At 38.9% G+C, this 72,089-nt stretch overlaps 1 protein-coding gene across 1 annotated transcript; it reads right to left on the bottom strand.

Moving 5' to 3' along the window:
- Positions 1–36,164: 36,164 nt before the first annotated feature.
- LOC111904580 (transcription factor bHLH75) lies at positions 36,165–38,854 on the bottom strand. Its single transcript, XM_023900330.3, has 6 exons — positions 38,342–38,854; positions 38,101–38,220; positions 37,851–37,916; positions 37,679–37,747; positions 37,506–37,586; positions 36,165–36,564 (listed from the first exon to the last, which is right to left on the bottom strand). The coding sequence occupies exons 1-6, from the start codon at positions 38,729–38,731 to the stop codon at positions 36,472–36,474; spliced, it is 819 nt and encodes a 272-aa protein (XP_023756098.1). The 5' UTR covers positions 38,732–38,854; the 3' UTR covers positions 36,165–36,471.
- Between the last annotated feature and the right edge of the window lie 33,235 nt (positions 38,855–72,089).

The raw sequence follows: 72,089 nt of genomic DNA, 5'->3' as shown, positions 1-72,089 counted from the left end.
TTATGGTTTTATGTTGTGTTGTGGTTCGGATCGGTATCTAATCCCATGGAACTTTAATTAGTAATATTAAATAAGTTTAAATCATCAATTAACTTCATGTTTTTATGGTTTAGAATCATCATTGACGATTAAATCATATCAAAAGCTAGCTAAATCCATCTACTTGATTGAATGTGGACTTTTGAAAAATAGATGGATATCAAAGCCTTAAATTGACAAAACAACCACATATCTATTGAATTCATATATTGATCATTGTGTAAGGTTTTCATATGTTTAGTAATTTCTTTAGCATCGTTAATGCAAATCATGGATGAAAAATCCAACTAGTGATTATTTTCATGTTTTTAAAGCATAAAAATGAAATTTTGAATTGATCACTTTTATACAAGATTTAGTTGTGTTACGTAAACCCCATTTTGAGAACTTTTAGTATTAAAACTTGATGTATTTATCCTTTAAATAGATCAAGTTCTATGATAATAACTCTCAGATATTCTGGTAAAATAATACAATGAAAAGTTGTGTTGCTCCGAGAATATTTACCGACTTTGTAGTAATAAGTTGTTAGCTGATAATCAATGTTTGAGTCTAATAAATCAAGAGTTAATGGAGTTGAAATGCTTAGTTCTTGGTCTAGGAATGTAGCCATGACAATATAGAATGCGTAAGTGAAGAAATCGGATAAACGAAATCTATATGAGAGAGTTAGGTACATTTGAAATTGGAGGTTGAGCTAAACTTGAAGTTATGGAAGTACACTGCCTCAAAGGCATGTTTAAGAAAAACACAATCAAGCTTTAGTGTCGAGATGCTAAAAAGAGGTGAAAAGGGGTCTTTAATAAAGGACATTGCTATTTTGGGAAAATTTTGCCCAAAAAATGACTGTGTTTTGAAACACGGGTCATGCTTGGTCAAACACTCCATGACACGAATAAACGGCTTAAATCGATCTTTAGTCCCTTTAACCACTTCCTACACCTCCTAGAAATTCTCTAATAAGGAATGAACGATTCTTCATGTTCTCGAACACCTAATTTTGGAAATGTGGTAATCAATAGGAGATTACTATAATCATTTCACTTTACTTTAAATCAAGGTAAACCTCCTTATATACTGAAACTAATAGCTGAAAATGGTTGAATTAGAGGAGGCTTTATAAATCATAAATTATAACTGTGCTCATATAACCTCCTTATATTTTGACTAATAAGAACCAACTAAATATAACATTTTGAATTTCATCAGACTTCCTTAAAGGAGAACAAATTTTCTTGTTGAAGACCAAAACATTACGAGCTCTCCAAATACACCACAACACCGAGTATATTAACCGCAACTTAAGCTTCAACCTCTTATTTCCATAACCCGAGGAAATCAATACCAACTTAAGCTCATCACAACTATTAGTAAAAAATGAAGCAAGCCACTCTAATTACTAAACCATGACCAAATCTGAGCCAACAAAGAACATTTAACAAAACATATTCAGACAAAAATTATATCCAGATATACGATACCAACCAATGTTTTAAAAACCGATTTTTTAGTTGCATTGGTCTAATGATTGGTTCTTGGTTCGACTGTTGGTTCAACTGATTAAACCGACAGTCAATATCTGACAGTGGTGTGCGTTAGCCTTCGAGTTATGTACAGATCAAATAACATGATCGATTGACCTATTCAATTATTTTTAGGAAATAGACTATTTTTTTAATGAGCTAAGTAAAAATCCAACTATTCAACTCCTTGAAACCGGTTTAAACAAGTTTTTAAAAAACCTTCTGGTTCAACCTGGTCTCGAACTTAGCATAAAATCGGTCGTTGTTGAATTGATACCGTCTCCGGTTCTCGAATGGACCTGTTCAACCAACCAGTTCGAACCGGTTTTAAAACACTCATAAAAACCCTTGTCCATTCTAAATGGATGTCAAGTTCTCTTTATGTTTCTATGATTTGTTAAAATATTGACTTATGATATACTTTTCACTTGTTGATGATAACTAATTTGTAAAGAAAACGAAATACTATGATTCAAATTGTCGGCAATAAGCTTTCACGTTATGTGTTTTCAAGGTGGGAGACATCTTACAATAAAATATATTTCCTAACTAAAAACACTAAAGGTGACATCCTTTTAACACCAAAATTCTATTATTATGTTCTCTTTTAAGGATCATTAAGTCAGTGAAACGATGATAAGTGCCCCTAAAACATTTTTTGATCGGTAAACGAGTAATACGCTATTATTCCTTTATATATATATATATATATATATATATATATATATATATATATATATATATATATATATATATATATATATATATATATATATATATATATATATATATATATATATATATATAAAAGTTTATTTAAGACCATTTTAATTTTGTGAGACACAAGATACGATCCTAACTATTAATCTTGGATATTAAAAAAAATCATAAATTACAAAATGAAAGGAAAAATCCAATTTTTTTAAAATATTATTTTCGTTATTTAATTTATCCAAAAAAATTAAAAATAAAATAAAAATATATATAAAAAAAGTTAAAAATAAAATAAAATAAATCTCTGTTTTTTTCGAAATATAAGTGAAATATTTTAAAAGAATATTACACTATAAATAACTAAATCAAATTTTTAGATTGTTAGAATATTTTAATATTCTACTAAAAGATATGTTAAAATATTATAATACTTTACTTGAATCGTTAGATTTGTTAGAATATTCTAATATTCTATTATAATTTTTTGAATATCTGAAGTTTGATATGCTAGTAGAATATTTTAACATTTAAAAATTTAATTTGAATATTTACAGTATTATATTCAATTAGAATGTTTTACGTATATTTTGAAGAAAACGGTTATCTTTTTTTTTTTTTTTTTAGTTTGTAAATTTTTTTTGGATAAAATAAATGAAGAAAATAATATTAAAAAAAATTCGAAAATTTTCATTTATTTTGCATTTTAAAAATATATATTCTCTCTCTATCTCTCTCTCTCTCTCTCTCTCTATATATATATATATATATATATATATATATATATATATATATATATATATATATATATATATATATATATATATATATATATATATAGGGACAAAAGAATATGTGGCTGTCATGTATGTAATATTAGGTGTAGAACCTTTAAAATTGATTTTATTTTGATTGAAAAACACAACTTTTTTTCATTGTTACCTTTTCCTATTGCTTTTGAGCTCATATTATTTCTGATTTCATAATTGATCCACAACATTTATGTATTTCGAATGTGTTGTTTATATTAAACCTCTAGTAGGCTTCATAACTTTCTTTGATGCCTACCATATGTATACTTGCATTGTTCTTTTTGAGGTGTTATGGGAAAAAATTTATTGGGTTTTCAGTGAACAATTTCAATCTTTTTACTATAATTTTCTATATTAAATTTGAATATGAAACCTTATAGGTAGTTGATAATGTATTCTTATATGTGGTTTGTGGTTAAAATTTTAATATTTAAAACTCGATAAAAATATGTACAAAACCTATCATCTAGTCTAATAGAGGATACAAGAAAGATGTTAGAAAGATTTGATTGCATTTTGTTTAAAGTATGTAGTTTTTTATGGTTTTATACCCAATATTAGGTAAATAACAGTCACATATATTCCTCAAGCATATATATATATATATATATATATATATATATATATATATATATATATATATATATATATATATATATATATATATATATATATATATATATATATATATAGGTTCAGGTTCATTTGAGAGCATTCTAATTTTATGAGACCGTGAGACCAAATCTAAAAATAATTATAAAATGCAAAATAAATGGAAAAATTCAAAAATTCTCTTTTTAAATATTATTTTCGGAACTCGAATTAACTAAAAAAAATAAAAAATAAATAAAAAAATCCCATTTTTTTTGAAAAATACGTGAAATATTCTAAATAAAATATTACACTGACATATTCTAAAAAATAATTTTAAAATGCAAAATAAATGGAAAAATCTAAAAATTCTTTTTTTAAATATTATTTTCGGAACTTGAATTAACTAAAAAAAATAAAAAAAAATCTCATTTATTTTGAAAAATACGTGAAATATTCTAAATAGAATATTACACTGTACATATTCTAAAAATAATTTTAAAATGCAAAATAAATGGAAAAATCAAAAAAAAAATTTATATATTATTTTCGGAACTTGAATTAACTAAAAAAAATAAAAAAATGCGTCTCACGGTCTCACAAAATTAGGCCGTCTCACATGAATCTAACCCTATATATATATATATATATATATATATATATATATATATATATATATATATATATATATATATATATATATATATATATATATATATATATATATCTCGAAACACATAAAAGATTAGTCTCTAAAACACTTGTAATCGAGTTGTTATCACTAAAATATATACAAATATTTCTAGATGTTTCGAAACATTAGGTTGCAATTAGAAATAATATCTTTGAAAGGAAATGAGCGGAATGATTGGCTCATATGTTTAGTTATTGGAAGGAAGATAAAAGAAATAAAAATTTAGACTAATTTTTAAAATGCCCCCGAGAGAAAGGAAAGAAAGATTATCCTTTTTTTTTTTTTAAATGAACTCTGGAAACTTTAAGAATTTCGTTATTTTGATCTTTCGAAAAGTACATGGGATTTCAGAAAATAGGTTAACGTAGCCGGTTAGCTAGTTAATTTTGGGCCTCAAGTTACTTTTTTGTTAGATATATTTGTAACCGATTGTTTGTGGGTTTTGGCCTACTTTGTTTGATATCCATTTATCCAACGAAAATCTGATTTAGTAAGTAAAGTTATTATCTTTATCAATTTTTTTTTTGGTAATTCCGATTTGTCACAAAACAACTTTTGAGCTTTATATTATTATTTTCCTTAATAAATAAAGCTTTTTTTTTTGCCACATGTCAATCTCTTATTAGTTTTGACACTTGTCATTTTATAGTATTTTTGAAATATATATTATCTATTTGTCAATTTTTGATTTGTTTTAATTTGTAAAATTAAAATCATATATATTTAAAGTATTAAATATCATATATATGATATTAAATTGCAATAAATACGTTAATTTCTTTGTTATTTTAAAGTTGTAAATTAAAAAATATTTTCTGTTTACACTTTAGTTTAATGTTTTATTTTTTTTAAATCAACTCGTGTAATACATAGGTCTCACACCTAGTTTACACTAAATAAATACAATCTGTATATCTATAATATATCTAAGCTCACCCTTTTACATTTACCATATTTGCTAGATGTATCATACTGAAATCTCATTCGAATTTATTATCTATAATTTATCATCTCATACTATTGTTGTTTACTAGAATCCTTTTATACTATATGGCTATTAATAGAGATAAATTTAGCAACTACACATTCAAATGGATAAGAAGACTACCTCACAATCATGATTACTCAAAGCAGAATCTAGAAAATGATTTCAACTTCAAATTTCTTCAACAATAAAATATCTATTTAAGCAAAAAGTGCTCCTTCTTCTCTTGTAGTTTGGAATCGTTCATAATGAGGGAGGGAGAAGGGTTTAGGGTATAACACATCTCATCAAATCATCAATACTCAACTGGCGAAATTAGTTGCTTAATTCTTCACTTTTGCAATTTATATCTTAGCTGCATTTTATCTAACAGTTCAAGTCCAAAATTTCTAGTTTTGACCCCAACACAAATCGTTACCTTACAATTAAGGTCCAAAACATTTTAGGTAGGTTAGGTCAAGCCACCTAGTTCATCTTCCATTCATGAGTAGTCAATTTTTATCTTCAAAACTCTTAAAGCTTAATTAAATTGTAATCTTTTAAATAATCAGTTTAACTAATTATAATTGTCTTAAACCAAAAAATAATTTGTTTCATGAAGTTTACCCTTGAAGATTAAAACTCCTAGCCCCAACTTACGGGGCATTATGCACATAGTAGTATGGTAGGAACTTAAAACACTTATCGGTAAGAACTCAAATTTCATTTGGTGAGAACTTTTTTTTTTTTTTTCAATAGGTGAGAATCGAATTGTTTAATCGGTGATAACATAATTATTCATTTTTTAGAACTTTATTTTTCAGTTTTCAATTATGGTGATTATAGTGATACATATTTATAAAGTAACATATTCATATTATGTCTAACCCTTTGTTGCTCACTATATTTTCTAGCCTAATATACTCTTTTCACATCAAGTGAGGACTCGGAAAGAAGTGTATTGACGGAGAGGAGAAGATAGCACATAAATTGTGATTGCTTTCAGGGCTATTTCCAATGTATTTTGGGCCTGAGAACAAAAATAAAAGTGAAACCCCTCAAATGATTTAATCATTCTATATATATACCCTCAAAAGATTTATATATATATATATATATATATATATATATATATATATATATATATATATATATATATATATATATATATATATATATATATATATATATATATATATATTAAAATTCTCCTACCTTAACTACAGTGAAGTGTGTGTTTTTTTGGCAGAAATCGTCCTTCATCTATATCTGTTTCATTTAGAATTTGCCATGTTATTTTCGTTTGTTTTGAGTCAGTTGCTCCCTCCACCACCTCTTCCACCAATCAGATGTTGCAACTCGATAGAGACCATTCATTAATTAAATTCATTCTTATTCCAATGCTCTTTCTTCTAGAAGCCCTAAAACCACTCCATCGATCGATTTTGCTCCTTCTACTACTATGTTCTTCAATTACATGTCCATCTTTCTCCTGTATCATCTATTTCAGATGCATAGTTGATTCACAACTTCAGCTACAGATGGTTTCCCACCGTATCGATGTCGGCTTCCAGACAACGGGATCGAATTTTCTGTTTCGGACTCCATCACCGCCATCAGCCATAGCCACAAACTCCATAGATGACTTTGAAGCACCTTTTGACCACGTCGATTATGCATTTATCCGTGTTTTCCATTGAATCGGGAGTGGAAAGGGGGAAAACATATATTAGTGTTCATCTGTGTGTGTGTGAGAGAGTGAGAGAGAGAGAGAGAGAGAGAGAAGGTGAGAGAAGAAATCATGGTGAGAGAGAAGGTGAGTTTAGAAATCATGGACTTTCAATTCCTCGATTTTACGTCTCCTTTGGTTTCATACGGTACGTCTGTCTTCTTCTCTATTCGATCAAATGATTTCCTTCACTCCATATGGTTTTGTTCACATAAATGCTTTGCTTTTTGCTGATTATATCCTTGAATTTTCTCTGTTCCATACAGAGATGATATCAAGGCACAAAAAAATTAACAATCAGGTAAAAAAAACATCTAATCTTTTAAATTTTAAGTAATTAACAATCTTCATCTTCTACTGATTTCATTTATGTTCATCAATCCATCTAAAGTCAAACAAGTTTCATGGAGACCCAAGCCTGTTTGATTTAATTACTTTCACAGTTTCACCCAGCTACTTATACAAAATTTTGAACTTTGTCATTAATTTATAATCAGTAGCTCATTTTATTTGTTTTTGTTTTGTGATTTGATTTGTCCAGCGATTTGTGTTGTTCTCATGATCAGATATGTTTCTATTTTATGACTATAATAGTGAATCGATTCTAAATATTTTATGTAACCATCATATTTTTCCTGCCATCTTACTTTTAGGTTTTCATTTAATACATGTGAATATTTAACATAACATGCTTTTGATGTTGGCTGACACTGATGCAACATGACTACATGTTATTATATATCTGGATGAACGACTCTTTTCATGTCTTATATGAGTAAAAGTTAAAGATGAAACCAAATACCAATGAATGTTGGGGGCACAAAGGGAAAAAAGTTTTAGGGTCAACATCCAAACTGGATTCTCATAGCAGGTGGTGCTTTATTAAGTACAATATATGTTCGTCACAGGATCATATTTGTGTGTCAAAAGGTCTTTCTTAAGTATAAGATGTAAGTAATTACAATTTGCTGAGTTAGCTGACTATGCCTAACAGGTGTTTGGTTAAATGCCTTACAGCTTTAATGCAAGAAATGTCATAGACAATACACAGTCCGATAAACGAAGACTATTTTCACTAAAATGTCCATCTGTGAGGGTGGGGTGTTTTTTTTTTTTTTAGCTTCAAGTATTTAAGATATATCTGTCAATATTAAGTGCTTAATCATTTAAGCTCTTGAAGTTAAACTACAAATATTCATTCAAATGACATTAAAAACAGATCCAGTCCTTTTCGTACAACTATTCCTAAAAAAAATAAGTGATTTTTTTAACAAATCAAACCGGAATGAAACACATAAGTTGATTGTAATTTTAAAATGTCATATCTTTCGGGTTTGATTTTTTTAACCAAAAAACCCTCAAAAGTTGTTTTTTTAACCAAAAAAATCTCAAAAGTGGTTATTTGTATTTATAACAAGAAAAAACACATGCTGCAATTCCAGGATGACTTTCACTTTGCATTGCCTTGACAACTGTAATATTGAAGGTTTGCAAAGTAAAAACTTATTCATTAGCCTCTTCCTTATGATTAATTTAAATTTTATTCTGATTTTGCCACTGTTTTTTCTCTGTTAGCTTGGTGCAACAACATATGATTCCATGATTCTTACTACATCGGGTTCAGGTTATCAGGTCTGCATTACAACAAATAATGAGGTAACTTTTTTATTTTGAGATTTAAAATAAATTTAACTCATCGATTTACTTATGCATACCTTTTTATTAGTAGAAATGATTATTCGATTGTTATTTGGTATCTTGATTTTTTGTCCATTTTACTCTATAATAACCTATAATTCTGGTGCAATCTCTAATTGTATAATACAACCACAAGGTCCTTTTAGACATTTGAGGTGAAACTTCGGAATTTTTCAACTTAAATACTGATGTCGGTTTTAATTTTTTACTATATTTCGTAGTAAATGTGACCATTATTGTTACAGGATACCAAGAACAGAATATTTTTGTCTAATCTACTAATATGGAAAGATGTAAGGAAAATATAAAGCCAAAGTGCACACAGAGAGAGGTACCCCTACTCATGGAATACAGTTTCTGGTCATTTTGCATTACCTTTCTACTTTTTTTTGGGGTACTCTTCAAATGAATAACTATTCGATTTTTTTTCCATCCATATTGTCGAGTTTAATTCTTATATTATCATGTGTTTCATATTGATTTATCTTATCTCTGTTTGATTTCGCTTCGTTTTTGCACAACAAGTTCCGAACAAGGTTGCAGATATGAATTTTAATTATCATGTTGCTTCCAATCTTTATTATAATATGTATAAAGGCTTCAAATTTTATTTATTTTTGATGTTTCGTGGATACTAGCAGATGATATCCCAGACAGAATCACGGTAGATCGAAGTTTTACTAGGTGCGATCTCAATATCGCCTCAAGTATTTCTCTTATTCCATGATTTTTTTGTACATTCTTTCGTTTCTTTTATTTATGAATGCTTCCTTCATATTTGTCTGTGGGTTTTCAGTTGATTTTATTGCCAATACACTTGCTGGTCACTTTTGTAGAATATTTTTGGTAATTTGATCACATTTTACCAAACACACCACATATTAAAATCTCATATTCCAATTCTTTTGATTTTTTAGTTTGACAATTGACATGTCCTTCATGTTGGGTTTCCTTTGGATGTCTTAGATTTGATAAAAAAGTGTCATTCGCCTCTACTGGTAAGGGTTTTTTTTTTTCAATACAATTTAGCTTTACATTTTTTAAAAACCTCTTTGATTCTATTATGGAAAAAATTTTGTAGGTAACAGGAGCTCTAATGGTATATAATCTTATTTATTGATTTGTTACTTTTATATCATTTACGTGTCAATTTATGCATATAAAAAAGTTCAAATTTGTGGAATTTGGATTGAATGCAAGAAATAGTTGGTCTTTTTTCTTAAGAAAGCAGTGTACTTTGAAAAACCTATACATAATAGTTGGTCTTTTTTTCTTCAACCTTTCAGTTTGGGTATTTCTTCATGCCGAGTCAAATGAAGCTAATGGTTTCAAATAATTGACTTTTTAAGATTGTTGGTCATTCAGTTACAGTCAACCATGTTTAATTTTTTTTTCTAGTTTTTCTAATGATTCCTTATTTAATCATTATACTTATATTTTGAATATGTGTTTTTGTTCATCCGTGTAGCTTTAACAACCTAACATATGTGTTTTAAAAAGATAATAGATCTCAGCTTACTTCTACTTTATTTCATTTTTAAGCATCGTACTTTCATACTCAACCAAATACAACAAGCGACCGCACACTACCTCTCCACTACATAACACACATAAGCTATGAAGAGACGAAGGAAACTATGAACAAATCCGCACCCCGCATAGTGGGGTTTCTCACCTAGTTTAAATTAATAATGTCTTATCTTATTCACAAAACTTGAATTTGGATTTTATCAACTATAAAATTGATTTTTTTATTGTATACAAATGAATTCCAAAGAATTTTGTATATGTCTTTGTTAAACAATAAAATATCGTATTTGTTTTGTTTACAATCTAAATATCACATTATTTTTCTAACTTTTAAAATATCGTATTTGCCCAAATATTTTTTAAAATATTTTATAATCAACTTTTATATTTAATAATCATTATAATTTAAAAATAATAAGCATATTGACCTTTTTGTCCCTAAATATTAATACATTTTTTTTTACATATAATAGATTAACTAAATTGCCCTTAATTACTTTAACCCATTTGGAATCAGATTAAATGTTGCATGATATCACAACCATTCTCTAACCATGACATTACAACATAATATGCAAGGAACATAGAAGGGAAAGAATCGGGCGACAACAATGTCTAAGATAGAACGTTATTTATCGATGATTTTTAAGTTTTGATTACAAGTTTTGCATTTTCTAGTGCAATAGGCACACCCGAACCACCCCAAAATACAACGCAAAAATTTCGATTAAAATTTTAAGTATTATTGAAATCACAACTGCAAGATCTTAAAACATCTATCAAAGTATCATTAAAAGTTATCAAGTACACAAGTCCCCCATTAATGCAATGTAATCAAACAATGCCCCTCCTTTAATATAAGAAAACCTAAAAAATGCAAACCACAAATAGTAAGCATAAAGCTTAGTGAGTTCCCCAAAATACTACAAACGATACATCACAAATAAACAACTATGAGTTATCAGCAACCCTGGACACTGTCAGCAGTCTCAGTGGGCTAACAGCACGCTGTAACACCGGATTCCTGGTACGATTTCTAGTTATGTATTTTTTTCTCATTTTTCCTTGGACTCGGCAAGTTGGAGGCCCGACTCGCCGGGTAGGAGTGATTTTGGCACGGGATTTAAGTGAGAGACTCGACGAGTCGGGTCCCAGACTCGGCGAGTCCGTGCTGGACGAGTAAAACCCTAACCTGGGTGTTTGCACCCTATTTAAACACTCTAACTCGGCCTCCCTTGCCCCTAACACTTCCAGAGAGTTGTAGAGCGAAACCCTAGCCCCCATATTTTTCTTGTGAGTGATTTTTGGCTTTGTGAAGGAAGTTTGGAGCTTAGAAGAAGAAGGAGGAGGTTGAAGAGTGCAAGGAGGGGAAGTAGATCCGAAATCTACACTGTGAGAAGCTTCCATTCAGGTAGAAAAGTTCCTACCTTGATCACTAGTTCATTAGATCCCCTTTTTGTCCCTAATTGGTGGTTTTCAACCCCTAATACCTCAAACTCCATGTGTTTATGCTCTATGTTCTGAAAGGACTTCAGATCTGGACCTTATGGACATCTTAGAAGTGTAAAGTCTCTGTGGTTGAAGTGATTGAGGTCCCTATTGAGTGTATGACCTCATAAAGAGCTTGGAATTGCCTTTTGGAGCTTATAGGGCCATGCATGCACGTAAATTTTGCAACTTTACGTGATAAGCATGCCCTAGGAGCTTAGATCTATGGTTTGGAACCGTTGCATGTCTCAGATTTGGTGTAACGTCCCAAATTTCAAGACTAAAAATTTCTTTTAATAAAACATTACTTAAAGCAAAATCATCAATCCAAAACATAATCAGAGTATTAATTTCCAAAACACATGTTCATTATTAGAGTAAAACATTCCCAGACTGTCTAATCTATGGTGTGTGCCATGCGATCACCCCGAGCTCTTCCCTCCGCTACCGGAAGTACCTGAAACCAAAACTGAAAACCGTAAGCACCAAGCTTGGTGAGTTCCCCACCCTACCACATACCATACATAACCACATACTGCACATACTGGGCCACACTCGCCATTCTGGGCCACGCCGCTACCTCGGGCCTCGCTCGCTATAACGGCCCCGCCGCTCCAGGCCTCGCCTAGCTTCGAGCCCCGCTCGGATATAGATCTGTTTCACTTAGGCCTCGCCCGCTAACATATAATCGCACACAAACATATCACAACACATAAGCTAAACACATACTAACAGATTTTGTCCTAAGGCCTCGCCTATCATGGGCCTCGCCCTTGTCCTGCTACTGATGAGTCATAGAACTCCGCCCATGCTCCTACTGATAGTAAGATACGGGCCCAGCCCATACTCACTCCTTCCCTAACTTGGGCCTCGCCCCTGATCTGTTGCTAATGAGATGTGGAACACCATCCACTCTCTGCTAATAGTGAGATACGGGACCTCGCCCACACTCACCTCCCTACCAGGCACATACAAGTATCACACATACAACAAATATAAACAATCACATAAACCATTCCTTGGGCACCCGCCCGCTATCATTGGGCCTCGTCCTGAATATCATACTAGCATACTGTGCCTAGGGCTAACCCCCCGAGTCTTCTACTCATAACTACATGGGCCGGCATTGTGGCCGTAGACCCATTCACACAAAGGGAAACTCACCTGCACTGGCTGAACTTGCTGATGATCCCACTAGCTATTGCCCGACAACTTTCTGAACTCCTGCTCCACTAGCTCCCCGAGCTACCAATACCAATGAAATGCTTAGACTAACTGACCCCCAAAAGTCAACTAAGTCAACTATGGTCAACGTCAAAGTCCTGGTCAAGGTCAACCTTCCAGGTCCACCCTACTCGCCGAGTGTACCTACTGACTCGTCGAGTTCATATGTTCAGAGTCCTTCCATTCTCGACTCGACTCGCCGAGTCAGTCCATAACTCGCCGAGTCCTGTCCTGTCCGACTCACCGACTCTCCACTCGACTCATTGATTCGAGTCTCAACTTGAAGGGTTTGGGGTTTCGCGACCTGACTCGCCGAGTCCAAGATAACCTTCAACAGACTCGCCGAGTTGTTCTTCCAACTCGTCGAGTTCCTACCCAACTTCATCCGACTCGACGAGCTGTTCATCTCACTCGTCGAGTTCCTCCTAATCTTCATGCTACTCGCCGAGTCCACCCAAAGGACTCGCCGAGTCCATTTAGATCTTCATACATGCAGAGGGCTTTTGAGTCATGCATGGACTCCAAACTGTAGATCTACCCTTCCCAAGCCTATTCCTCACGTAAAGTTGCAAACTTTACGTGTAGAGAAGGAGATCTAGGCTAAATACACCATGAACTAGGGTTTAAGGCAAAGAGGCTCCATAATCAACTCAAGGGCAGATACTTTATGCTTCACAAGTCCAAAATATGCTTAGATCTGAAGTAGCAACTTCAGATCTGGCTTCTAACCCAAATGGACAACTAATCATGGCTAAAAAGCCCCAAAACTCACAACTATAATAGATCTAAAGGAGGGAAACGACTTAATACCTTCAATAACTCAGAAAGTTTCCCCAAACTTCAGATCTAAGGCCAATCCTTGAAGCTTCAATGATTCCCTTCTTTCTTCTTCCTTCAAATCACCCAAAAATGGCTTGGAAGCTTGAATGAGCAACAATGGGGCTTAGGGTTCGGTGTTCTGGGTGAGAGAGGCAGTAAAGGAACCCTAGGGAAGAGAATGAGAAGCTTAAATAGGCTCTAAGTCCCGGATTTAGGGTTTTCCTCGTACAGACCAGACTCGCCGACTCTCCTTGGCCGACTCGCCGAGTCGGTCACTTACTCCTCGACCCGGATCCCGCTCGGACTTGCCGAGTTCCTCCTTGGGCTCAACGAGTCGTCCCTTAAACTTAGGGTTTCCTTTCCTTTCTTGGCCTTCCCGACTTTGGGTGTTACAACTCTCCCCCACTTAAACTAAACTTCGTCCTCGAAGTTTGCTATAGCCAACCGCCTGCGATCTACTTCCAATACTCTACTAATTGATCCAACACCAGCTGCCTACCTTCACTGGTCTTTTTCCCGGTCATTCTGACTAACATTAATCCTTGCGGAATAATAATCTCGGGTCAACCCTAACCCTGAACATTCTGGAAACACAGCTCACTCAACAGACAATCCTTCTGGTATTTTCCGGGTACTGCACTGAACCCACAGGGGTTCACCCCTTCCTTCCTTGCGCGATTTCCTTGCCTTCCCAAGGCGATGCTCCATAACCAACTATTTCCTCTGTCACTTTGAAGATCCTATCTTCACCCAATCCATTACTCCCGCTACCTCCCGTACAGGTCATTATCGCCAGTATCCACTGGGCAATTCTTTCTACTATAATTTGGTGTCGAGCACCCCATGATCAACTAACTGAATTCCACCATACACTGCATACTCGCACTGCTACTGACTGAAACTTCTGCTATTCCTCATTTGTCTTCCGGATGAACTGAGACCACCCTGGTCCTTACCAATCTATCAATATCTAGATTACCGGCTCCCACCGATAGCTAGTCCCAACACCACTACTAGTCGCTCCCAGCGACTTTCGAAGAAACTCCGACCACCTATAACTGCTCAATCTATTCTGCCATTCAGGCACTACAATCCTGGGATCCCCAATCCCCTATCTTTACACTAAGGTCCCTACCAGGTCCCACCTGTGCTGCTAAAACTCACGGGCCTCGCCCACGGGTCTCACCCAACCATACTACTGAGCAACCCTGCTCTTAGGTCTCACCTACACTGCTAATCTCATACGGGCCTCGCCCACAGGTCTCACCCAACTATATCCTGGAGCGGCCTCTCCCAAGGTCTCACCTCTCTAGGGCTATACAAGCAAACTCCCTACCATTCTCAACCACTACCCATTCCTGATCCCTATCTGATCACTAGGAGGTAAGGGCCTCGCCCCAACTCCGCTAACAAAGCTACTAAGGAATGCTACGGCTTACCCGTAGTCTTACATCACCATCCATCGCTGACTGCTAGTGAATGCTACAACCGCCCTGTAGTCTTACAACACTTTCTACCACTGACCGCTAGTACGGAAGCACCCTGTGCTATCAGTTCTCATGATCCTTATTCCGACTCTCTCGAGTCCTATCGGAAATCCACCAACCTGAATTCCCAACCACGTACTAACCATCACCATCACACGCACTAGCTGATGGGGAGTTTCTCAAACTCCCAACCCTGAACTCCTCAATCCATCAAACGCTGTGCTACTTCTGCTCCTTCTCAGAGGTCGTGCACTCATCCTAGATCTGCGTGCTCTTACCTTTGCACGCTCGGAGGATTCTCCCCCACTTCGATCCTGCTTAATCTCTTGCTGCTCAATGCTCGAGAAGAAAATCCAAATCCTTTCTACCATCCCATAATCAATCTGCTGAGGAACCCAAGCTTACCATTGCTAGGAATCTAACCAACCCATCTCTAAAACTATACAACTCTGAACTAGCAAGACGTACCAAGTCCCTCCCAATCATGCTACAGTTACTGCATCCTATGTAACCTTCTCCAGTATGGCACATCCCCTAACTACCATTCAAATATCCATGGTATGCAGATGGCATATACATAATCACAAGCAAGCCACAACAATAATACAATACCCATACCAAAATCGATGCAGAACCATAACAATATAATCATGCACAAATAAAAGAACTGAAAACGAAAATCGCATACCTGCAACGTCCGATGCTGCTCGCGCCTCCAAGGTAGTCATCTGAAAAGCCCTACCTCCTACCGCAGGCTCCTCTGCATGGCCCTGACGGCCGGCTGTGATCCTCAAGGTTGTAGGGGTAGGAGCCATCACCCGTCCTGCGGAAGACAAACTGGGGCACTGGGCCTTCTTGTGGCCCCGCTGATTGCAGTGAAAACATATCAAGTCGGACCCCTGAGTGGTGGTAACAGTACAATCCCTGCTAAAATGACCAGTCCGACCGCACTTGAAGCAACCAAACTCACCACCGCTACCACTCCTACACGCGCCCCCGTGCGCCCTACCACACTTCCCGCACCGGCTGCGGTCCTGATAATCCCTCGATCTCGAATCCGATCCCTTAGGCCTTTTTCCCGAACCCGTGGCTACCTGAACCTATCCGGCTTCCTTTTCCGGATCTGCTCCAAATCAATTTCCCTCTCTCTGGCCCGAGAAATCATATCTTCCAGCATCTTACAGCCGGACCTGCTCACGAACTCCCAGATGTCAGCCGTCAACATCTCATGGTATCGGGCCTTCTTCATCTCCTCATCCGCGACATACTTCGGTACAAGAAGAGCCCTCTTCCTGAACTTGGCGGTGATCTCCGCCACAGTGTCAGTGGTCTGCGTCAAATCCTGAAACTCCCGTGCCAACTGTTGCACCTTAATAATCGGCGAAAACTCGACCCTGAACCTGGCCAAGAAATCGCTCCATGTCATCGCGTCTAACGCGGCATCCTCCCCCAAAGCATGACCAATCTCCTCCCACCAATCCCTCACTCTGTCCTTCAGAAGACAGGAAGCGATTCTGACCTTGTCCCCCTCAGGACACCGGCTCGTACGGAATGCGTTGGAAACATCAGCCAACCATTTGCTGCTAGCGATGGGGTCCCTAGCCCCATGATAATCTGGTGCCCCGCAAGCCATGACCTCTTGAAATGTCAAGGTACGCGCTCCCATCAATGCCATCATCTCGGTATGGAAGGCTCCCATCCTCTCATCCAAGATCTCCAGTATACCCTCCTTAACCGTGCCAAAGATCACAGGAGTCTGATCCAAAATACTGTGCGTAACCTCAGTTGATATCAACTCCCTCGTCCGCTCCTCGAGCTGCTCGGCTCCTAAACCCGAGCATGATCCCTCTCTGGCACCTGGTCCACCCACTGGTCTCTCTCGCAATGTCACCATGCTGAAAATATAATACATCCTCTATCAGAATACTTATTACTGCTGCGAGACCAAACACACACTCACCCAATCAGGTTCCCGGTCTTGTCTCAGCCTTTCCCGAATCGAGTACGGATCCTCTTCTTTCAGTAGTACAGTCCCATACTACCTTCCACATCTATCCGTACTTTCCTCAGGAATTTCTTCGACTCCACCAGGTCCCTTATCCACTACAATTGCTCCCAGCACTATCTCATCCTAGGCTTACCCTAGGGAAACCTCTGACTCAGCTCAAACCAGTCCTCAGCTGCTGAAGGCCTCCTTGTGATGCCAATTAGCCATTACCTGGATACCATCACATGTGACGAGGCTCAGATAATCCTTCGAGTAAAAGACTCGTCCCTACAACGGTTGGACTCAAATGAGAGCTGCGCAATAGGGCCAAATCCAGCACTCTGAGATTATTCAAACCTAATCACATGTGACGTGACGTATTCACTTAATGGCTAACTCCCATCACTCAGAATCCCACAATGCACAAAGCAAGAAGCATTCAGACAAGGGGAAATCTAACCACAACATACTCAAGCAATCATATCCACCTAGCAAAAATCTGAACTAGCATGCAACACAAACTCATAACTCAGGCATAACCTAAACAGGCTATCCTACTACAGTCTAATCAGCACTATCATGTAGCTCAAAGCACATATAACAGGCACATAAGGCATCCTCCCTAGATCCTTAGTCCTAATCTAGCATGCTGTTCTACTAACTGATAATCAAATCATAACTTGTATGGGTAATTTGGGGTACTTACTTGAGCTCGACTGATTGCATGCACCACACCCTTTTTCTCTTTTCAAAGTTCTTTTCTTTCTGAATTCTTTTTGCTTTTCTAAAACCGTTTTCTTTCTCAAAACTCTCTTTTTACAAAACTGTCTTTTCATTTTGAAAACTTCTATACCAATTCCTCAGTTTGAGTTCAGACACACCTGAGAGCATGTCCGAATCCCTCAAACCAAGGCTCTGATACAAACTTATAACGTCCCAAAATTCAAGACTAAAAATTTCTTTTAATAAAACATTACTTAAAGCAAAATCATCAATCCAAAACATAATCAGAGTATTAATTTCCAAAAAACATGTTCATTATCGGAGTAAAACATTCCTAGGCTGTCTAATCTATGGTGTGTGCCATGTGATCACCCCGAGCTCTTCCTTCTGCTACCGGAAGTACCTGAAACCAAAATCGAAAACCGTAAGCATGAAGCTTAGTGAGTTCCCCACCCTACCACATACCATACATAACCACATACTGCATATACTGGGCCATGCTCGCCATTCTGGGCCTCACCCGTTACAACGGCCCCGCCGCTCCAGGCCTCGCCTGGCTTCGAGCCTCGCTCGGATACAGATCTGTTTCACTTAGGCCTCGCCTGTCACAGGGCCCCTCCCGCTAACATATAATCGCACACAAACATATCACAACACATAAGCTAAACACATACTAACGGATCTTGTCCTAAGGCCTCGCCTATCCTGGGCCTCGCCCTTGTCCTGCTACTGATGAGTCATAGAACTCCGCCCATGCTCCTACTGATAGTAAGATACGGGCCCAGCCCATACTCACTCCTTCCCTAACTTGGGCCTCGCCCCTGATCTGTTGCTAATGAGATGTGGAACACCATCCACTCTCTGCTAATAGTGAGATACGGGACCTCGCCCACACTCACCTCCCTACCAGGCACATACAAGTATCACACATACAACAAATATAAACAATCACATAAACCATTCCTTGGGCACCCGCCCGCTATCATTGGGCCTCGTCCTGAATATCATACTAGCATACTGTGCCTAGGGCTAACCCCCCGAGTCTTCTACTCATAACTACATGGGCCGGCATTGTGGCCGTAGACCCATTCACACAAAGGGAAACTCACCTGCACTGGCTGAACTTGCTGATGATCCCACTAGCTATTGCCCGACAACTTTCTGAACTCCTGCTCCACTAGCTCCCCGAGCTACCAATACCAATGAAATGCTTAGACTAACTGACCCCCAAAAGTCAACTAAGTCAACTATGGTCAACGTCAAAGTCCTGGTCAAGGTCAACCTTCCAGGTCCACCCTACTCGCCGAGTGTACCTACTGACTCGTCGAGTTCATATGTTCAGAGTCCTTCCATTCTCGACTCGACTCGCCGAGTCAGTCCATGACTCGCCAAGTCAGTCCATGACTCGCCGAGTCCTGTTCTGTCCGACTCACCGAGTCTCCACTCGACTCACTGATTCGAGTCGCAACTTGAAGGGTTTGGGGTTTCGCGACCTGACTCGCCGAGTCCAAGAACAGACTTGCCGAGTCCAAGACAACCTTCAACAGACTCGCCGAGTTGTTCTTCCAACTCGCCAGTTCCTACCCAACTTCATCTGACTCGACGAGCTATTCATCTCACTCGTCGAGTTCCTCCTAATCTTCATGCTACTCGCCGAGTCCACCCAAAGGACTCGCCGAGTCCATTTAGATCTTCATACATGCAGAGGGCTTTTGAGTCATGCATGGACTCCAAACTGTAGATCTACCCTTCCCAAGCCTATTCCTCACGTAAAGTTGCAAACTTTATGTGTAGAGAAGGAGATCTAGGCTAAATACACCATGAACTAGGGTTTAAGGCAAAGAGGCTCCATAATCAACTCAAGGGCAGATACTTTATGCTTCACAAGTCCAAAATATGCTTAGATCTGAAGTAGCAACTTCAGATCTGGCTTCTAACCCAAATGGACAACTAATCATGGCTAAAAAGCCCCAAAACTCACAACTATAATAGATCTAAAGGAGGGAAACGACTTAATACCTTCAATAACTCAGAAAGTTTCCCCAAACTTCAGATCTAAGGCCAATCCTTGAAGCTTCAATGATTCCCCTCTTTCTTCTTCCTTCAAATCACCCAAAAATGGCTTGGAAGCTTGAATGAGCAACAATGGGGCTTAGGGTTCGGTGTTCTGGGTGAGAGAGGCAGTAAAGGAACCCTAGGGAAGAGAATGAGAAGCTTAAATAGGCTCTAAGTCCCGGATTTAGGGTTTTCCTCGTACAGACCAGACTCGCCGACTCTCCTTGGCCGACTCGCCGAGTCGGTCACTTACTCCTCGACCCGGATCCCGCTCGGACTTGCCGAGTTCCTCCTTGGGCTCAACGAGTCGTCCCTTAAACTTAGGGTTTCCTTTCCTTTCTTGGCCTTCCCGACTTTGGGTGTTACAACTCTCCCCCACTTAAACTAAACTTCGTCCTCGAAGTTTGCTATAGCCAACCGCCTGCGATCTACTTCCAATACTCTACTAATTGATCCAACACCAGCTGCCTACCTTCACTGGTCTTTTTCCCGGTCATTCTGACTAACATTAATCCTTGCGGAATAATAATCTCGGGTCAACCCTAACCCTGAACATTCTGGAAACACAGCTCACTCAACAGACAATCCTTCTGGTATTTTCCGGGTACTGCACTGAACCCACAGGGGTTCACCCCTTCCTTCCTTGCGCGATTTCCTTGCCTTCCCAAGGCGATGCTCCATAACCAACTATTTCCTCTGTCACTTTGAAGATCCTATCTTCACCCAATCCATTACTCCCGCTACCTCCCGTACGGGTCATTATCGCCAGTATCCACTGGGCAATTCTTTCTACTATAATTTGGTGTCGAGCACCCCATGATCAACTAACTGAATTCCACCATACACTGCATACTCGCACTGCTACTGACTGAAACTTCTGCTATTCCTCATTTGTCTTCCGGATGAACTGAGACCACCCTGGTCCTTACCAATCTATCAATATCTAGATTACCGGCTCCCACCGATAGCTAGTCCCAACACCACTACTAGTCGCTCCCAGCGACTTTCGAAGAAACTCCGACCACCTATAACTGCTCAATCTATTCTGCCATTCAGGCACTACAATCCTGGGATCCCCAATCCCCTATCTTTACACTAAGGTCCCTACCAGGTCCCACCTGTGCTGCTAAAACTCACGGGCCTCGCCCACGGGTCTCACCCAACCATACTACTGAGCAACCCTGCTCTTAGGTCTCACCTACACTGCTAATCTCATACGAGCCTCGCCCACAGGTCTCACCCAACTATATCCTGGAGCGGCCTCTCCCAAGGTCTCACCTCTCTAGGGCTATACAAGCAAACTCCCTACCATTCTCAACCACTACCCATTCTTGATCTCTATCTGATCACTAGGAGGTAAGGGCCTCGCCCCAACTCCGCTAACGAAGCTACTAAGGAATGCTACGGCTTACCCGTAGTCTTACATCACCATCCATCGCTGACTGCTAGTGAATGCTACAACCGCCCTGTAGTCTTACAACACTTTCTACCACTGACCGCTAGTACGGAAGCACCCTGTGCTATCAGTTCTCATGATCCTTATTCCGACTCTCTCGAGTCCTATCGGAAATCCACCAACCTGAATTCCCAACCACGTACTAACCATCACCATCACACGCACTAGCTGATGGGGAGTTTCTCAAACTCCCAACCCTGAACTCCTCAATCCATCAAACGCTGTGGTACTTCTGCTCCTTCTCAGAGGTCGTGCACTCATCCTAGATCTGCGTGCTCTTACCTTTGCACGCTCGGAGGATTCTCCCCCACTTCGATCCTGCTTAATCTCTTGCTGCTCAATGCTCGAGAAGAAAATCCAAATCCTTTCTACCATCCCATAATCAATCTGCTGAGGAACCCAAGCTTACCATTGCTAGGAATCTAACCAACCCATCTCTAAAACTATACAACTCTGAACTAGCAAGACGTACCAAGTCCCTCCCAATCATGCTACAGTTACTGCATCCTATGTAACCTTCTCCAGTATGGCACATCCCCTAACTACCATTCAAATATCCATGGTATGCAGATGGCATATACATAATCACAAGCAAGCCACAACAATAATACAATACCCATACCAAAATCGATGCAGAACCATAACAATATAATCATGCACAAATAAAAGAACTGAAAACGAAAATCGCATACCTGCAACGTCCGATGCTGCTCGCGCCTCTAAGGTAGTCATCTGAAAAGCCCTACCTCCTACCGCAGGCTCCTCTGCATGGCCCTGACGGCCGGCTGTGATCCTCAAGGTTGTAGGGGTAGGAGCCATCACCCGTCCTGCGGAAGACAAACTGGGGCACTGGGCCTTCTTGTGGCCCCGCTGATTGCAGTGAAAACATATCAAGTCGGACCCCTGAGTGGTGGTAACAGTACAATCCCTGCTAAAATGACCAGTCCGACCGCACTTGAAGCAACCAAACTCACCACCGCTACCACTCCTACACGCGCCCTCGTGCGCCCTACCACACTTCCCGCACCGGCTGCGGTCCTGATAATCCCTCGATCTCGAATCCGATCCCTTAGGCCTTTTTCCCGAACCCGCGGCTACCTGAACCTATCCGGCTTCCTTTTCCGGATCTGCTCCAAATCAATTTCCCTCTCTCTGGCCCGAGAAATCATATCTTCCAGCATCTTACAGCTGGACCTGCTCACGAACTCCCAGATGTCAGCCGTCAACATCTCATGGTATCGGGCCTTCTTCATCTCCTCATCTGCGACATACTTCGGTACAAGAAGAGCCCTCTTCCTGAACTTGGCGGTGATCTCCGCCACAGTGTCAGTGGTCTGCGTCAAATCCTGAAACTCCCGTGCCAACTGCTGCACCTTAATAATCGGCGAAAACTCGACCCTGAACCTGGCCGAGAAATCGCTCCATGTCATCGCGTCTAACGCGGCATCCTCCCCCAAAGCATGACCAATCTCCTCCCACCAATCCCTCACTCTGTCCTTCAGAAGACAGGAAGCGATTCTGACCTTGTCCCCCTCAGGACACCGGCTCGTACGGAATGCGTTGGAAACATCAGCCAACCATTTGCTGCTAGCGATGGGGTCCCTAGCCCCATGATAATCTGGTGCCCCGCAAGCCATGACCTCTTGAAATGTCAAGGTACGCGCTCCCATCAATGCCATCATCTCGGTATGGAAGGCTCCCATCCTCTCATCCAAGATCTCCAGTATACCCTCCTTAACCGTGCCAAAGATCACAGGAGTCTGATCCAAAATACTGTGCGTAACCTCAGTTGATATCAACTCCCTCGTCCGCTCCTCGAGCTGCTCGGCTCCTAAACCCGAGCATGATCCCTCTCTGGCACCTGGTCCACCCACTGGTCTCTCTCGCAATGTCACCATGCTGAAAATATAATACATCCTCTATCAGAATACTTATTACTGCTGCGAGACCAAACACACACTCACCCAATCAGGTTCCCGGTCTTGTCTCAGCCTTTCCCGAATCGAGTACGGATCCTCTTCTTTCAGTAGTACAGTCCCATACTACCTTCCACATCTATCCGTACTTTCCTCAGGAATTTCTTCGACTCCACCAGGTCCCTTATCCACTACAATTGCTCCCAGCACTATCTCATCCTAGGCTTACCCTAGGGAAACCTCTGACTCAGCTCAAACCAGTCCTCAGCTGCTGAAGGCCTCCTTGTGATGCCAATTAGCCATTACCTGGATACCATCACATGTGACGAGGCTCAGATAATCCTTCGAGTAAAAGACTCGTCCCTACAACGGTTGGACTCAAATGAGAGCTGCGCAATAGGGCCAAATCCAGCACTCTGAGATTATTCAAACCTAATCACATGTGACGTGACGTATTCACTTAATGGCTAACTCCCATCACTCAGAATCCCACAATGCACAAAGCAAGAAGCATTCAGACAAGGGGAAATCTAACCACAACATACTCAAGCAATCATATCCACCTAGCAAAAATCTGAACTAGCATGCAACACAAACTCATAACTCAGGCATAACCTAAACAGGCTATCCTACTACAGTCTAATCAGCACTATCATGTAGCTCAAAGCACATATAACAGGCACATAAGGCATCCTCCCTAGATCCTTAGTCCTAATCTAGCATGCTGTTCTACTAACTGATAATCAAATCATAACTTGTATGGGTAATTTGGGGTACTTACTTGAGCTCGACTGATTGCATGCACCACACCCTTTTTCTCTTTTCAAAGTTCTTTTCTTTCTGAATTCTTTTTGCTTTTCTAAAACCGTTTTCTTTCTCAAAACTCTCTTTTTACAAAACTGTCTTTTCATTTTGAAAACTTCTATACCAATTCCTCAGTTTGAGTTCAGACACACCTGAGAGCATGTCCGAATCCCTCAAACCAAGGCTCTGATACAAACTTGTAACGTCCCAAAATTCAAGACTAAAAATTTCTTTTAATAAAACATTACTTAAAGCAAAATCATCAATCCAAAACATAATCAGAGTATTAATTTCCAAAAAACATGTTCATTATCGGAGTAAAACATTCCCAGGCTGTCTAATCTATGGTGTGTGCCATGTGATCACCCCGAGCTCTTCCTTCTGCTACCGGAAGTACCTGAAACCAAAATCAAAAACCGTAAGCATGAAGCTTAGTGAGTTCCCCACCCTACCACATACCATACATAACCACATACTGCATATACTGGGCCATGCTCGCCATTCTGGGCCTCACCCGCTACAACGGCCCCGCCGCTCCAGGCCTCGCCTGGCTTCGAGCCTCGCTCGGATACAGATCTGTTTCACTTAGGCCTCGCCTGTCACAGGGCCCCTCCCGCTAACATATAATCGCACACAAACATATCACAACACATAAGCTAAACACATACTAACGGATCTTGTCCTAAGGCCTCGCCTATCCTGGGCCTCGCCCTTGTCCTGCTACTGATGAGTCATAGAACTCCGCCCATGCTCCTACTGATAGTAAGATACGGGCCCAGCCCATACTCACTCCTTCCCTAACTTGGGCCTCGCCCCTGATCTGTTGCTAATGAGATGTGGAACACCATCCACTCTCTGCTAATAGTGAGATACGGGACCTCGCCCACACTCACCTCCCTACCAGGCACATACAAGTATCACACATACAACAAATATAAACAATCACATAAACCATTCCTTGGGCACCCGCCCGCTATCATTGGGCCTCGTCCTGAATATCATACTAGCATACTGTGCCTAGGGCTAACCCCCCGAGTCTTCTACTCATAACTACATGGGCCGGCATTGTGGCCGTATACCCATTCACACAAAGGGAAACTCACTTGCACTGGCTGAACTTGCTGATGATCCCACTAGCTATTGCCCGACAACTTTCTGAACTCCTGCTCCACTAGCTCCCCGAGCTACCAATACCAATGAAATGCTTAGACTAACTGACCCCCAAAAGTCAACTAAGTCAACTATGGTCAACGTCAAAGTCCTGGTCAAGGTCAACCTTCCAGGTCCACCCTACTCGCCGAGTGTACCTACTGACTCGTCGAGTTCATATGTTCAGAGTCCTTCCATTCTCGACTCGACTCGCCGAGTCAGTCCATGACTCGCCAAGTCAGTCCATGACTCGCCGAGTCCTGTTCTGTCCGACTCACCGAGTCTCCACTCGACTCACTGATTCGAGTCTCAACTTGAAGGGTTTGGGGTTTCGCGACCTGACTCGCCGAGTCCAAGAACAGACTTGCCGAGTCCAAGACAACCTTCAACAGACTCGCCGAGTTGTTCTTCCAACTCGCCAGTTCCTACCCAACTTCATCTGACTCGACGAGCTATTCATCTCACTCGTCGAGTTCCTCCTAATCTTCATGCTACTCGCCGAGTCCACCCAAAGGACTCGCCGAGTCCATTTAGATCTTCATACATGCAGAGGGCTTTTGAGTCATGCATGGACTCCAAACTGTAGATCTACCCTTCCCAAGCCTATTCCTCACGTAAAGTTGCAAACTTTATGTGTAGAGAAGGAGATCTAGGCTAAATACACCATGAACTAGGGTTTAAGGCAAAGAGGCTCCATAATCAACTCAAGGGCAGATACTTTATGCTTCACAAGTCCAAAATATGCTTAGATCTGAAGTAGCAACTTCAGATCTGGCTTCTAACCCAAATGGACAACTAATCATGGCTAAAAAGCCCCAAAACTCACAACTATAATAGATCTAAAGGAGGGAAACGACTTAATACCTTCAATAACTCAGAAAGTTTCCCCAAACTTCAGATCTAAGGCCAATCCTTGAAGCTTCAATGATTCCCCTCTTTCTTCTTCCTTCAAATCACCCAAAAATGGCTTGGAAGCTTGAATGAGCAACAATGGGGCTTAGGGTTCGGTGTTCTGGGTGAGAGAGGCAGTAAAGGAACCCTAGGGAAGAGAATGAGAAGCTTAAATAGGCTCTAAGTCCCGGATTTAGGGTTTTCCTCGTACAGACCAGACTCGCCGACTCTCCTTGGCCGACTCGCCGAGTCGGTCACTTACTCCTCGACCCGGATCCCGCTCGGACTTGCCGAGTTCCTCCTTGGGCTCAACGAGTCGTCCCTTAAACTTAGGGTTTCCTTTCCTTTCTTGGCCTTCCCGACTTTGGGTGTTACAACTCTCCCCCACTTAAACTAAACTTCGTCCTCGAAGTTTGCTATAGCCAACCGCCTGCGATCTACTTCCAATACTCTACTAATTGATCCAACACCAGCTGCCTACCTTCACTGGTCTTTTTCCCGGTCATTCTGACTAACCTTAATCCTTGCGGAATAATAATCTCGGGTCAACCCTAACCCTGAACATTCTGGAAACACAGCTCACTCAACAGACAATCCTTCTGGTATTTTCCGGGTACTGCACTGAACCCACAGGGGTTCACCCCTTCCTTCCTTGCGCGATTTCCTTGCCTTCCCAAGGCGATGCTCCATAACCAACTATTTCCTCTGTCACTTTGAAGATCCTATCTTCACCCAATCCATTACTCCCGCTACCTCCCGTACGGGTCATTATCGCCAGTATCCACTGGGCAATTCTTTCTACTATAATTTGGTGTCGAGCACCCCATGATCAACTAACTGAATTCCACCATACACTGCATACTCGCACTGCTACTGACTGAAACTTCTGCTATTCCTCATTTGTCTTCCGGATGAACTGAGACCACCCTGGTCCTTACCAATCTATCAATATCTAGATTACCGGCTCCCACCGATAGCTAGTCCCAACACCACTACTAGTCGCTCCCAGCGACTTTCGAAGAAACTCCGACCACCTATAACTGCTCAATCTATTCTGCCATTCAGGCACTACAATCCTGGGATCCCCAATCCCCTATCTTTACACTAAGGTCCCTACCAGGTCCCACCTGTGCTGCTAAAACTCACGGGCCTCGCCCACGGGTCTCACCCAACCATACTACTGAGCAACCCTGCTCTTAGGTCTCACCTACACTGCTAATCTCATACGGGCCTCGCCCACAGGTCTCACCCAACTATATCCTGGAGGTAAGGGCCCCGCCGCTCCAGGCCTCGCCTGGCTTCGAGCCTCGCTCGGATATAGATTTGTTTCACTTAGGCCTCGCCTGTCACAGGGGCCCTCCCGCTAACATATAATCGCACACAAACATATCACAACACATAAGCTAAACACATACTAACGGATCTTGTCCTAAGGCCTCGCCTATCCTGGGCCTCGCCCTTGTCCTGCTACTGATGAGTCATAGAACTCTGCCCATGCTCCTACTGATAGTAAGATACGGGCCCAGCCCATACTCACTCCTTCCCTAACTTGGGCCTCGCCCCTGATCTGTTGCTAATGAGATGTGGAACACCATCCACTCTCTGCTAATAGTGAGATACGGGACCTCGCCCACACTCACCTCCCTACCAGGCACATACAAGTATCACACATACAACAAATATAAACAATCACATAAACCATTCCTTGGGCACCCGCCCGCTATCATTGGGCCTCGTCCTGAATATCATACTAGCATACTGTGCCTAGGGCTAACCTCCCGAGTCTTCTACTCATAACTACATGGGCCGGCATTGTGGCCGTATACCCATTCACACAAAGGGAAACTCACTTGCACTGGCTGAACTTGCTGATGATCCCACTAGCTATTGCCCGACAACTTTCTGAACTCCTGCTCCACTAGCTCCCCGAGCTACCAATACCAATGAAATGCTTAGACTAACTGACCCCCAAAAGTCAACTAAGTCAACTCTGGTCAACGTCAAAGTCCTGGTCAAGGTCAACCTTCCAGGTCCACCCTACTCGCCGAGTGTACCTACTGACTCGTCGAGTTCATATGTTCAGAGTCCTTCCATTCTCGACTCGACTCGCCGAGTCAGTCCATGACTCGCCGAGTCCTGTCCTGTCCGACTCACCGACTCTCCACTCGACTCATTGATTCGAGTCTCAACTTGAAGGGTTTGGGGTTTCGCGACCTGACTCGCCGAGTCCAAGATAACCTTCAACAGACTCGCCGAGTTGTTCTTCCAACTCGTCGAGTTCCTACCCAACTTCATCCGACTCGACGAGCTGTTCATCTCACTCGTCGAGTTCCTCCTAATCTTCATGCTACTCGCCGAGTCCACCCAAAGGACTCGCCGAGTCCATTTAGATCTTCATACATGCAGAGGGCTTTTGAGTCATGCATGGACTCCAAACTGTAGATCTACCCTTCCCAAGCCTATTCCTCACGTAAAGTTGCAAACTTTACGTGTAGAGAAGGAGATCTAGGCTAAATACACCATGAACTAGGGTTTAAGGCAAAGAGGCTCCATAATCAACTCAAGGGCAGATACTTTATGCTTCACAAGTCCAAAATATGCTTAGATCCGAAGTAGCAACTTCAGATCTGGCTTCGAACCCAAATGGACAACTAATCATGGCTAAAAAGCCCCAAAACTCACAACTATAATAGATCTAAAGGAGGGAAACGACTTAATACCTTCAATAACTCAGAAAGTTCCCCCAAACTTCAGATCTAAGGCCAATCCTTGAAGCTTCAATGATTCCCCTCTTTCTTCTTCCTTCAAATCACCCAAAAATGGCTTGGAAGCTTGAATGAGCAACAATGGGGCTTAGGGTTCGGTGTTCTGGGTGAGAGAGGCAGTAAAGGAACCCTAGGGAAGAGAATGAGAAGCTTAAATAGGCTCTAAGTCCCGGATTTAGGGTTTTCCTCGTATAGACCAGACTCGCCGAGTCTCCTTGGCCGACTCGCTGAGTCGGTCACTTACTCCTCGACCCGGATCCCGCTCGGACTCGCCGAGACGTCCCTTAAACTTAGGGTTTCCTTTCCTTTCTTGGCCTTCCCGACTTTGGGTGTTACATTTGGTCTGTATGGGAGGAGGGTTGAAGGGACTCGGCGAGTCCCAAAGCGGACTCGACGAGTTCTATGAAGATGGTATTAGACTCGACGAGCTGGATGAAAAAATCGGCGAGTGCTATGAAGATTGCCTGGAACTCGACGAGTTGTTCTTCAAACTCGGCGAGTCATATGAACTGTTACTGAGTTAGGAGGGGTTTAAGTGTAGAAGGTCCAACCCTTCGTAGCTGCACGCGGAATTAGCAATTTAACGTGTAGCAATAGTCCCAGAAACCTAAATCCTCAAAATGGATGCTCTGGTGAGGATGTGGAAGCGAGTAGTAGATCTGCTCGTGGGACTCGGCGAGTTGTTCTCGGACTCAGCGAGTCGGTCTAATCGTCCCAAGTAGTGAGTTAAGGGTGACTCAGTGAGTGGGAAGCGGGACTTGATGAGTTAGTGCTGGGATATTAGGAGAGGGACTCGGCGAGTCTGTGCCATGACTCGGCGAGTCCAATCAACTGGAAGTTGACTTTGACCAAGGAGTTAACCTTGGACCAGGAATAGGTCAGTTATTTGACCTAAGGGTATTTATGAGTGACTAATCTATGTTTATGGATTTATAACCGGAGGATTACCGGTGCAGCAGTCAGACGTCTAGCAAGCAGACTTCAACAGCTACTTTTCGAGGTGAGTTACCTTCCAGTAGCGGTGGGTCTACGGCCACAATGCCGGCCCACCAGTAGGGATCGTATGTTGGATGTTTGTCTTTGTGATATTCATCTGTGTTGCTACTACCTGATATGTTATATGCGAGCGTGATAGGATATGTGATAGTGATAGAGTTTGGTTGTTAGGACTGAAAGGGTAGGTTAGGCACCCTAGATATGCCTAACAATATGTTATGATATGTTTAGATGCTAGCATGATATGTTATATGAGATAGAGGTAGTAGAAGGGGGAAAGGTCCACGAGATTCGGTCGTTAGGAACGAAGGGTAGGTCGGACACCCCAGATATGTCTGACGATAGATTATGCTATGATATGTGTGATAGTAGTAGTAGGGGTGAAATAGTCCCCGAGGTTCGGTTGTTAGGACCGAAGGGTAGTCAGCACCCCAGAACAGCTCGACATGGGTAGGTCAGCGCCCAAGAATGGCTTGACACGGGTAGGTTGGCACCCCAGAATGGCCGTACGGGTAGGTCGGCACCCCAGAATGGCTGTACCGGGTAGGTCGGGCACCCCATAAACGCCTGGCAGTATGTATGTGATATGATTGTATGGTATGTGGTACGATGGGGGAACTCACTAAGCTTTGTGCTTACAGTTTATAGTTTTGTTTTCAGGTACCTCTTCAGCGAAGGGGAAAGAGCTGGCGCGGTAGCGGCACATCATACACACACATTGGTTCTTCCGCATTATGAGATGTTTTGGGATTGTACTCTGACATTATGATTATTTTCATGCTTTGGTTTTCAGACACGAGATATGTTTTATGAATTGATATGTTCGGATGATGTTTTACTACTAAAGTTTTGTTAACCACTTAATTTAAAATGAAATTTTTGGCCTGTATTTTTGGGACGTTACACACGCCCGGTGGGTTATTAGCAACCCTAGAGGTTATCAGCAATATCAGACACATATAAACAACATACCACAATAATAACAGCTAGACCCAGCTGGTCATCATATATACATCTATCCTACCACACAGGCTCATACAAACATGCAAGAGTCACAAAGACAGCTAGCAACCTACATACATAATTTTAATGAGCCGACATTGGTGACTTCGACTCATTAGTACCGGGAGAAGACTCACCTCAAATTGATGAAACAACCAAATAAATGCTCGAACTGCTGATTCGGGAAACCTTCACACTAAATATCATCAGACAATAACCTAATTAATAATCATGTCATAAACCACAACCGAGCCCTGCCCAAAGACACCCAGAAGCCTATATTGGCCCGAAATCCTAAATGGTGCCCATAGCCCACTATAAGCCCAAATCCAAGAAGCTCAAAGCGTAACAATGACCCAAAATCAAAAAGGACTAGTGACCTAATAAAACAAAAACCTTAGTAGTCCAAACATGACCCAAAACCCAAAAGCTAACAAAAGTTAATGGCGATCAACAATTTGAATACGCCTTGGGTACTCGATCTATGCCCAAAATCTAGGGGCGAGTTTACGTATACCCAAGGTGGGTCACATGAACCACCTAATTTTATAAACAATATTATAAATTATATATCAAAATATTTAGGAACTACCTTTAAACTTTTAAAGTACCTACCTTAGAAAAAGAAAAGAGTAGATGAGATTTTAGGTCGGGAAAAGAAAGAAAGAAGGCAATTATTAAAAGGTAGATTAGATTGTGAAGCATTGAAACGGCGAGAGGCGAGTTAAGAAATAGACATGGTTAGGTTAGATTAAGAAAGAGGCACAGTTACGTTCGATTCAATTTATTTGGGGATAATGGGCTTTTGCCACTTTAGTTCCCTAGTCCATTTTGTTTATGGGATATATCATCCACAATTTCTATATCGTAATTCTGTATCCATTTTGTTAATTTCTTTTTATTTTTGTTTTACTTTTAAACATATTTCCATCTCATTTTTTCTTTAAAAAAATATAATGCTTTACTCACACATTTAATTAACGACTATTACATGTGAGTAATAATTAGCTGCACATATATATGTTTTTATATATACCTAGGTGGTTCACTTACAATGTCATTTACCAATAAAAGAAACTTGTACATATATTGAAGTAGGTATTTATAAATAAATATTATGTATTTGTAAAACATGACAAGTTATATGTATACTATGTTTATTTTTTAAATATGTATAGGTAATTATCTACATTTAAAAAAAAAATATATGTAAAGTATGACTAATTTAACAAATCGGTTTTATTCTAATTTGAAGTTGATTTTAGTTAAAAAAAATTAAAGGTAATTTTAGTAAAAAAAAAACAAAAAAAAAAAAAAAAAACAATTAAGGAATGATCGGTTTGGGCTCAGTCATCTCAACACCAGTTTTTATATATGTTGAATCGGTTATTTTCTAGTTGAGCCCAAATTCTTTTTAAGCTAAACATATCAGTGAACCACATGATTTTCTATTCTAGACTCGCCAACGAAACCACCTTTGGGCAGTACGCGCTGTGTACGAGCTAGGTACGCCCAACATACTCCACAGTAGCCCAACTAATCATTAAGGACTTAAATTGTTAAGCCACTAAGCCCACTTCTCAGATCCGATCCCAAATAACGTCTTAACCCATAAAGTCAAAGACTTAAGCCTTTATATGGATGGAAAGAGTTTAAACCTTGAAACTCTAACTTACTCCACACTCAACACTACAAAGATCTTGCATGGTTAGAAAGGGACCATCAATTAACCATTTTTTTGAATCCACAAGACCTAAAATTCTTGAAAGGACAACTAATAAGCTCTAGAGTACTCCATACTCACAAAGGTCCATGATTTGGGACAAAAGTTCGTGAACAACCCATCTATGGAGATCTAGAAGGAAACTCATAATGGTATGAACTTTATACCTTTAGAAGTTGTGCCAAATGGAGTAGTTTCTAGATCCAAAAGCTTACAAGCAACCGATCCTTCTTCAATAGTCTTCTTCTTCAACAAAAGGCCACCAAAATCACCACAAAGCTTCCATATCTTCACCCACAAAGGATACACTCGATATTAGGGTTTGGAAGGATTGGAGGCTGATTATGGGAGGCCCAAGGGTGAGTTAATGCCTTTAAACAGGGGTAATACCCTAAAAATTTGGGTTTGGCATCAACCTACATAGTCGACGTGTACTCTTTGTACGGTCAACGTACTAGGTGCAACTCCGAGATCATCTCTTGCCTAGTACGCCCAACGTACAACAACCTGTACGCCCAATGTACTAGGCTCTGTTGGAACCTGAAAGTGAACCTCTAGCAATCTCAAACCTTTTAACAGTTCCGAAGTCAGCCTCAGTTCCAAAATAGAAGTTGGTGCGGAGTCAGTACGTAGTTTGAACAAGAAGATTACGTCTGGAGTAGAAGACATTTTAAACGTTGTGAAGGCATTCTGGAATGGAAGTAGTGTCCGGAATGATCATGTGTAGAATCGGTCTTTTGTCTGTCTGAATTAATTGTATTTGTCATTTAGCTTGATTTAACAGGTCATAGGACTTAGTCTTTTTTGTAAAACCTAGATAATTAGAGTGTCAGAAATAACTCTATTATCCGGTCCTATGTTTGTTTTTGGTTAGTACGATGTAATTTGTTCTCCTATTTAAAGTAACTTTCTATCTGAAATCAAGTGACAGATTGTTCAAACAAAAATAGCAATATTCCAGTTTACTTCACCTTCCATTCTCTTTCAAGTCATTCTCTCAATCATTCTTCTTGTTCTTCATTTATTGTCTTTACCTTGATCATTATCTTTACTCTTCATTAATATCTTAACACTTTGTTGAATGCATTAACTCAGACTTGACTGGTCTTTCCAGACTTGACTGAAACATTCCTTAGTAAGCAGACATTGATCTTAAGCATTAACTCAAGGTTTGAGTTTTCAAACCTTGTCCCTAAGCATCAAATCTTTTGTACTCTCAATTGGTATCAGAGTTTGAGTGGTTGTCCTTTGAATCCATAAGATCAGATTATAGTTGGTTTGAAATTACCATGGTATTTCAACCATTTCTGTGTTTAGGATAAAAGTTATTTTATATACCACTTTTGCTTGAAGATATCTTAACTTCAATGGTTGCTTCTAATCCTCAACAAATGTATTCAATGCAAATAGAAAATAGCGTGGGTTGCCCTACACATGCCCCACTGCTAGTTGTTGAAGAATATGATCATTGGAAAGTCAGAATAAAAAGGTTTTTATTGGCTAAATAGAAAGGTGAAACTATCTAGAGATCCATCAAAGAAGGCCCTCATGTTCCAGTTAGAACAAAAGTTACAGATATTGCTGCTCAACTCATGGGTCAAGATGAACAACGACCACTCCTCTCACTGCTGACGATATTGAGAAGCTACATGTTGATCAATTGGCATTTTCCGAAATGGTGTTTGGCGTTCCACCATCTCTCTTTGAACACATTAAGCTGTGTAAATCTGCTAAAGAGATTTGGGACACTCTTCAAGATTTGATCGAAGGTTCAGAAAATATGAAAGATAAGCGTCTAACATCTGTTGTAAATGAGTTTGATACCTTTACAACAACTCCTGGTGAATCAGTTTCCTCAGCCTCCAACCGATACCGAATTGTAATCAACAACATGACTGCTCATGGGATTGTCCGAACTCCCTTGGAGTACAATCTTAAGTTCATAAATAGCCTTGGTAAAGGACGGGGAAACGTGAAATCTTGTCTTCAAAGCAATGGATCTCTAAAGAAGCTAAAGCTTTACCAACTATTTGACGAACTTCAAGGTCATGAATCAAACGTTGCTCAGACCTTAAGAGAACTCTCTGGAGGTCCTCTTGCTCTAGTAAGTTCCTTTGAACCATCTATTCCAAACACACCCATCTCGGACCCTCTCAAATCCGTTTTTCCACCTGTTCAACCCTCCTTACCTATCCTATCCACTTAGAACTATCCCATTGGTGGTAATCTTGATTCCGAAGCAATAGACTTTGAACTCCATTTCTAACAGGAGTTCACACTGCTCTCCATGAAATACAAACGTCCTTTTAACCTTTCTTACAAACCATATCACAATCGTTTTCATGCTCCTCATCAAAACAATCCCTAACCATACTCTGCTCCGAAACATCAATCCATTCCGGAAAACCCACCAGCCTACAAACCAAACATCACCAAATCCAATTCCACCCTGGAATCTCAACCGGCTCCAAAATCTGACAAACCAAAAATTGTGTGTCATAAGTGTGGTAATGCAAACCATTATGCAAAAGATCGTCTGACAGATATTCTACAGAAACCAAAAATCTTGAAAAACATTTGAAACCCAATTCCCTTCCCTTTATAATCTTGAAAAACAGAAAAGATGTTTTATTGTAAGAAAATAAAAAAAAAAATTACTGTTTATAATTATTTATGGATCCATTTGGCTCATTTGGAAGATAAGAAACAATTTGATTTTTAGTAAGGTCGCAACCCCTCCAACAAAAACGGTCTATAATATAATTGCTTTGGTAGGAATATTCCTTGGGCTCTTTGGTGCTTACATAGATCTAAAAAATCGTTTGTAATCTTGTTTTCAACTAGCATACTTTTGGTTGCTATTGGTTTATGGAATTCTTCTTGTTACCCAATAAAAGTGTTTATCATTCAGTGAATTGGGTTTGTAATCCTTTTTCATGTCTATAACTTTGTAGTTAGACCTTGTTCTCCCATTTCTGAACGTCTTGCTAGGTTGTGATTTCAAGTTTTTATTTAATTCTCGTCGGTTCCAAAAAATTATAAATTAGTAATTCAATAATATTATAAAGGTATAATATTTACTCGCTAGTCAATTTTTTGTCCTCTAGAGGTATGCTTACCAAGAGCAAAATTTATCAGCAGTGATCCACAACTATCCATCATTTGTTGAGTTGTTAAAGATGTACATAAAAAAAAATTATCAATCTCTAAGCCAACAAGCTAATACATTTTTTCTACTTGCAAATGCAACGGTAGAGTTACATGACACCGATCCATGAAAGTATGCACCACTCACCAACTATTACACTTGATCATGATTAGTTACCACGGGGATCCAAGAACCACGATAGGTTTGAATAATGAATCAAAAAACATGATAGTCAAAGTTAAAAATAAAAGCATTAAATTATGTCACAAAAGTAACTAAATTGCAATGTATAATACATCTAAAATATCATTGTTGGATTATCGTATGCTTATTAGAGGAAAAGAAAACAGATATATATATATATATATATATATATATATATATATATATATATATATATATATATATATATATATATATATATATATATATATATATATATATATATATATATATATCTCGACGAATGAACACTTGTCATTTATTTCAGTTGTATACGTGTGTGTATTTTATATATATCGTATCAATTCAAAAAGATGCATGGAGTTCATATTGGCCATATTGATTGAAATTGTGCAAGATCTCCATACCCTTCTCCACCCATCCTGTCCATAACTTGTGCTTCATATCCATTTACTCCCTGCCACATAAATTTATTTGGACATTTAGTTAACTATGAATAATTTCTTTTAACAAATGCATTAATGGAATAGAACAAACATGCAATTCATATATGATACTCCGTTGTTGTTTATATTAAGTGGCACATGAGTTATGTTTAACTATAATTTCACAAAAAAATAAACTATATCAATCCTATCCATTTAAATGATGACCTGTGTCATATTACTATACCAAAATATAATTAAATTTTATTAAATAAGTATTAAATGTTATATATGTCACCATTTAATTGGATTGAAAGATTTATTAGAAAAAAGGTTAGGAGGATATTTAATTTCTCTAGTGATAAACTATACAACTAAAAACTAATATATATAAAAACACCATGCAAATAGTGTTTTCTCCTCAAGCTTTGCAAGAAATGAGAAAACTCGTACGTTAGAAAACCTATCGTTTGAAAGCTTTCCAAGTGCGTTAGTGGTGTACATGAGATTTTATTTTAGGCTAGGCAAAATAATTTTCAAAATACAAACGAGTGGAAAAATTCTTCAAACGATAATAAAAATATAACTACATATGCATTTTAAACTAAATTGTTAATTTAAGTTGCGCAAGATGTTGACTTGCATCAATAAAATAATCTTAAATGAAGTTTAATCAACAATGTTTTCTCTTTTACTAAATTTCAAGTTTTGAATAAGATAGGCAATATCACAAATCTAATTCTTTTTATTTAATAAAAATATATATTTTGCATATCATATACATGTAACTCAAATTTGTATGGATGGACCAAGACCTACTCTTGCACCTATAAGGCTACGCGAATTCCGTGAGAAAGTATTTTAGCATATCTTTCTAGATATTAAAATTTTAAAGAAGCTCAAGCAATGCAAATCAAAATGTTGATTTTGATATGCATATTTAATTTGATTTCTATATAAAAAGGTATATTACCTTCATTGTATCCAAAGCCTCCATTTCAGCAGAGTTAAAGTCATAAAACATGCTTGCCGCTGAGAGCTTCATTGACAGAAACTGGAAAAAAGAAAATAATTAAGACAATCAAGGATCTTCATCGTGATCATAAATTTATTATTTTATCTAGAAATTTTTTTCACACAATTTACCTCTATCTGATTCTGCAAAGATCGGATATAACTAATTGTTACGTCCAACATTACTGACATTCCCATTGTCTGCAATTTCTCATGAAAAAAAAAATAAGACAGTAACTTCTTATTACAAGAATCGGAAAGTGATGACATCGAGAAAAATAAGGAGAAAGCTATTGGTTCATACCTTATAACAACCTGGAACTAGTTCTTGCAAGCATCGTAACTTTTGGTTTATTTTCTCCCTTCTCATCTAATCCAAGAATAGAACAAATGAAACAACGAAATAAGTTTAGCACTATTAGGGCTCCAATAAAAACTACCTTTTATCTACCATATACAAAAGATATCAACGAACTATATATACAACCTAAAGCCTGTTTTTAATTTCTTTCTCCTTTATGAAAATTTTTAGTTAAGGAGATTTCAAAACGAACCCTTTCAGCCAAACTGTGACTATCAGTCGCTTCACCTCTCCTTGCTCTCACATGAACAACTTCTCGTGGTTTCTCCGCATCAGCTTTGATGTTTTTCTTTCTCTTTTTACCACCATAGCCCTGCAAGATATGAATTGGTCCAAACGGATGAACAAATAGATAAATCCCACGTAAATCTATATACCCATCTTGTGTATCCAAAGAGATAAGTTTATGTAACAAATTAGGGAAAAAAGCATACATAATTTCTGATTGCTTTATTCTCTCCAGTAACTCCAGAACTAAAGATGAACGATTTTGTATTCCCCAAGCTTTCAACACCAGACATCCTCTTGACCATATCGTCTATGGTGGTAGGGAGATGTGTCATCGGATCATTGAAAGAAGCACCCTGATGACATCTACTTAAATTAATGCCGAGATCATTATTAGTACCATCTGGTAAAGGCATGAATGGAAGACTACGCTCATTCCTTTGATGATGATGATGATCTGAGAAATTGTCGGCAGACATAGGCGTAATCCCATGAACACTAATATTGGATGAAATGAAACTTCCAAGGGAAGGATTGATGTTATTTTGTAGAAGTTCCATGCTGGTTTCGATTCCTAGGGTAAGGTGATCATCCATGAGATGAAAGAGAGTTTTATTATCTTGTAACAAGCTTCCAAGCACTTAGCGCAAGAAAGAAAAGTATAAAAGGTTCTTATTGGTTAGTTCCGACACCATCCTTCTTTCATGTATCTCAGTTTAAGTAGTAAATCGTAATAGGGATATTAAGCACTTTATTTAATAGTATTTTTTTTATTTACGATGTTATTGAACTCTTTTTATGATATTGCATTCAATAAGCATGGTCTACAAGATAAGATTAATGCCTAGGTTAATTGACGGCTAGGCCCATTCCTTGAGTTTCATGTTATTGCTCAGCCTAGCAAGCTTAAGTGCTTCAAACATACTTGGCAAAACTTAAATATTATTAGTCCGATTTCAGCTTTTGTACTAGATACTTATTCCTCGTATATGATTTTGGGTGAACTATGGTAAAATGTAAAGGTTGTTGACCCTACCAAGTGGAAGTTGAAAGTATGTATGGTTCAAATTAAATTTCAAGATACTTATTCCTCTTATATGATTTTGCGGCTGGTTTTATAAACGACTATAATCACTGGCCGGAATAGGGACAAATTAACTTAAAAACACTAATTTTGGTGATGGAATGCCTATATAATAAGGATGACAATATAACTTACAAAAATAATCTGTAAACTCTTATGAACTTTTGATAAATTAACTATAGCTCATTTCTTTTAAATTTTTAGTGTTTTTTAACCTATGATATGTTATAGTGATTTAATACGTAAGAAAAACATACGTAAAAATCCGCAGCAAAGCACGGACTCAAGTATTAGTCTTTAACATATACTATAATTTTTTATCTGTATTAGTAAGTAAATTATTATTATTATTATTATTATTATTATTATTATATTTCTTTACATTTTTAAATAAATTAAAATAATTGTTTTCAAATAATTCAGTTCTTATATATATATATATATATATATATATATATATATATATATATATATATATATATATATATATATATATATATATATATATATATATATATATATATATATATATATATATATATATATATATATATATATATATATATATATTGAATATGAGATTTTTCTGTGGTTCGTATTTTGGCCACAACATTTTAGAAATGTTACACTTTTAGCCCCATTAGAAACATGAGTTTTATAAAATCGACATTGCTTTGAATTTTGAGATTCCTTTGACTTTCTAAATTATATATTAAAACATCTAGAATTTTATATTTTTCCCTAAAATTTTCGTACTTTTAAAGTTTGACCACAAATAATATTAGGTTCATATTTTGGCCACAGTATTTTAAAAATGTTACACTTTTGGTCCGTTAGAAACAAGACTCTTTGACAAAATCGATATTGCATTGAATTTTGACTTTCCAAGTTATATATTAAAAAATATTTCTAGAGTTTTATATTTTTCTCTAAAATTTTGTTATTTTTAAAACTTGACCACACTAATCTTAAAACAAAAGTTGATCTGAATAGTAAAATTTTATATTTTTAAACTTTTGTTACTAAAATTTTATTTTAAATTTTTATCATAATGTATAGTTTGAGTTTTATATTTTTACCTTCAAATTCAAATTTTATCATGTTAGACTTTGGTCATAAATAATCAAAAAATTTAGTTATGATGTTTTGTATTTTAGACTTTAACTACAAAACTTTCTTATTTTATCATATTTGATCCCTAAGATTTCATACGCTCGCACTTTCTACCACTTATTTTGTCGAATGTCAATTTCTATCCCTACTTTGTTAAATATCATTTTTACCACATTAATTTTAAACACTGACATTTTTATCTCTTAACTTTCGTATCTTTACATTTTGTAGGTTTCACATGTTGGTCCTAGGTAGAAAATAAATAATAAAAACGTTTCTTCTGATCGACATAATAGGTCCTTGTGCATAATTATATTTATAGGAATGGTGTATATCTTAAAAAATTAAATAAATTCCCCTTTCTAATAACAAATTTAAAAAGTGAGCTTTTATCTCGATGTAGAAAATGAATTACGAAAATTGTCAATGTGATGTTTTTTTTTTCAAAAACAGTCCTTGTAATTTTGTAAGCAAAACCTTGTATGCCTCAACAAAGTGGGGAAGGGCATTTTCTAGGTATTATTAATTATAATTGTTAGTGTTAATATTTAATTATTCTGTATTATTATCTTTGTATAAAATAAGAAAATAATAATTTACCATATTACTTAATTTTTCTTTTTATCATTAATTATTTAATTAATAATAATAATAATAATAATAATAATAATAATAATAATAATAATAATAACAACGAAATAGAGTAGTTGTGAATTACGTGATCAAATGTTCATATTGAAACGAGATAACTTTGATGGGCACTGCATACACATGGTACTTATTGTGGTTCCATTGATCCATTAAATTGTATGAGGATCAAGTGGGTTGAGACGAGAAGTGATAACATGGTAGATTGAGAAGAATTCACCATGTAAGAGCTAAAGTATTTTTGAATCATGGAATGTAATGGTGATGTTGAATCTATATAAGTATAGTGTGTAGCGACATCGGCGGCGGCGATGACGACGACGTCGTTAATGACAACGACGATGACAACAACAACAACAACAACAATAATAATAGTATAACGTTGTAAAAATCATGATTTTTTAAACAATAGAAGAAGAAAAAGTCATTTTTATAAAAAACACAACATCAAACATCCTTATACAACTTAAATCCAAATCAAAATATCACACCAAAACATTTTCTGAAAAACATGAAGACGGTTGGAGAGTGTGTAGAGTCACACTTTTATTTTTCCCTGATCCTCAGAAGTACCTAAAACATTTACATTCACAACTGTAAGCCAAAACTTAGTGAGTCCCCTAAAGTATTACATACATCACATCACAACTAAACACGTAAAGCAGTTATGGATTATCAACAACCCTAGCTATTAGCAGCTCACATATAACAATTTGAGTTATCAACAACCTCGAGCTATCAACAACTCACATACATTAAATTGGGTTATCAGTAACCCCGAGCTATCAACAACTCACATACAACAATTTGGGTTATCATCAACCCCGAGCTATGAACAACTCAGATATAACATATGATATAAGTAACATAGTGATAATACTCACCTCATAAATAAAGAAAAATATCCATATAGCTCGAAAAACGCGAAAGCATGTACAACAACCACCTAAACATGTTATAAAAGTTCAATCCTCAGTCCATGACCTAAAACGCTAAAGTTTGACCTAAAGTAAAACTTAGTCAAAAACTCAATGGTTAAAGTGAACCGTCAAGTCATCGTATTATGGCCAACCCATGCATGCGCCGTGGTAACGAGAAGACAGAATGGTCAAGAGACTCAATAATCCATCATGTCATGGCAAGGTCTCCGTCGTGCTGTGGCGATGTCCAAACAACTTAATTCATGAAGCTCTTGACGCTTATTTCTAGTGCTCCAAAGCTTATATGTGGATCAATTTAGGCCATGCATGGATAAAGTTTCCAACTTTATCTATTTCCTACCCTCAAGGTGCTTTGATCTCAAACCCTAACACTTAAAGAGACAAAAATGACCTAAAATGTCGTTGCATGGTTGAGTTTTCAACAAGCAACCAACTTTATGGGACCCTAAGGTCTAGAGACTACGTTAATCACCATCCAATGCCTTGGACTTGCTTTAACTCCAAGGATCCTAGTACAATGACATTATATGAAATCTTAAGCATAAAAAGTAACTCAATAAGGAGAAAGCTATGAAATTTTTACCTTCTTGAATCTAGAAATATTGAAGGACGAGTCCTCTATCAGCAACAACTCTGGTAACAAGATTAGAACCCCTTGTTTTTCTTATAATCCTCAAGAGCTTCAAGTTTTCTAGAACACACATACACACTAGGCTTTCTCTATAGGGTGTGAAGGTTAGTATTGAGAGCACACCCTAATTATAAGGTTGCTTAAAGAGGGCCTAAGGCTAGAGACCTAAGGTTTTGAACCCATCTGCCACAATGTCGTAGTAAGGTCCATACGATGTCACGAATAATCCATGTGTCCCACGGTATTGTACACACCTTACCACACCATGGTGTCGAGAAAAACTCGAAGAGTCAACTTTGAAAAAAAATTACATGGAATTTTGATGTTACATTTATCCCCAATTGAATCAGATTTCGTCCTTGAAATGTACAACAATGAACAAATTTCGCTAGTGCTCACACATCTCCTCATTGGGCTCCCAAGTCCATTTAAAGCCCTTATGATGTTACCACTGCACCTTTACCAAGGTCACCACCTTGTTGCACAAGTCCTTCATCCCTCTATCCAAAATGGATGTCGGCGTCTCCATATAGTACAAATGGTCATCCACCTGAAGGTTATCTACAGGTACCACTGCTGAATCATCTGCTAAACACTTTCACAATTGGGAGAAATGGAAAGAGTTATGAATCTGGCTAAGCTCCTCCGGTAGGTCCAATTGGTAGGCCACCTTGCGAACTCTAGAAATCACTTAGATTTGTCCAATGAATCTACGGCCCAAATTGTAACGACCCGGTTTCTAACATTTAATCTAAGGAAATTATCTATGTTTTGTCTAAAATTTTTCAGAATTCTACTAAAATTAAACACTTTAAATGTCAGGTTTAAATATGGGTTTATAGTAAAATATATCTATTAATTAAACAACAAGGTGAATATAATAATAACAACCTACTATATAATTCTAGACCTTGTGCTCTTGTCTTCTTCTCTGGTACCAGGGCTGCTGCTATGTGAACCTACAAAACATAATCTCTACTACATCAGACAAACATGTTTGGTGATTTATTCTTTCTATATTTCTCTTCCTTCTATTTCTCATAATTTCTGATCTAACTATTTCTTTCATATCACATGCTACCAGCATTTCTCTTCTTTTCTATCTCTTCTCCTCTAATCTCATATTTTCTTTGCTTACTTTTTCTTAGCCTCTTTTTTCAATCTCATCACATACTCTATTTATATCTCTACCTATATCTCCTTTTTACTCTATTTTTTCTACCTTATCTCTTCCCTATTTCCTAGTTTTCCTCCTTATTTAAACGAATGAGGAATCTATGGTTTTCTCGCTCTCAACCTCCACCACCCTCTCTAAGATTTGTAAAGACCCTAATCCCCTCCTCATTTGTTAAAGCTTGTTTTAGTGTTCTTTGAATCCTTAGAAGAAAGAAATAAGAAGAAGGGGGGTAATTTCCAGCAAGCAATTCTTCTCATCTACCTTGAGCACATTTATGGACTCTTGTAAGTCATCAAAATCGAATCTTTATGCTTTATATGCCCAGATCTAGCTATTTTGTCCCCATGTCTTCACTATGTGAGGAATTGGAAGGTTTGATCTCATAAAGTTGGTAACTTTATGGATCCATGGGATCATTCCAATATCATATGTTCCAGATATGAAGATCTAGATAGTTTTTGGTCCCATGCTCGAGCTTAAGCATTTATTTTCATGAATTTGACCTAAAATGGGAGGGACATGCATTAGACATGCATGTCTATAAAGTTGTGATTTTTTAAGGCTTCTTGGGAGTAAGAAACTCTTCCAGAAACTTTGGTTGAGAAACTCTAGATGCTAGGTGCTTAATAGGTGGCTTGATGCATTTAGCCGTCTTTAAGTATCCCGGGTTTAGAATCTTGACTTGTTGGGGGTGTTTTGATGGATAAAGTTGGAAACTTTATCCATCCAAATCATGGGAAGGACCATATCTTAGCTTTGGAGCTCTTGAAGTCATGGGAAACTGACTTAATGGATTAAGCTATCCAGACCAGTCCCCACGACATGGTCTGAGTTTGGCACGACATAGCAACTGGGGGCAACCCGTCTACTTTGTCATTTAGCAGCCACAACGTTGCCATAGGTGGTAACGACATGACGACCACCTGGAGTTGACTTTGACATTGATCGTTGACCATTGACTTTGACCAAGTTTAACTTTAGGTTATTTAGGATATTTTAAGTAGTTGATTGAAACGTGAGTCCATGTTTATTGTTTAGGTGACCAGTAAAGAGAACAGTTAGAGCAGAGATCTATTTAGTTACATTTTAGACTGTGAGGTGAGTTTTCCTTACTCTACTCGTGGGTTGAAGGCATCAATGATGGCCCACTAGGTTATGTATCCTAGTATGTAGGATGTTACTATATAGTAGTTATTTGTATATCTTTATGATTGTCTGTGATGTTATATGATTTATCTGTTGCATATGTCGACATAGTGTGGCATGGGTTGAGGATTTACTGTTATGTGCTTAAGCCAACAGATCGAGGCATTCCGGTCTGATTACTGATTAGGTTAAGGTAATCCAATCTAATGACTATGGGTCGGGAGTAATCCAAACCGATGGTTATGGACCAAGGGCAATCCTCTCCGATGAAGGTGGACCTAGCATGCATGTTTGTATATGTTTTGTTATGTGGGGATTTTTGGGGGAAAATCAATAATTTTGGCTTACTGTTTAATTGTTATATCGTAGGTACTTCTGATGATCAGGGCAACGCAAATGATCATACACATCCTTCAGTGATATGTTTTTGGAAATTTTATGACACTTTGATTCTGGGTTATTTGTATTTGATACGTGGTTTATGACTTAGGTTTTAATTGGAAACAATGATTTTATTTAAATTGAAAAATGAAAAATTTTATCATGATTTTAGGATGTTACACTAATGTTGACCTTTGAATTTTGACTGTTGAATGTTGAACATTTACTTTGACGAAGTTTGAATTTAGGTCATTTGGAGTAATTTGAATAGTAGATTAAGGTCGAGTCCCTATTTAATGTTTAAGTGACATGTAGAGATAGTATTTGTAGCAAATGATCAATTCATCTATCTTCTAGACTTTGAGGTGAGTTCTTCCTCACTGTACTGGGGGGTCAAAGGCACCAATGTTGGACCTATGGACATTGTATGTATCTTGGCACATAAAATATGGTATGATTTAGAGATCAGTTAGTCGGTAGATTTGTAACATCCCAAAAATCATAAAAATTTAATGTTTTCATAAACAACCCATTTCAACCTTAAGGTGTTTACAAAACTATTGTTTTAAACGTATAAACACAATAAGAGTTTTTCCCAAGATCCAATATCATAAAAATAGGAAGATGTTCACGATCACGTCTTTGCTTTTCCGCGATCATCCGAAGTACCTAAAGCAACAAAATCAAAACTGTAAGCCGAAGCTTAGTGAGTTCGCCCAAGATACCACCATACAACATAACAAATAACAACATACATACACGAGCCTTCAACATGACTGGACCACCTCATAGGCCTACACACTATCTGGACCGCTCTCAGGGCCTTCGGTCTAACTGGACCGCCTCGCAAACCTTCAGTCCGCCCTGGGTATCCTGGCCTTCAGCACCAGCTGGTTCGCCTCAACCCAACAACCATAACATGTCAACATATGCAATATTAATCAATAATCATCAAACACAGGTAGTCCTAAAGATCTACCAGTCTAATCACATAACTAGTGAGCACATATCTCAACATAACAATACGCGACAAATATCATATCTAATCCAACGGGTCGACCTTGGTGCCTTCGACCCATAAGTACAATGAGTAAGACTCACCTCTTAGTCTAAACAAATAGCTAAATAGATCTCTTCTCCGAATCTTAGCTCTACTTGTCACATATATAATCAAATAGGGAGCAATCTCAAATACAACTCAAAATACACAAAATACCCTTAGGTCAACTTGGTAAAAACTAGTCAAAGGTCAAAACCAAAATTCAACCTACATCTCACCGCCATGTCGTGGCCTTCCATGTCCACATCGTGGCAATAAATTGCCAAAATAGACGCGCTAGCCTAGTCCCCACGCCGTGGTAATCCAAACCATGTCTTCGTCACTGCTCCCCGAACATATTAATGGAATAATCCAATGTCTTCTATATCAAGGGCTCCAAAGCCCATAATCTGGTCTATTATAGGGTCCAAATGGATAATGTTCCAAATTTATTCCTTAAGTCCCTCCAACGAATAAGGATCTCTAATTCTAAGTTCAAAAGAGCAAAAACTCAACCTGGCTTAAACATTAAGCTCCTAATCCTTAAAGTCCTTTCGTCTAAAACTCAGTTTTGATCCCTAATAACAGTCTAAGTGATAAAATTCCCAACTTTATGACCTTGCATGGCTAGAAAATTTCCAAATCATAAGCCCTAACATTTCACAATCCTACAAGTCACTAAATGCATACATGGAGGAAAGGAAAGGGTCAAGGTTCTATTTTCTTAACTCTATACACCCCAAAATGTCCTAAGAGGCAACTCATTTGGTCTTGAGTATTCCATTCTCATATAGACAAAAAATATGGGACTAAAAGCACATACTTTGTAACATTAGCAAGATCTAGAGAAATAATCATCATGTTCAAAACTTTATACCTCCTGGAGGTTGCTCAAGAAGTGTACAAATCAAATCTACAAGGCTTGGAGCTCCCTTTTTGCTTTCCAATAGCTTCCTTCCCTATATAATGGAAACCAAACACAAAAATGAGCTTAAAACACCACCAATGGTGTAACGCCTGGTTCCTGGTATGCATTTAAACTTATAATTTATTCATGTTTATAGAGCAACTCAACGAGTTGAAATCCCCAAACCCGTCGAGTAGAGATTATTAGGACCGCAGGTTGAGAAACCTACTCAACGAGTTGGGAGGACTCAACTTGACGAGTAGGCTGGTAGATATGAAGCCCTAATTTTTGGGGTTTGCACTCTATTTAAACGTCTTAAACTCGATGAATGTCTGTATGCGTTCTGGATTTCGGTCTGATGACGGCCGGTACCCGATGAATGTTTGTATGATTATTTTATGTGATTATTATATGTGTATTGTTGATATGTTTATATGTATGCCAAGCTCAGCTTGATATCGGGCGGGGCCGAATGCCTGACATTGTACGATGTCGGGCGGGGCGCGATGCCATACATGGTCCGATGCCGGGCGGGGCCCACGATATGTTTATATCTGATTACGTGATTATGTGTATGGTATGTGGTAGTTTAGGGAAGATAGATGAGCTTTGTGCTTATGGTTTTCAGTTTTGGTTTTCAGGTACTTCTGGTAGCAAGGCGAAGAGCTCGGGATGACTGCATTGCACACACCATAATGTTTAGCCTGGGATGTTTTACTCTGATGTTTTGATTTGGGAACAATGTTTTGAGATACTTTGACTTGTGTTTTGATGGAATGTTTTTATAACAATGGCTTACTTGATAATAAAAAATGTAAATTTTGGACCGTATTTTATGTATGTTACAAGTTGGTATCAGAGTCTTGGTTTGAGGGATTCGGGCACACTCTCGGGTGTGTCCGAACTCAAATTGAGGACTTAGTTTAAAGTTTTCAAAAGAAAATCATTTTTATAAAAAGGATTTCCAAAAAGAGAAAAGGGTTTCGTGTATGCAATCAACCGAGCTCAAGTAAGTTCTCCCAAATTACCCATACATGTTTGTTATGATATGATATGATTATAAGAACTGCATGCTAGATTAGGCCTAAAGATCTAGGAAGGATGCTTTGTATGCCTGTTGTATGTGTATGGGAACTGCATGCTATATTAGGACTAAGGATCTAGGAAGGATGCCTTGTATGCCTGTTGTATGAGCTTATTGAACTGCATGCTAGTATTGATTAGTCAGTGATATGATGGTTTGATTAGGATATGCTTGATTTTGATTACTCAATGGTCGAATGTTACTTGCTTTGTGATTTTAGGAGTTCTGGCTATCTTTAACTAACTAGTGAACGAATATGCTAAGTTACATATTACGAGGACTAAATAATTTCAGAAGGTTAGGTTTAGCCAAATTGCATAGCTCTTGTTTGAGTCCAACTGTTGTAGGAGAGACCTCTCATTCGAAGAATTATCTGGTCTTAGTAATATGTAATGGTATTCGCGAGCTAGTTAGGGAAAGGTAGCAGGGACTTCTTATGCAACTGATGGCGGAGAGTGGGTAAGAGAATTACCCTAGGGTAATCCTAGGATTAGATTAGCGGAAAGCAGTAGTAGTGAAAGGGACTTGGTGGAGTCAAGGAAATTTTTTAGGAAAGTACGGATAGATGTGGAAGGTAGTATGGGCCCATACTACTGAAAGCAAAGGATCCGTACTCGAGTCAAGGAGAGCTGAGATGAAACCAGGGAACTTGTAGTGTGTGAGATCCCTTGAGTTATGATGAGTATTCCGATGATTGTTATGGTGTATTTTTAGTATGGTAACGCTATGCACTAGACAAGTTGGCAGTTCTGGTGCTGGCAAGGGATCAGGCTCAACCTCTGGAGCTGGGCAGCTTGATGACCAGATGAGAGAGTTTATTTCATCCGAGATTACGTGTAGTATTATGGATCAGAATCCTGTAATCTTTGGTACAGTTAAGGAGGGAGTTTTGGAGATTCTTAACGAGAGGTTGGGTGCATTCCGCACCGAGATGGCGGCCATGATGGGGGCACGTACATTGAAATTCATGGAGTTTAGAGTTTCTAGAGCTCTAGACTATCATGGGGCTAGGGACCTCATTGCTAGCAGCAGGTGGTTGGATGATGTCGCCAACGCCTTCCATACTAGCCGATGTCCCGAGGGGGAGAAGGTTCGACTTGCATCGTATCTTCTGAAGGACACAACACGTGACTGGTGGGAGGAGGTTGGACATATTATTGGAGATGATGTCGCTGTTGGTGTGATGACTTGGGGCGATTTCTCGACCAAGTTTAGGACCAAGTTTGCACTAGTTATTGAGGTGCAGCAGCTAGCATGGGAGTTCCAGGATCTCCAGCAGACTACTGAGACGGTGACTGAGATCACTACCATGTTCAGGGAGAGGGCCCTTCTTGTTTCACGGTATGTGTCGAACAAGGAGATGAAGAAGGCTCGATACCATGAGATGCTGTGGAGTGATATCCGCCAGTTTGTGAGCTGAGAGCTGTAAGACATTGGAATATATGATTACGAGGGCTTGAGAGAGGGAGCTGAATTTAGAGATGGAAGGGAAGAGGAAACCAAATAGGGTTTAGACAGGGAGTTCGGGCAAGAAGCCCAAGGTATCAGATCAAAGATCGAGGAGCCATCAGGCCTGCAATCGTTGTGGCAAGTGCGACAAGATGCATGAAGGGGTGTGCAGGGTGGGAAGTTTGGGCTGCTTTAAGTGTGGCCGAACTAGTCATGTCAGTAGGGATTGTACTGCTACCACCACCACAACATCATCTGATCTGATTTGCTTTCAGTGCAATCATAGGGGAAACAAGAGGTCCCAGTGTCCGATTTTAGCAGCAAAATGACAGGTGGCAACACTTGCTCTTGCTACATTGAGGATTATCGATGACCGTCAGGTCGGGACAGAGGCACCTGTGGCGAAGAGTAGAGCATTCCAGCTAACAGTAGAGGAGGCACGTGTAGCTCCTAATGTTGTGACGTGTATGTATCTTCTCCTTATCTCTTTATTTATACTGATTTTTTGCTTATGTTTATGTGTTTTGTTATAGGATCGTTCTAAGTGAACGACATATATGCTCTGGTATTATTCAATTCGGGGGCTACCAGATCTTTTATGTCGCTCGTGTCGAGCAAGTGATTTATTAGAGCTTCAGGAGAGCTGGACTGTCCCCTTGATGTAGAGATTGCAGATGATAGGACCGTTCAAGTCGCGAGGGTTCATTGGGGATGTACACTGTAGTTGTTCGATGAGCAGTTTTCCATGGATTTAGTCCTTATTCCCCTGCGAGGGAATAATGTTATTGTGGGTATGGACTGGTTGAGCCCCAACGGGGTAGTGATTTGATGCGAGCAACAACTATTGTGAGTTCAGACCCCAAGTGGGGGAGGGTTGGTGATTCTAGGCGAGAGGCCGCAGCGTGGGCCGACTTTGTGTTCATCAGCGACAACTAGGCACTACCTTCAGCAGGGTTGCACAGGTTATATCGCCTATGTTATGGATACTAGGAATAAGAGTAAGGCGACAGTGAATGATGTACCGATCGTACGGGAGTATCCAGACGTGTTCCTAGAGGAGTTTTCTGGAGTACCTCCAGAGAGGCAGGTAGAGTTCAAGATTGACCTAGTTCCTGGTGTGGCTCCGATAGCTAAGGCACCATATCAGTTTGCTCCTCCTGAGATGCAGGAGTTCTCTACACAACTGTAGGAGCTGTTAGACAAGGGATTTATCAGGCCGAGCAATTCGCCAGTGGGAGCCCTGATCTTGTTTGTGAAGAAGAAGGACGGGTCACATCAGATGTGTATAGATTACCGGGAGTTGAATAAGGTAACTGTGAAGAACCGTTATCCTCTCCCTGAGGATTGACGATTTATTTGACCAGCTTTAGGGTGCATCTTGGTTATCCAAGACTGATCTGCGATCGGGTTATCACGAGATGCAAGTCAGGGACAACGATGTGTAGAAGACAGCCTTTCGGACTCACTATGGTCACTATGGGTTCGTGGTGATACCGTTTAGGCTCACCAAATCTCCTGTCGCGTTCATGGATCTTATGAACTGCGTGTGTAGACCGATGTTGGACCGGTCTGTGATCGTTTTCATCGATGATATCCTGGTTTACTCCAAGACTTAGGAGCAACACGATGAGTGCTTGAGAGAGGTGTTGGAGACACTGAGGATGGAGAGACTTTTCACAAAGTTCTCCAAGTGTGAGTTTTGGTTGTGTGAAGTGCAGTTTCTAGGACACCTCGTCAACCAAAACGGTATACGGTTGATCTGGCCAAGGTAGAGGACGTGATGAGATGGGAGGTTCTGAGGCATCCATCCGAAATCCAAAGTTTTCTTGGTCTAGCGGGTTATTATCGGAGATTCATCCAGGATTTCTCCAAGATTGCTGTTCCAGTGACCCAACTGACCAAGAAGTCGGTGACATTCCGTTGGGGGCCTAATCAGCAGGCCGCTTTCGAGACTCTCAGACAGCGGTTGTGCGAGGCAACGATTCTGACTTTGCCAGAGGGCATCGAAGATTTCGCAGTTTACTGTGACGCTTCGATCATGAGCATCGGTGCAGTGTTGATGTAACGGGGTCGTTTGATAGTGTATGCTTCGAGGCAGTTGAAGCCTCATGAGGCGAACTACCCGACGAATGATTTGGAGCCGGGGGCTATGGTTTTCGCCCTCAAGATTTGGCGACACTACCTCTATGGGGTTCGTTGTACCATTTACACGGACCACAAGATATTGAGGTATCTGATGGACCAGCCGAATCTGAACATGAGGCATCATCGTTGGTTTGACGTGGTGAAGGATTATGATTGTGAGATCCTTAATCACCCGAGGAAGGCCAATATGGTGGTCGATGCTCTCATCCGTAAGGCGGTTACAGCTCCAATACGAGATATATGCTTGAGGATGACAGTGATCACTCTGTTGTTGGAGCGGATTTGGGAGGCTCAGGTTGAGGGTATGAAGGAAGAGTGCCGAAAGTGTGAGCAGATCACAGGCTAGGTGGCTTCGTTCGATTATGACAGTTGTAGGTTGTTGACCCTGCATCGTAAGGTCTGGGTTCCTTACTGGGGCGTTGTACACCAGGTTCTGATGTAGGAGGCTCACGAGTCAAAGCCATCCATTCATCTATGGATGACGAAGATGTATCGGGATCTTCGCCCTGATTATTGGGGGCCCTGCATGAAGCGAGACATAGCCTGGTATGTGGAGCGATGCTTGACTTGAATGAAAGTCAAGGCCGAGCACAAGCGGCTTCACAGCAAGATGTAACCGTTGGAGATCCCCTTGTGGAAATGGGAATACATCACTATTGATTTCATCACAAAGCTTCCCAGGACCTCACGTGGAGTGGATTTGATTTGGGTCATCGTGGATTGATTTACCAAGAGTGCACATTTCATCCCGATCCAGGAGAGTATATCGGCTGAGAAGCTAGTCGAGATCTACGTCCGTGAAGTAGTGACACGTCATGGAGTGCCAGTGTCGACTATGTCAGACCAGGATATTCGTTTCACTTCCAGATTTTGGAAGTGGTTCCATGATGATATGGGTACTTGTCTTCACTTCAATACAAAATTTCACCCTCAGACGGATGTGCAGAGTGAGAGGATGATTCATACTGTGGAGGATATACAACGCACATGCATGTTGGATTTTGCTGGGAGTTCAGATACGTATCTTCCGTTAGCAGAATTTTCGTATAACAATAGTTATCACATTAGCATAGATCAGCCTCCCTTCTAGATACTCTATGGTAGAAAGTGTAGGACCCCGATTTGTTGGGGTGAGGTTGGTCAGAGTGTCATGGGGAGTACTGAGGTGGTACTCAAGACTACTGAGATGATATAGCAGGCTCCAAACAGCACAAAGTCGGCAAAAGAGCTATGCCAACAAGCACCGATCGGATTTAGAGTTCTAGGTGGGAGATATGGTTTTCCTAAAGGTGTCACCTTGGAAAGGTTCCATCCAGTTCAGGAAGCGGGGCAAGCTGGGTCCCAGGTACATCGGTTCGTTCAAGGTTGTGGCTCGGGTAGGCTGGGTTGCATATCGACTGGATCGGCCAGCTGATCTTAGTCTGATCGACAACACCTTTCATGTCTCTCAGCTGTGGAAGTGCTTAGTGGACAATTCCGCAGTTGTGCCTTTAGAGGCTATCCAGGTGGATGACCGCCTGAACAACATTGAGAGACCAACGATGATCTTAGACCAGAAGATGAAAACCTTGAGGGACAAGGTTGTGCAGTTAGTGAAGGTGCATTGGCTGCACCGCAAAGGGTCAGAGTGGACTTGGGAGCCCAAGGAGGAGATGAGAGAGCATTATCTAGAGTTATTTGAGACAACAGACTTCGAGGAAGAAGTATGAGACAAGTGGGGGAGAATTGTAACGCCAGGTTCCTGGTATACATTTAAACTTGTAAATTATTCATGTTTACAGAGCAACTCGACAAGTTGGAAGCCCCAAACTCATCAAGTAGAGATTATTACGACCGCGGGTTGAGAAACCTACTCGTCGATTTGGGAGGCCTCAATTTGACGAGTAGGATGGTAGATATGAAACCCTAATTCCTAAGGTTTGCACCCTATTTAAATGTCTTAAACCTTTCATGTTGGCCTCATATCCAGCCTCCAAGTCCTAAACCCTAAAGCCATTTGAGTGTTTGTGAGCTATTTTTGAGTGCTTTGGTGTGTAATTGAAGCTATTGGAAGAAGGAAGAGGTTAGAGACACAAGAATGAGCATATAGATCCATAATCCTTTCCTCATCCACATCACTTTTCTGGTATAAATTTGAACATTTCCTTGTAGTTGATTAGATCTTCTTTTAGGGTTATTTTGCTTATTTTTGGTCCAAATGACATGGTTCTTGGGATTTGGACGTCCCAAATAGAGAATACTGTAGATCTAGGATCTTGAGAGTTTTTCATGGCATGAAGGTGCCAACTTTATAGCCATGGAAGTCCTATGCAACCTTTAGACCATCATTTTGGCCTTTTGGAGCTTATTATGGCCATGCATGAGAAGAAAGATACAACTTTACGTGATCTTTTAGTCCCTAGAGTCCAGATGTATGACCTCAAGGTCTATCTTGTAGTTTTGGTTGTTTTGGATGAAGACTTTGGCCCTTTTTGGGTTTGTGTTTGGGCTTAATCTCTTTAGGACAGGTATTAGTGGGTAAAGTTGGAAACTTTACCCTTCTGGGGGCATTACCAGTCGAGATCAGAAGTATAGAGTTTAGATCTGAAGAATAATTACTTAATGAGTAAGAAGGGGCTAACAGACATAGGAACTCGGAAAGTTCGAGGATGTACTCGACGAGTTGACTTGAAATGTCCCGATTCTGTTGATAAGGACGAACTCGACGAGTTCATAGAAGAACTTGACGAGTTGGATCGCGAAATCACAATCCTATGATTCATAGAAACTCAACGAGTTAAAGGGTAACTCGAAGAGTTGAGTCAACTCGGAGTGTTGACTTTGACTTTGACTTTGACTATAACCATAGTTGACCCTAAGGGGTAATGAGTATGAATTGGTATCTAAGGCGTTTTTTTGTTTAGGGGTTTGAGCAGAGCTGATTCCGGAGCAGAGACGTTTCAGCTAGCATCCGATGTTTGAGGTGAGTTTTCCTCTTTTAGGAACGGGTTGAAGGCACCAATGTCGACCCGTATGTATGATTATATGTTCCGAATTTCTATTCGATGTCGGGTGGTGCCCTAGGAATGATTATCTGCTTTCTGGACTACGGTTCCATGTTGGCCAATGCCCGAGGAATGTTTGTATTCTTGATGTCTTCGTGATTTTTGCATGTATATGTGTCTATATGATTTCCAGACTAAGGGTCGATGTTGGGCGGTGCCCGATGAATGTTTATATGTGTTCCAGATTTCAGTTCGATGTCGGGTGGTACCCGATGAATGTTTGTATCCTTATGCAATATGATTATTATATGTGTATTGTTGATATGTTTATATGTATGCCAAGCTCAGCTCGATGTCGGGCGAGGCCGATGCCGGACAAGGTCTGATGCCGGGCGGGGCCCGATGAAGGGTCGGGGCCCACGATATGTTTATATGTGATTATGTGATTATGTGTATGGTATGTGGTAGTTTTGGGAAGCTCACTAATCTTTGTGCTTACGGTTTCCTGTTTTGGTTTCAGGTACTTCTGGTAGCAAGGGGAAAAGCTCGGGATGACTGCATTGCACCTGCCATAATGTTTAGCCTGGGATGTTTTACTCTGATGTTTTTATTTGGGAACAATGTTTTGAGATACTTTGACTTGTGTTTTGATGCAATGTTTTTATAACTATAGTCTACGTAATAATTAAAAATGAAAATTTTGGACCGTATTTTATGTATGTATAGAGATTAGGGTTTTAACGGAACATATTGGAGATGGAGGATGATGTGGGTAAAAGGTCTTGAGGGATAATGATGCTTATATAGGGTGAAAACCCTAATAGTTAGGGTTTTCTCCAACCGAGGCTACCACGTCGTGTCACCTGTTTCCACCCGTGGTGGTCCATCAAAAATCCAAACCCAAAAAGAATTACCATGCTGTGGTGGAACTCCACCACGACGTGGCCACTCAGAAAACATATATCATTGAAATTTAGATTCATACCTGGAATGAGAGTTACAATTCTCCCCCACTTGAATAATCTTAATGCACTGGTGTTAATTGTGTCAACCTACATCCCCATGATGCAGTTATGGTAGAGAGTGGGAACATGTATTTTCTGACGTAAAGTCCGTGAAAATAGCACATAGTTAGCAATATAGTTAACGGATTTGGTTTTATGTATTATTTGAGGATGTACTGTTCTTGGTTTACTACTACTGGTTGCAATTAAGGACATTATGACCCTAATGCGAGTAGCATGGGGATCCTATTTCCTCTTTTACCAACATGGCGCACAGAGTGCTTGGCCATTTCACTTATATTATGAGTGCCATTTTTGTGTCCCTTATACTGTTGAGGCTGTCCTTGCCTTGATTGCTATGAGTTATGGTCTCCAAATGATCACTTCCTAGTTTTCTGGTCTTAGTTGTGGGTTTCGCAAGGCATTTGGAATGGTGCTCTTGTTACTCCTGGGGGATTGGATTTACATTCCCGTATACTGGGATTTGTTTAAGGCCTCTATTACTCCATGATAGAAGGGTTGAAAAACCGGGTGTCAATTCGGGTTACTTGTGACCCTAACGGATGTCTGATTCGTGAGGGTGTTGGCTATCGGAGTTCGGTGCACGTCAATTGTGGATTGGATTTTATTTTGCGGAGATGCGCCCTGAACCGGGTAGGAGTCAATTCCTAAGCTTGTCGTTGCGTGGGTATTGTTTTGTTTCTCGGTATGTTGATTCCAAGGGCACTTATATTGGGTGGTAACGTATCTGGGAAGAGAAAGGTGAAAGGGTCTCTGGTCTACTCTCAGTTGGGTAAAGCTTTTCAAGGGTTTCCTTGGCGTTTTCATCCTTGTTGGTCTCTTAGTCAGAATTTCCCCTTTCACAATTCGTCTCTGGGTTTTCCTCATGGACTTCTTTCGGTCTCTCCTTGCCCCTTCCGCAAATCATCGTGACAGGGTAGTAGAAGTCTTGGTGAGGAATTTCAACTATGTCGTTTGAGCAAGAGTCGAGGTACGAGATATACAGGGATAGCTTAGGTGTAGGATGGGTTTATAGTATCCTAAAATACTCCTATAGTATTTTAAACTTGATGTTTGATTCTAATATTATCTTGTGCGCATAGTTGGTAGGTTTTAGGTTTGTTGGAACACCACATCACTCCCAAGCACATGTTGGTCATATCTCAAATAAATATAGTTGATCAGGCTATATTTATCCCATATATGATTACATAACTGCTCAGGTTTGACTGTAGTGTTCAACCTTTAGTTACTTTTGGTTTCTTCTCGTTATGATATTGGGTTAGTAATTATGTATACTTTTATAAAATACTTATCTTCTAAAAGTATGCTTTTAGGCATAGTTTGTTTTAGTCCCACTGTATTTATAGTTGTATATCTTTTATGGCTAGATATACCAGTTCACTATAAACAATGCTCTGATACCAATCTGTCACACCCCCGGACCAGACGGCGGAAACGTTCGAAGGCGAGTGATTTCATTGTGCAGTATCATAAAAACTGAATATAAATGAAACAGAGCAATCCAAACATCATATGTTGAGATATCAAACTTACATTTTTTACATATTGTATTTGTTCTTCAAATTACACAAAAGAGTCATAAGCATAAAAATTCCAAACTACAGCTAAATAGTTCAGCATCCGCGTCCCTTGTTACCTGCTTACTAGAGCCCTGAGAATACAAGTCGTTTTGAAAAGCGTCAACTAAAATGTTGGTGAGTTCATAAGCGTTTTTGTATAAAATAGTTTTACACTTGTTTAGAATCGTTCTCATTGCACTTTCAGAAAATCCGATATTTTCTAAAAAATCGTTTGAAGCCTTGCTTTGAAAATCATGGATATATGTGTGCATGTCGTTATTTTGGTTCATCCTTATAAGGAGTGATTTTGAAAAGTAGTGTAGTTTGTAAAGGCGAGCTGTGTTCGAGAATAGTTCTTTTGTATAGTAACAGTCAATCCTTTCCAGTAAATCCCGTATTTTCAAAAAGAGAATATAGTTGAACATCTTGTTTTTCTTATCGAGTAAAATTGAGTGTGCGTTCTAGTTTATCGTTATCGAAATCGTATAAAGTCGTTTTCTCCAGAAAATCTCATATTTTCTGCTATAAAATATTCGTAAGTTCTGTTTCCAACTATGTATACTTGCATATGTGTGTGTTAGTTTATCGTTTTCAAAATCGTTTACAACGTTTTCCATAAAGTCCTACCTTTTCTGATTTGTAAAATAGCAGTATTAAGACTCTATACTTGTTAAGTGAAAGAAATCATCATGGCGATTATGGACGTTCTATGCAATGGAAAAGGACAGTCAATGCAACAAATGTGGACCATCACTACCATGTGTAGGACAGTCGACACAACGTGCCAAAATTTATTTATGAGGTTTTCCTTACATAAATTTCTAGATAACATAACGTATTCTAGTGAGTCCTTATAACCATACTAATATGACGAAAACCTGTTTTGGCGTTTCTCGGGCGCCCTCGTTTTGGATAAAGACATTTGTCACCCTAGACTGGCCGGTCTAGCTGTAGAGAACAACGAAGGTGCGGGGTGTCAACCCCGTATAGACAAATTCTTGCTCTCACTCCAGGAGACTCTGGCTATAACTCCTTACAGGATTTTAGACGTACACTAATATTTTTATATTTAGGTACTTTTGAGATTTGTCTAACTAGAATATTAGCAACCTTTTGATCAATCGTTTGAGATGCATTATTTGTTAGATAAATAATGATATTTGTACTCATTGAATAGAAATATCGTTTTCGTTCCATATTTTTTATTGTGCTTGTTAACTGGGTATCTCGTGTTCGTTCTGTTTCGTTTATCGAAAAATAAGTTATTTTGAACGTTTATCAAAATGACCCAACATTTCGGAATTGGCAAACAAGGTCTTTCCTTTCTATAAATGGACGACTCAGACTTATATTAGTCAAAAGGAAAAGTGACAAGTTATAAGTTGTGTACATTCGGACTGCAGGTTATGACACACATTTTCGGTTTCATGACGTATTACTTATGTTTCTGAAGGTTTTACGACAGCAGTTTATGACATGCAATTACTTATGTTATGAAAACTCTGATTTCGTATATTCTTCTTGATAAAATTATTTATATTAAATATTTATAAATAATATCAACTAGTTTATTAATCTGGTAACAAGTCATCAGTATGACATAACATTCCAAGATAACCTTTATATTTATGTTTGGCCAACAGTGATCCAAAATATTATTATTTCCATGATTTAGTCGCTTTCCAAAATATTTTATCTGACAACTTGGTTAAGTAAAGCTTGAAGCAATTCCTTATGGTTGTTGTTATCAAAATTTGTGACTTATACTTGATACATACTAGTTCTTGTTTCCAAACATGATTTGTGAAAAATAATCCAAACTCTTGAGACTTAACCAAAATCTCGAGTTTTTGGACTATTTTGAAGGCATTTGATACTTAAGCACATATAAAAAGGCATGCATACACATTAAACAATTTGATTATGATTTATGCAAGACTTTGACTTGTATTCTCCCCCCAAAAACAATATAACTTTGAGAAAAAGGTGGGGATATGAAGGTCACCCTGAGTAAGTTCATGAGTTGTTTGGAATGATGGAGTAAAGATCTCAAGTTTAGACCTTTGGCTGAGATGAGGAACTTCCTGGGAGGAATGTTGTCCTAAAGGTGATCATCACATATTATTATAAATAAAATAATATGGATTCCTTATGAAAATTGCATAACATGTTAGATGAGTGGAGAAACTTACTTAAAACTCTAGAGAGAAGTTGAGAAATCTTGCTTTCAGCGAGATCCTTGATTTTTGCTCTTGGGAGGAGTATGTGAGAGAATAGGAAAGAAGTGAGAGGAAATGTGAAGCCCCATTTCTTTTTATTGTCGTTGCTTTAAGGGTATAAGAAAAGGAGGGAACTTTGGTGCATGGGGATCTGATGGTTCATGCATGGTTATCTGGTTGTTAAAACATTGGATATTGTGATTTGCATGGGAAATGGAAGATTACATCAAATCACAAGGTCAAACCTCCTTATCCTTATCTTGATTTAGGATAAGATGTTCATAAATCCTAAACTTTTATTTTATGTAAATATGATTTAAATAATCAAATTTGGCATAAAATAGAGGTTTTAGGGGTCTAAGTTACGAAAAACATGCGTTTGATGGGATTCCCGACATCAAAATACCCCAAAATGGAGAAAAAGTCCGAAATACACCAAAATTCGGAGTCAAAAGGTGAATTCCGGAGTCATATGGTGAATTCTGAAGCTATATCTCTAATTCGGGAGGGAAGGGTTAGGGCTGCGAGGGTCCGAAGTGGGTAGCAAGGGGGTTCTGGAGGTGCTGGATGAGTTCTGAAGTCAACTACTAACTTGCGGAGTGACCTTCTCGGATCCGAAGTCAGGTGCTCAGCGATCCGGTCCGCCCAGGGATTTCCGAAGCGATGCGAGGCAAGGAGGGTCTTCCGGATCAGAACTGAAGGGTCCGAACAAGGGGAGTTTTGAGATTGCTAGTCCTCTTGGTTCCTTAGAAGGAATTTCGGACCAAGAGCATTCCGGCCAAGTGGTTCAGGACCAAGAGGGTTTCGGACCAAGAGGGTCCTGTTGGGTTTTCTCCTTATGTTTTGAGCTGTTTTCAACTTAGGAAGGTATTTGGGAGAGATTTGAGATACGTGGAGAGATTTGGGAGAGATTTCACCTACTTGGAGAGATTTGGAAGAGATTCGATATACTTGGAGAGATTTCACATACTTGGAGAGATTTGGGAAAGATTTGATATACTTGGAGAGATTCCACATTCTTGGATAGATTTGTTATACTTGGAGAGATTTCACATTCTTGGAGAGATTTGACATACTTGTAGAGATTTGGGAGAGATTTGACATACTTGGAGAGATTTAGGAGGGATTCGATATACTTAGAGAGATTTTACATACTTGGAAAGATTTGCATTCTAAAACTACATGGCTCACTAGGAACTCATATTGTACACTTAGATGTGTTAGCACAAGTCTCACAATAGTCCTTGCTTACTTGAGGACGAAATTTACTAGCCAAAAAGTCTAGTTGTGACACTCTATGACCCACCTCTCCCCAACATACCGGGGTACGACATTACCTACCGTAGAAAAGCTCAAAAGGCGGTGCACCAATACTAGTGTGACAGTTGTTGTTGTAAGAAAACTTAGCTAGGGAAGGTAGTCGTCCTAACTCCAACATAAATCTATGAGATAAGCTCTTAAAATGTCCTCAAGCGACTGAATGGTCCGCTCACTTTGACCGTCAGTCTGTGGATGATAAGCAATGCTAAGGTGCAACCTCGTACCCAGCTCCTCATGGAATTTCTGCCAAAAATGATTTGTGAACCAAAAATCTCGATTAGATACAACGTATACTGGAATACTGTGTCGAGCAACAATCTCGTGCATGTAAAAATCGGCCAATTTATAGGCTAAAGAACTCCCTTGAATAACTAGAAAGTGGGCACTCTTTGTTAGACGGTCCACAATAACCCATATGGAGTCAAATCTCTTAGCCGACTGAGGTAACTTGGTGATCAAATCCATAGTAATATGTTCCCATTTCTACATGGGAACCTCCAATGGCTGCAACTTGTCATGCGACCTCTGGTGCGTGACCTTGACCATCCGACAGGTCAACCACATCTCTACATACCATGCTATCTCCCGCTTCATGCACGACCAACAATAACTGAGTCGCAAATCCCAAGACATCTTGGTGGCTCCAGGGTGTATCGAAAACCTATACTTTTGCACCTTGCCCAGCACAGTATGCTTGATTCCACCAAAGTCTGGCACCCAAACCCGTCCATACTGGGTCAATAATCCACGACTATCATTAGCAAATATGTCAATCTCACCCATGAGTCTCTCATGTTTCTAACTCTCTTTCTTGACTCCCTCGGCCTAAGCCTCCATAACCTAATCAAGAAGTGGAGAATCAATTGAAATCCCCATATACACGCTCCCAACAGAAGAACTAGCCGACATGTGGCTCAGAGCATCAACGACCACATTCATTTTTCCGGGGTGATACATAATATCGCAGACATAATCCTTCACCACGTCAAGCCGCCTACGTTGCCTCATATTCAGATTTGGCTGATCCATGAGATATTTCAAACTCTTGTGGTCCCTGTAGATGGTACACCAAACTCCATATAGATAATGTCGCCAAATCTTGAGGGCAAACACTATCGCCCCCAACTCCAAGTCTTAAGTCAGATAATGACCCACATGCGACTTTAGCTGCCGAGAAGCATAAACAATAACTTTCCCTCACTTCATGAGTATCGCTCCTAAACCAGTCATGGATGCATCACAATACAAGAAGAAATCCTCGAACGCAACCTGTTGCTCAGGCCCCCAATGGAAATCCACGCCCTTCATCATCATACGAGTGAGGGGGTACTGCAATCTTGGCGAAGTCCTAAATAAATCTCCAATAATACTCATATAATCCCAATAATCTCATGACCTCTGAGGGGGGCTTTAGAACCACCCAGTGCATCACAACCTCAAACTTGGATGGATTAACCAAAATCCAGTTCTGGTTGAGAAGATCCCCTAAGAACTGGACCTTTCATAGCCAAAACTCACACTTCGAGAATTCGGCATACAACCATTCTCGCCTCAAAAATCCTAGAAGCTCTCGAAGGTTCTCCTCATGTTGTTCCTTGGTCTTGGAATACACCAAGATATCATCAATGAAAACAATGACTGATCGATCGAGCATCGGCCTGCATACCTGATTTTTCAAATCTATGAATGCCATAGGCACATTGGTGAGCCCGAATGGCATCACCACAAACTCTTAATAACTATAACCAGTCTGAAACATGGTATTTTCCATTCCCTCCACTCTAAACCTCATTTGATGATACCCCAACCTCAAATCAGTCTTGGAGAACCAAGATACACCTAGCAACTGATCAAAGAGGTAATCAATCCACGAAAGCGGGTAATGGTTCTTCACCGTCAACTTGTTAAACTCCCGGTAATCAATGGACATCCGGTGTGACCAATCCTTCTTCTTGATGAATAAAATTGGTGGTCCCCACGGTGAACTTCTCGGTCTAATAAATTGATTGCCCAACAGCTCCTGAAGCTGAGAGGACAACTCTTGCATCTCTGGTGGTGCTAATGGGTATGGCGCCTTAGCAATCAGGTCTACACCAGGAACCAAATCGATCTTAAACTCAACCTGTCTCTCAGGAGGCACATCGGGTAACTCCTTTAGAAACACATTAGCAAACTCTCCAACAGTTGGTAAATCCAAAACTGAAACCTCCATCTCGACCCGGATGTCAACGACATATGTAAGATAACCCATACACATATGTTGCAGATACTGTCGAGCCATTGCACCTGAAGAAAAGGCTGATCCAATCCTGGTACCCTCTCCATAGATACCCAGTTCTCCCCCACTTCAGGTTTGAACTACCACTCCCTGACCCTCACAGTCAATCAAAACACCAAACCTGCTCAACCAATCCTTTATTACTATCACACACACACCCTCCATAGGAATATGAATTAGATCAATCGGATAAGGTGCCCCAAAAATCTACAGGACACAACCATGGTAAACGCTCGATGAAGATATCTCGTTTTCGTTGGCAAAAGAAACCCACAACGGACACTTCAACTAGAGTCATATGAAATCCCCTACTGAAAGATTAGGATACAAATCTTGGTCTAGCTACAAGCAATGGATAATAGGCCTTCATACAGCCCACCTGATCACAATGATAACAAATCTTGGCATTCGGTACCAGGGTCGGTTGGTGACAATCCCTCATGAAGTGCCCCTCATTGCCACATTTATGGCATCCAACAGATGATCAGCAAGCACCCTCATTAACCTTGACACACTTGCCACAAGTGCAACCCCTCTGTCCCCCAGGTCTCGAATCAGTGGGATTGAACCACTTCGCCCTAGGATGTGATTGAACAAGAGCCTACCTCAAATCCTTCGTCTGAATGTTTATCTCAATCTCCCGCCTCCTGGTAGCATCTTGAAGCTTAGCTAGGGAACCACAATGCTGGAATGACACAAACTGCAAAATATTCATCTTGAGTATGCTCAAGTACCGGGTTATCTGAGCCTACTCCAAAGCAGCAAACTCAACGCAGAAAAGAGCCCGACCCATAAACATCCTGGTAATCTTTGTCATCGTCTCGGTAATATGTCTTAAATCCAACTACTCCTAATCCAACCTCTCCCTCTCCACCAAGGGAATGTATCTCTCATGCAACATCTCCGAGAACTGCTCCCAAGTAATAGCATCTCTCTGCTCGGGAGTGTAAGTGTTGGATTAATGTCTAAGTCCATAACTATAATTGGTAAGACTTGACCCGACCCGGCATGGTCCATTTGGGTTGCATGGCATCATGCACTTGGATAGACTAAATGAGAGAAATAAGACACTTATGGTTATTAATATATTATAAGTTCTAGTATATTAATAATAAGAATAATGAGATTATTTAATTAGTATTGATCAAGAATTAATCTAGGATTAATTAAGTGATCAAAAGAAGACTAATTAAATATATGGGTTGATTGTGTAAATCATCCATACTTGTATAGTGGGCTTATGCTCCATGGATAATCAAGTTGGGCTAAAACCCATAAGATGGTTCATGGATGCTCCATGGTGTATTTGAACCCATGGATCCAAGGAAATGGAAAGCCATGACAATTAAGAGTTTACCCTAATTGTAACACTATATAAAGATCACATTCTTGGGAAAAATCGGCCACTAGAGAGAGTGAGAAAGGGCTAGCCGATTTTCATGAAGTGTAGAATTCTCTCAAGTTAATCCATGTGTATTTGGTGTTGTGTGAACCATTTGAGGTGTCACACTTGGGGCACTTGGCACTCAAGCTTCATGAAGACTTTCTACACCAAAGAGGTATGTATTCTATCTTGCTATAGTTATTGTTTTGTATGCTAGATTAGGATAATACCTTGGAAGTTCTTATTTGCATGTATAATAGAGAAAACATAGATCCAAGGTATTTAGGGTTGCATGTACACTTAGGAGTGTTAGAATGCTCAAAACCCAACAGTGGTATCAGAGCCTAGGCTTGTTTTCTTGTTATACCAGCAATAGAAGCTGAAAAAACGAATTTGTTGCTATCTGATCATCAGACTCGGCGAATCCATCAGGAGACTCGGCGAGTCCATGCCTTAAAAGTGATCAAATCGATCCAACTCGCCAAGTTGGTTCATGCACTCGACGAGTTGGACCCCCAGACAGCATATTTTCGAGTTTTTTGGCTAGAAATGGACTAGGAACATTACCCTAAGTTGTTTTTGAACTTATAAACTTGTTTTTTGATGTGGTAATGTTCATGCTAATCCATTTTCAAAGATAATTGTCAACAGATTCATGTTTTGTATTAGTTTAAGGTTTAGACTAATTACATGAAAAAGTTTGATTTGAATTATCTTGTTCTTATGAGTTGCTTAGATTAATAGAAAAGTTAATTGAAATAGTTGTTTTCAATCCAATTTAATCTAAGAGTTGAGTATAAAATGTGTTTGTGTAACTTGTCCTCAAGTTACATGAAAAGTCACATTAAAGACTCATAAAATTCATAAAAGTTGGCAATGGTTACAAAATGAAGAGTCTTGTGTCATTGAATAATTTTTTATGACTCCATAACTTGTCCTCAAGTTATGGAAGTTCAAGAGTCACTTCATTAAAAGAAAAATATGTAACCATAATTAAATCCATAAGTTATAAAATAAAGAAAAAGTTAGTTCTTTTATTAGTTTAAAGTCTTCCATAACTTGTCCTCAAGTTATGGAACTTGAAGAGTTTTTGGATTAAAACTACTTTAAACACATAAGTTATGGAATTAATTAGTTTTGAATAGTTTCAAAACTTGCCCTCAAGTTTTGGAATTTGAAAAGTTTTCCTTATGAAAACTTTAATTCCAAGTTAGCCCTTAGAATTTTAAAAGTTAAAATTCAACCCTTATACTTTATAATATTATAAGTTAATAATATATATATATATATATATATATATATATATATATATATATATATATATATATATATATATGTATAAGAGTAAAGTCAGTCTTACCGCTAGTACGCCTCATTCACGAAGCCGGTCTATAAGGTGGGTATAAGGTTGTTGCCTATAAAATGACAACTTAATGGGTGTCCACTCTCACCCACCGCTTGCTTGACTGGTGGAGGGTCGTTAGCCGAACGGGTTTGACAGGACTAGAATTCTCCCTTCATTAAAAGTATTAATGATAATACTAAGTAACTAAACTCTTAATAATACCCAATCTTAGTTACTTAGGAAAAATGTGAATAAGGTGCTAATCCATGAAATTACACTTTGCACTTTGTTTAAGTCGGTTAGTGGAGCGTGTGTGGTTAACCGGCACACTAACGCGTATTTAACAAGGTAGGCGAAGGGTAACTTAATGTTTATCATAGTATTGATGGAGCGTGTGTGGTTTACCGGCACATCGATTGAGGGGTAAACACTTAAGGGTACCAAGTAATTTGCATGGTTACTTCACACCTTGTTTTGTGATCCTCGGCATCCCAGTCACAAAACCTGAAGGGCACACTCGAGATTGAAACATGCCTTTGAACAGTTCAATGAATCTCAAAGATCTAGGAGTTTCAAAACCAATTAAAACCTAATAATACATTTCGTTTATCTTGGTGGAAATTGGTGAATCGTCATTCACCTACCTTCAAATATTTTATAGCTTGGATTACGGCATACCTCTTCTAAGTTATAAAATAATTTGTTGGGTCCTAGCCTTAATATTTCATATTGGGTGTCATATTAAGGACTTTAAATCAACTATCTTGAATATCTCCCAAAAGTTGTCTGGTTTAGGCACCTATGATCTTCCCAAACCTTTTGGAACAAGGTTTCCTAATGAAGGTGATGTCCCATGGATATCATACTTCTTTCACCTCCTCCAATTATTCTCCCCAACCCACAAGTTCTTGAAAAGTTTAAGGTCACTCAAGCCCTATTGGCAAGGCAAGGTCTAGGTGTGATCACATCTTGGAGATGTAGTCACATATTGACAAGCCGGGAGAGTTGGGTGTCAAAGTCTTGAGAAAGTTGGTGGTTCAATCACTTTCTAAGTCACATAGTGAGTTCTTTTGGAACACCTATGAAACAGACTATGACAAGACCCTTAATGATCTTACCTATTTGTTAAGATCAACTTCCTAAAACCTTATGGACATTGACAATGATGACATTGGATATCTAGTAAAGCTCTCTCTTCCCGGTGGAAAGGGATCAGCCATAGTCAACTCGGTTGACCAAATGGTAAAGAGAAAAGCTAAGTCTGTGATAGTCCCATGTACCATTATCAAAGGGTCCATATGTTTATGTTGCCAAAGGAAGGGGCATTGGTTGCGAAGCTGCCAAATTTACCTAAGGAAGTTAAAGTCAATGAGTTTGACTCTACTTCAGGTAAAGTCCACTATCTAACTCTGTTAAGTTTCTATTCTGAGATTCTTGATACATGATGTGACTGGGTCACATGGTGATGTTTAAGAATCAAAGAAAAGTGAAGAAACTTAAAGAAAGAATATGCTGAATTTGATCGCGTAGATGGATTTCTATCGCGTAGCTTGAAAAATCGGATTCTTGAGCTACTTCTTAGGAGTTATGATATTTTTGCTTAGGAATAGATAATAACAAGTTTTCATATGGATTGTAAGGATTAGTTTTTCCGCAAAGTTTTAAAATAATCGAAAATTTTTGATTTTATTTATTTTAAAATATCCTTACAATGGCTTTTGAGGAAAAATTGTTGCTTATATGATTCCAATAATAGCAAGAGTGGAAATATGAACTTGATTCTTTCATTTGTGGTAATGTCTAGATTTACCAAATAAGGAAAGATTCTCATCACCCAAGTTTCAATTGGACCGAAACTTGGAATCATGCAAGTTGTATAGCATGATGAATGAGAACTTTCAAGTTTTGGAAAAATTAAGACTAATTACTTGTTCACATGAATGTGTGAGTCAAGTAATGGACTAAGGGATCGAGTACATAGTCTTGTGCACTGATTAAGTCCACCACAAAAGATTAATAAGACTATTCGTCATAGTTTACTAAAGCTCAGTAAATATGATTATACTTACATGCTTAAGTGTAACTCTGAGACATTGGAAAAAGGTTCCAATGTATGGCAGAGCGAATAAGAAGAATCAAAATGGCAGAAAGATAAAAGTTTCTCAAATCTGAAAAGATGGGAGAGTACTTTAGTATCAGTTTAGTGATCATCTTAATGATTTAGAGACCTAATCACAATTCATCCTCTAAGTGCATTCTGATAGCTAAGAAGAGGAGCTATGAATTGGTGAAGTGGATAAATCAAGAAGATGAGTCATACTTCGTTCCAATACAAGTCTTAGAGTCATACTCCAAGATTGTAATTTGAGTGACATGTCTTAAAGAAGGTTTAAAACACTTGTCAAATGTAAGAGTAAAAGTTTTCTACTCTTGTACATTTGAAATTGGTAAGTTGTGATGTTTTGGATAAAACAAAGACCAACTTAGGCCAATTGGGTAAAGTGTTGATTAGAATCCACACTATCTCTTGGATATTTGACAAGGGAGTCTTATAGGTCAACAGGACAGTGGGAGTCTTAAAGGTCTTGAAAGTCTCAAGATCTAATCAAGAATAGAACCTGAAGTTCTTCACTAGCACACGACTTGAGGTTTATAACCTATCGTGTTGACATATTCTGTGCCCATTCCAGTTAAAGTTGGCTTTGCATATGAGTTCTTAGAGTTCTCAATTTGTTGCACAACAACTTGGAAGCAATGGCAGGCCCTTGAGCTGCCAGGTGGCAAGAAGTTAAGATTGAGTTCAATCAATATGGTTTTGGATTTGTCATTATCTTTGTCTTATGATTATGGTTTTGACAAATTCATATGGGTAGGAACTCATACACCATTAAATCTAAGTGTCATAAGGTTTCTCTCCGATTCATGAAAATGATGGTGAGGAAACACTTTCACTAAGTAGATTTTATCTAGATAGCAATTGTGATATTTGCATTCTCAAAGTCGTTAGTGGAGCGCGTGTGGTTAACCGGCACACTAATATGGACTTGTGAGAAGTGGCAAAAAGGTCTAACCATTATGATTACGGCATACCTCTTCATAACTGTTTAGACACACAAGTGTGCTATCTAAGGGAAGGTGTATGATTTTGATAAAGTCTTATCAAAACAATCTAGTATCAGAAATCTGAACTTTGGTAAGAAAGTCAATGAAGTATTGATTTCTAGAAGTCTAGCTGATTTCTGGGTACATGTCAAAGCCAGTGGGAGCATAAGTGTTATGCTAATAATCATCATGTTAGTGGGAGCATGATAATTATGATAAGTATTGCAAGTTAGCAATGTTAATTATAGAAAACAAAAGTTTCAATTGGGAAAAAGTTGTTTTGCTATAATTAAGGGAGAGGAAATTATACTTCATCTCAAATCTATAAGCTTAGATCGTGAGGTTTTAATCATTTAGTCAAGGATATATATGAATTTCATGTTGGAATGGCTCAACATAAGGAAATTCTGTATATGGGTCCATTATTTGCGTTCTAAAATTCGATTATGATTACGGCATCCCTTTTCATAATATGAATTTTGAGAACTTGGCAAATTGAAATGGACATATTATAGCAAAAGACTGGTTTAGTCTTTATGTGAGACATCATGAATCGTGTCCCATATGCTTTGGATATAGGATCGATTACATGTGCTATATTCATCCGTTCTAAAATTTTCCAAATGCCTGGGGCATTAAGAAGTGAAAAGGTTTAGAACTGGATATGACTAAAAGGATTAAACAATTGTCGAGAACAATCTAAGGTTTACCAAAGATTGGTTGCTCAAGGACAGTTGGAAGTATAGTGATAATTCTGGAAGGACCATATTGACATAATCTGTAAGGAGGCAACTCTTGTTCAGAAGTGATAAGTCAGAATGGAATCTGGAAATGATTCAAAGTTAGTTTTTTCAATCTGTTTAAGATTAGGAAACTTAATGCAAGAAGTATGTTTCCAAGGAGCTGATCTCCTTTGGAATACTCTGTAATGATTGTTGCCAAGTCTTTGTGAGTTTGTGCATAATCGTTACAAGAGGACCAATGCATATAAGTTTAGAATCTAACAGATTTCAGTAAATGGCATGAATTTGGAATTCTTGCATTTGCGGTAAGGATTTAGGACTGTGAAAAGAGAATCATTGAAGTTATGTTCAATTGATTTATATCACAAAGTAAAGATCATAGACAAACATAGTATGCATACTTGGTGTGTGGCATGACTAGTGTTTAGAAAACATAGTGAACATGCTTGGAGCATGGGACAACTATTGTTTTAAATTCAAGAATAAAGTTGATAGCTGAAACAGTATACAATGAATAATGTGTAATCATATGGTGATAAATAAAAGGTGTTTTATTTATATTCATAAGTTCTAAGACCATATTGGATTCGATTATTATTGTGTTTCATTTTGCATGTTTTTGACTTCCCGAATAAACTAGGTTATTCTTCCGGAATGACTAAGTTATTCAAACCATCCACAGTCGGTCATATGTTGGAAGTAGATATGAATTAAGACTGTCATGGGTTGGCTTGTAGAGGTCTAAGGTGTTGGACAAAGGGCTACAACACTCATGAGTGCTCATAAGTTCTGAATATTGGATTCAACCCGCGCTCATTGGAATCACTTCATGGATTTTATCACGAGTGATCATGAGACGATAATATCTTATATTCTTCAAACCTAGAGATATGAGTTGTTACTATGAGTTGATAGTACATTGATTGCACGAAAATGCATTTGGTAACTCGGTGCTATAAAACGTGCCTTTGTGTATGATTCAACAAGTAGTAGAACAAGCCATATGAGTCGAAGTTTATCCGTTCCTTTTACCTTCGGGATAAAAGCGATATATGTGGGCCCCTCGATGATTTGATGATGACAAATGGAAGTGCTTGGCCAGGCCAGGACTGATTTGATTTGTTCAATTAGTCAGTTGTCATAAATCGAAAATCGGGAAACAACAAATGGACAGAGAGAATGATTATAATCCATGTCTCAGTCCATATGATATCTAGAATGGAGGAATATATGATCCCTTATCTAATGGACAAGTCATTGACAAAGGTCAGAGTTCATCGACAAGGTCAGAGTTCGACAAAAGCTTTTGAGAGCTACGATTGCCAGTTGGTTCCTGAAGTCATACGCAATAATAGTTTTAGACTTATCCAAGTGGGAGACTGTTGGATTAATGTCTAAGTCCATAACTATAATTGGTAAGACTTGACCCGACCCGGCATGGTCCATTTGGGTTGCATGGCATCATGCACTTGGATAGACTAAATGAGAGAAATAAGACACTTATGGTTATTAATATATTATAAGTTCTAGTATATTAATAATAAGAATAATGAGATTATTTAATTAGTATTGATCAAGAATTAATCTAGGATTAATTAAGTGATCAAAAGAAGACTAATTAAATATATGGGTTGATTGTGTAAATCATCCATACTTGTATAGTGGGCTTATGCTCCATGGATAATCAAGTTGGGCTAAAACCCATAAGATGGTTCATGGATGCTCCATGGTGTATTTGAACCCATGGATCCAAGGAAATGGAAAGCCATGACAATTAAGAGTTTACCCTAATTGTAACACTATATAAAGATCACATTCTTAGGAAAAATCGGCCACTAGAGAGAGTGAGAAAGGGCTAGCCGATTTTCATGAAGTGTAGAATTCTCTCAAGTTAATCCATGTGTATTTGGTGTTGTGTGAACCATTTGAGGTGTCACACTTGGGGCACTTGGCACTCAAGCTTCATGAAGACTTTCTACACCAAAGAGGTATGTATTCTATCTTGCTATAGTTATTGTTTTGTATGCTAGATTAGGATAATACCTTGGAAGTTCTTATTTGCATGTATAATAGAGAAAACATAGATCCAAGGTATTTAGGGTTGCATGTACACTTAGGAGTGTTAGAATGCTCAAAACCCAACAGTAAGCACCAACCACCAATCTCCACTAATCCTTCACTCCCAACCTGAGAACCTGAGAAGGTTCAGGGCGCACTTGACCTTCTAGTCAGCAGGGCAAGAACATG

This window comes from Lactuca sativa, chromosome 3 (genome assembly GCF_002870075.4).
Source record: "Lactuca sativa cultivar Salinas chromosome 3, Lsat_Salinas_v11, whole genome shotgun sequence".
NCBI lineage: Eukaryota > Viridiplantae > Streptophyta > Magnoliopsida > Asterales > Asteraceae > Lactuca > Lactuca sativa.
Note: the sequence above shows the minus strand (reverse complement) of the source record. Positions and strands in the feature narration are given on the sequence as shown.

Bases quoted from the DNA above. Each gene is read 5' to 3' on its own strand.
- LOC111904580 (XM_023900330.3), bottom strand. From the start codon at position 38,731: ATGGATGATCACCTTACCCTAGGAATCGAAACCAGCATGGAACTTCTA. The intron at 37,748-37,850 runs GTATGAACCAAT...GAGAAATTGCAG, and splicing joins TAGTTCCAGGTTGTTATAAG to ACAATGGGAATGTCAGTAAT. The intron at 37,587-37,678 runs GTAAATTGTGTG...TCTTTTTTCCAG, and splicing joins CTTTGCAGAATCAGATAGAG to TTTCTGTCAATGAAGCTCTC.